The sequence below is a fragment of the Olea europaea genome, unplaced genomic scaffold (assembly GCF_002742605.1).
Source record: "Olea europaea var. sylvestris unplaced genomic scaffold, O_europaea_v1 scaffold675, whole genome shotgun sequence".
NCBI classification, from domain to species: Eukaryota; Viridiplantae; Streptophyta; class Magnoliopsida; order Lamiales; family Oleaceae; genus Olea; species Olea europaea.
In genome coordinates this window covers 237754-309842 of record NW_019265131.1, presented here as the reverse complement: position 1 = coordinate 309842, position 72089 = coordinate 237754, and the positions used below count along the sequence as shown (strand labels likewise).

The 72089-nt window shown below is 33.4% G+C and overlaps 3 protein-coding genes and 1 non-coding gene across 4 annotated transcripts; 3 read left to right on the top strand and 1 right to left on the bottom strand.

Annotated features, from left to right (window-relative positions):
* Nucleotides 1–2141: 2141 nt before the first annotated feature.
* Nucleotides 2142–2213, top strand: TRNAP-UGG. Its single transcript has one exon. It is a non-coding gene; the product is annotated as a tRNA-Pro (tRNA).
* An 846-nt stretch (nt 2214–3059) lies between these two features.
* Nucleotides 3060–3921, top strand: LOC111390367 (50S ribosomal protein L12, chloroplastic-like). Its single transcript, XM_023015403.1, has one exon. It carries the CDS (start codon nt 3140–3142, stop codon nt 3719–3721), a length of 582 nt encoding a protein of 193 aa, XP_022871171.1. The 5' UTR covers nt 3060–3139; the 3' UTR covers nt 3722–3921.
* A 12328-nt stretch (nt 3922–16249) lies between these two features.
* On the top strand, nt 16250–22856 carry LOC111390358 (phosphoglucan phosphatase LSF1, chloroplastic). Its single transcript, XM_023015383.1, has 10 exons — nt 16250–16952; nt 17145–17251; nt 17426–17885; nt 18619–18690; nt 19137–19258; nt 19592–19807; nt 20397–20502; nt 20688–20800; nt 21102–21246; nt 22064–22856. The coding sequence occupies exons 1-10, from the start codon at nt 16620–16622 to the stop codon at nt 22181–22183; spliced, it is 1794 nt and encodes a 597-aa protein (XP_022871151.1). The 5' UTR covers nt 16250–16619; the 3' UTR covers nt 22184–22856.
* Nucleotides 22857–35495: 12639 nt separating this feature from the next.
* LOC111390361 (probable leucine-rich repeat receptor-like protein kinase At1g35710) lies at nt 35496–48048 on the bottom strand. The gene is made up of 4 exons (XM_023015390.1): nt 47212–48048; nt 44932–47125; nt 44535–44849; nt 35496–36031 (listed from the first exon to the last, which is right to left on the bottom strand). Exons 1-3 carry the CDS (start codon nt 48040–48042, stop codon nt 44542–44544), a joined length of 3333 nt encoding a protein of 1110 aa, XP_022871158.1. The 5' UTR covers nt 48043–48048; the 3' UTR covers nt 35496–36031; nt 44535–44541.
* Nucleotides 48049–72089: the final 24041 nt, after the last annotated feature.

Genomic DNA, 72089 nt, shown 5'->3' with positions numbered 1-72089 from the left:
GACACCTCTTTTGTATTACGGATTTAGATACGTCGAGATCGTTCTCGAGGTATTCTTAGATTGTCACAAAAGAACTATATCGATAAAGTACTTAAGAGGTTTGACATGCAAGACTGTAAATCAGGTGACACCCTTGTCGTCAAGGTAGATAAATTTAGTCTCAAGCAATGCCTGCAAAATGACCTTGAAGTTAAGGAAATGTAGAAGATTCCCTATGCATCAACTATTGAGAGTCTAATGTATACTCAAGTTTGTACACGTCGAGACATAACATTTATTGTTGGAATGCTAGGTAGATATTTAAGTAACCCTGGAATGGATCCTTGGAAAACAGTCAAAAGGGTTATGAGGTATTTAAAGAGAACAAAGGATTACATGCTCACATATAACAGATCGGATCAGTTGGAGATCATAGGGTCTCCGATTCTGATTTCGCTGTATGCCAAGACAGTAGAAGATCCACATCAGGCTATATCTATCTGCTAGCTGGAGGAGCTATTTCTTAGAAGAATGCCAAGCAGATACTCATAGCTTCTTCTACCATGGTTGCAGAGTTTGTAGCATACTATAAGGCATCTAACCAAGGAATATGGTTGCGAAACTTTGTCACTGGGTTGCACATTCTGAATGGCATAGAAAGACCACTAAAGTTATACTGTAACAATAACTCTGCAGTTCTATATTCCAACAACAATAGAGGCACATCTAAGTCAAAACACATGACATTAAATTCCTGGTCGTGAAGGAAAGAGTACAGAGTGGACAAATTTTCATAGAGCACATTGGGACGAACTCCATGATTGTGGATCCGCTTACTAAAGAATTGCCACCCAAGGTCTTTCATGAGAACACTGCTCGTACGGGTGTCAGATTTATTGAGGATATCGTATTTTAGTGGGAGTTTGTATTCTTATTGCTTTATGTTCAATTGGACACATTTGTGTAATTGGATATTTTTCTATACAGAAATAAAGTATTCAGTTCATTTCACTCTGTTATTATATTCAGTATTGATCTCACTTAAGAAATAAGGTTGGATCAGTTGGAAATAGACATGTTTGGATCACATAACATGTAATTTCCATACTACGCTCCCATGATTGATTTATGTCATTTGGTTGTATGGGTGTACGTGACCATTGATGGATTCAGTCATGTTAAGTATGAAGAAAATCGCTTTGATCTTACATCAATATGACGAATAGACGAGATTGTTTGAAAATACCCTTAATAATGATGGCAAATTTTGAGCTCATGAGTTGTGCACATTTAAAAGATTACATGTATGGTTCAGTGGGAGATTGTTAGAAAATTCCAACATATATAGGGCCACACATGTATATAAATTAAAATGTGTGTTGCTATCTTAAAGTTTTAATCCATTAAAGTGATCCATTGGGTTTAATTTTGGACTTATGGGTATTCAGTGTTGTGGGATTAAAATGTAGAGATCAGGTGGTTGTTTAAATTGATGAGGGGCCAATTTAAAACAAACAAAAGGTGATAACTGCCTACAGTTATTTATCATGGGGTCATGGTCCCAACTACACGTAAAATTTTCTAGATTCTCTGCATCCCCATCAATAGAGAGCTTTCAAGAATTCAAAAGGAATTCACGTAACAGTTGGAGGATTATGACTCGAACAAACTCAATTACAATTTATGGATCAAGGTACGCTTCCGCTTTCATCTTGTTCCCTTTGGTTCAATGTGGAGCATTACGATTTTGGTGAAAGGATCTATTAATTCCTTTCTAATTTGAATTTTCAAGAAATATCTATCTAATTTCACCAAGGAATCATGTCCACTTTGTAAACATGTGTATATAGGACATGTGTATATGTATAACATAGAATTCCATTCAATAACTTATAATACAATGGATAAAGCTTGATGTATATAATTTTATGTATACAAAAGTGTCTATACAGTCACATAAATATGGAATCATACTCAAACATGTAAATAAGTGATGTAAGGGATAGTGATTATGCACGAACAACTTAATCAATCAAGTCTTCATAGAGGTCTGACATAATTTCAGGCCCGTCGAATCAGACAGCATTCAAAGCTCAAGGAGCTTGAATTTCCAACTAAAGCAAACTAGAAACTTTAAAAGATTAGCCGATGGTATATTCAGTGGGCATTTGGTCTAGTGGTATGATTCTCGCTTTGGGTGCGAGAGGTCCCGAGTTCGATTCTCGGAATGCCCCCTTGGTTTTTGCCTTTTGGATCTAACTTTTGGGCTTCAACATTCTGTGTGCCCATAGGCCCATCCAAATTTTACCATTTCGCTATTTCCGTTTAAACGCGAATTACGCCTTAAATTTCTTCTGCAACCAGAAAAATATTAATTGGGTTTCGAATTTCAGCGGTCATCTTTAGCTACTTATTATTCTCCAAATTTGCATGCCCCGCAAAAATTATGTAAAAAAACTGATTAAAGTATGATGCCACTTCAGTAATTTCATGTGTAGTTTACAGAAATGGTCTCTATTGCTTACACTTGTTGCGGATTGAGGATTTACCCTTGACTGTGTAATTGGCCCGTTCTGTTAGTTTCTGTTCAATTTTTCTGTAAGAATGGCATTGATATTTCCAGAAATTATTGAAGAAGAAGTACCAAACTAGAGATATATACATAAATGTACCTATTATACACATTGATTTGACAAGAAAGACCCATAAAGCGATGAAAGAAGAACTTACTCTTATTAAAAAAACCTATGTGCCTTTAATGGAGAAATTGAACAATAGTAACTGACAGAAATAGGATTTCAAATGTCAAAATTGAAATGATACGTCCTCAATCTATAAACAAGTGCAAGATAGAGACTATTTGTGCAAAAAGCCAATTTTCATCATCTGAATGACGACATGTGATGAAGTGATGAAATTTGAAACTAAGCTAAAGTTTATGATCCAATGTGAAATAAAAGTGAAGTTTAGTGACCAATTTGAGATAAATTAAATTTCGAAAAGCTAATTGAATTTTCTTTGAACCTTTAGTGACCAAATAAGAAATTTACCCTAAATTGGAATTTAAAATTGCCTTGAATACTCGTTCACACATTCTACCAAACTTACCTCCGTATCCTATCTTCCTATACACTCCCACCCTGTTTCACTAAATTCAACAATGGCTTCTACATTATCCTCAATTATCATCCGTCCATCCACTTATCCTGCGCCCTATGCCGCTTATCCTGCGCATCCTTCAGCCACATTTCCAAAACAATCCATTGAATTCCCTCAAAAAACCAACGCCAATTCCCGCTGTCGGAACCGCGCAACCTTTCTTCGCCCCCTCTCCGCCGTAGAAGCCCCGGAGAAGGTTGTCGAGCTCGGTGACCAGATCTCGAACCTGACCCTTGCTGATGCGCAGAAACTCGTCGAGTACCTCCAGGACAAGCTCGGTGTTTCTGCTGCTTCCTTCGCTCCCGTAGCCGCGGTCGCCGCTCCCGGCGGCTCGGGAGTGGCGGAGGCTCCCGTTGTAGCGGAGGAGAAGACGGAGTTCGACGTGGTTATAGAGGAGGTACCGAGCAATGCGAGAATTGCTACTATTAAAGCAGTTAGGGCTTTGACTAATTTGGCATTGAAGGAAGCCAAAGAATTGATTGAGGGATTGCCAAAGAAATTTAAGGAGGGTGCGTCGAAAGATGAAGCTGAGGAAGCGAAAAAGCAGCTCGAAGAGGCAGGTGCTAAAGTGTCCATTGCTTAGCCTTTTCAATTAGTGATAAATTTTGAATGAATAGTTCTAGATGCAGTGCAGTGAATTCGATTTAAACCAAACATTCCATTACGATTTCTGGGTTTGAACCGAACTGAACTTCTTGTTTGTTTGATTCATTCTAGTCTGAACTACTGTCCCTACACATATGTTGGTTGATGAAAATGTGTTAATTCCTGGGATTTTTTTCATCGGTGAAGAGAAGAGAGTGGGAAGTGATAGAAGTGTAGTTAGTACATGCTTGGTAAGTTTAAAAAGAAGAGAAACGACGAGGGAAGAGAGTTGTGTTTGCAAACAAATATTAATACAAAAACACTATTCTGAGTAGGGTAAGATGCAGGGGCGGAGCCAGAGACCGTGTCGAGTGCGGGCACAATTTTAGTCATCCGCTACAGTGAAATTTTTTGGCCAAAAACTTGTCTATTTGAAATCAGCCAAAACTAATTATCTATGGCCATTTTACTCTCGGCACAGAAACTTAAAAACAAAACAAAAGACTCAAAAGTAAACTAGCTAGATTTTAAACTATAGCTAATAATAATAAACCAACCAAAATCGGTTCAACTTAAAATATAAATTCGTCCCATATATTGCTTTGATTTATAAACTCATGGAGTAAACAAAAATTCTGAAAAATTCAAAAAAATACCCAATCCAAGTGGGTGAGACCACCAGAGAATTGGATCCCAATCGACAATCGGACGGAATGTGATTCACTCCACAGGCATGACGGAATTTAAGAGAACAAGAGAAAAGCTAAAAGGGTTTGCATTTTGGAATGGGAATGCCGAGAAGGGGATTGTCCGTATTCACAATTTCACGGCATTTGAAATTCTGATTTTTGTGTTCTAAAATGTAATGGACATTTGAATTGGATTTGAGCTAATGTTAAAAAAAAGGGGCCCAAAACAAAGCTCACTACCAAAAAAAAGGGCCCAAAATTGGAAAACAAACCATCACCTTCTTCCAGTTCACCCTCTCTACAACTAGCCCTTCAATTTTCACAGACGGTTTATTGAAGTTTGAACTAAAGTGGATGTAGAGGAAAAAGGTGATGAAGATGATGAAGCGCCATACGGGTTTGACTCGGAATGGATGTGGAACATCAGTGTAGCTATAAAGGCACGACCTTTACGAACCTGTCTTCAAGGTCTTCAGCTCCCGAAGATCCTAGTGCAGGCACATCCCTTTGCGAACCTGTTGCCGGAATCCTTGTGCGGGCAGGTGCCTGTACTGGCCCTGAAGTAGCTCCGCCCCTAGTAAGATGTGACCCACATATTCTAGTCCACAGACAAACAGCCCACTCAGGTCATCAAAATAGGGCCGGACTCTCAGGATTGCGAATCTTCAGTTGGATCGTCATAGTCACGGCACAATTTTTAATGCTAAGCATCCTCAAAAAAGGTAACTGCAAAGCATACTCACGTAACTGCTCAATTAGTTGATTAACATGACTTATTCTAGACTATTATTAGAATTCTAGATACTAGTGAGAAAATAGAGAAAATTTAGAAACTCATATTGTTATGGAGCTAAAGATTTTATTTATCTTTTTCAATGATCACACAATGAAAGAAGACTCCTTATAGAGAGGAGGGTAATTTAATCTTCGGATACAATAATACAAGCTAGTACAATAATTCTACAAATAGACATACAACTTTTAAAAACATACATGACTCTAAGTACAATGATGATACAACAGACAAAAATTGACTAAGCAATCCTTATTTTGATAAAGAGAGAATATGATTTTACGGACGTTTAATTAAAGCAAACAATGCTTCATCAATTATTGTACAAAACGATATATAACTCATAAAAAATGATAGAATACTTTTATTACGCAAGTTGATTATGATTTCATTGTGCACCAAGTCTTGCTGTTTTTGCTAGATTATCTGAATTTTCAGAATTTGATGGTAATCCATCTTGCTTCCACCAATATTTATTTTCATCTTATTTTTGTTTTCTTGACACTATTATAGTTTTTCAAGATTTTCTAGATCGTAAGAATCAAAAGAGTACGACCACAAATCTTGAGAACCTTGAAGTTGGGACAGTGTTGGTTTTTGTTGTCTTTAGCTTTAACCTTCATGTGATACATTTTCTTTTCCTTTTAATCTCCTTTTGGTGAACTATGGGATGTCTCTTTCAATCTACGATAGTAAGGATGTTTCATTCAGCATTTTCTATAACCTTTCTTAGAACTATTGGCCTTCAGAAGTGTCTTTCGAGCACTTGGATATCTATCCTAGACTTGTATTGGCCGTCCTAGATACAATTGATTCTAAGAATTATCAAAATGATAGTTATCAGGAGGGTGATCGGATACTAATTATAAATCTGGCTTAAACTCTGCATGAAGTTAAATATCTTGTTGGATTCTTTGTGCGTAAGTCATGGCAAAGTTTTCTATGGTGTATCATCTTCAATGTCAGGCCAAAAATTTCTAGAGAAATTGTTTGATTGAGTTCTGCCATTTTCCTTCGGAATGTTATGAATTCTTGGGGATATTTTTCACAAACCTCGTGGAGATTGAACGGTTGAACTTGAACTGCATGTTCCTCATCATTAGAAAAGTGTTCATAGTAACCTGCTTAAGTAAAGTAGTCCCATTTTTGAAAAATCAAAATTGCTGAACATTTAAGAATGAACTCTTAAGATGTTTGGATTTCTTTGAAAAAGTACGAAATTTTCTCTCCAATATAAGAGTGGGTAAAAATAAAACCATTCAAAAATCTTAGAACTTCATTGCTTGCTTTTGAAACAAATTCTGGGTAATCCTTCTAGAGGTATGAAGTTATTTCAGGAAGCCATGCAACATACTATTAGTATTAAAACATATTGTAATTCGATGTAACTCATGAAGGTACCAGGGAAAACATAAAAGTTCTTTTGACAATTTTTCTTTTACTTGCTCTGGGTTAAAATAAAACAGGTTTAGAAATGGATAATCTGGATGAAAATCAAGTCCTCCAAGAATTTGGATGCTGTACTTTCTAATAACCATGGATTGTTATTTTAACATAAGTTTTTTTGACTTCGAATGAATTGTCCAGTTTTTTATCAGGTTTTGGAGTTTAAGAGGGAAAATAATCTTATACATATGCAAGTGATTCATATTGGGGAGTAGTTGTAACGATTCAGTCTCTGTGCTCAAATCGTTAACTTACGTACTGTCCATTTTAGGCTAACCTGAGCCCATATTATGCCTCACGACTTTCGTCACGTTTCAAGATTCTAACCCAAGATTCCTACCTCTTGAGTCCTAGTACCAATTGGACAGATGGACTTAGGCACTCCCAAAATGGACGGTAAGTTAATGGCCTGAATATAGAGGCCGTGTTGTTACAAAATATGTGTATTTTTTTGTAACGACCCGAATCTTTATGTCTGAGTTGTTAACTTACGTAATAGCTGTTGTGGGAGATCTTAGCCCATCTTAACCCTCAGTATTTTGATGCGTCTCCAATTGACACCAAGATTTAAGTAAAGTTTCTCTTAATTGAAAGGCAGTAGGTTCGAATCCTGGGGTCGCAATAGAAAGTCATGAAGGCCAAGATGTGTTAGGCTGTCCCATAGTGGACATTAAGTTAATAGCTTAGGCATAAAATGTCTAATTGGTACCATGATTCAACTTAAATCTCTTTTAAGGAAAATGTCATGTGTTCGAATCTTGGAGACATGACAGAAAGCCGTGAAGGGTAAGATGGTCTAAGCTATCTCATAGCGAGTAATACGTAAGTTAATTCCTTATGCATAGAGTAACGACCCAACTTTTATGCTAAAGCCGTTAACTTACATACTGATCGCTATGGGAGGAGAGCTAAGCCAATCTTGCCCCTCGCGAATTTTTATCATGTTTTTGGGATTCGATTCCATGACTTTTCCCTTAATAGAGATTTAAATTGAATCCTGGTACTAATTGGAAAGGTAAGATAGGTTAGGCCCACATATAGCGGACATTATGTAAATTAATGGTTTAGGCATAAAGGCCATATCGCTATAGTAGTACTTCTAGAAGAAAACGATGGTGAAATGAGAATTTGTGGATACAAAAGTTGTTCCAAAGAGTCAGAAGAACATTACCACTCCACAATCCAGGAAATCTTTGCAGTAAAAAGGAGAACTGAAAATTTTCAATTTCTTCTTATTGGTCACAAGTTTTAGTTGAAATGGACATGAAATATCTTCAAAATTTAAACTTAAAAAAGAAACAAATTTCAAATTCACAGCTTTTTTGATAGGCGGAATGATTTTCAAAATTTGACTTCGAAGTCAAACACATTAAATGAAAGAAAAATCCATATTTGTTTAATATTCAAAAATCTTAGAACTTCATGATTAAGTATTCATGTAATTCTTGTTTTCCAAAGAAAGGATTATTTTATTGAATCAGATTATCATGAACATTTTTCTCATGATAAGGAATATGTAGTCTAATTGTTCAATTTCCACAGTGATTGTGAAAAATATCCTCAAGAATTCTGAACATTCCCGAGAAAAATGACAGAACTCAATGAAACAATTCCTCCAGAAATTTGGTCTAACATTTAAGACGATGCACCATGAAAAACTTTGCCAATGACTTATGCAGAAAGAATCCAATAGGATATTCAATATCCATATGAAGAGTTTAAGCTAGACTTATAATTATTATCCAGTCTACCCTCTCAACGATTATCATTTTGATAATTATTGGTATCAATTGTATCTAAGAAGACCAACACAATGTCTAAGTTAGACGTCCAAGTAATTGGAAGACATTCCTAAAGGCCAAAAGCTCATAGAAAGGTTATGGAAAACGCTGAATGAAAACATCCTTACTACTACACTTTATGCTGGAAGAGACATATCACACTATTAGCGAGAAAGAGATCAAAAGGAAAAGAAAATGTATCATAAGATTCGTGGTTTTACTTTTTTAGTCGTTACGATTCAGAAAATCTTAAACAATAACTTCAAGAAGATAAAAACAAGATGGAACATATGCTTTGATGGAAGCAAGCTGGATTAATGTTAGATTTCAAAGATTCAGATGAACTAGCAAAAACAACAGATCTTGGTGTACTGTGAAAACATCATCAACTTGGTAATAAAAGCACTTTATCATTTTGTATGAGTTGTATGTCGTTTTGTACAGTAATTGATGAAGCACTTGTGCTTATCAAAAGTTTGTAAAAGCAATATCCTCTTTATCAAAAGGAATGCTTAGTCAAAAGTTTTTATCCATTTGTATCATTATTGTACTCGAGTCCTGTATGCTTTTTAATAGGTGTCTATCCGTTTGCAAAATTATTTTACTAGTCCGTATTATTGTGTTTGAAGTTTGAAGAAGTCTCATTCTCTATATAAAGAGCCTTCCTCTATTTTATGATCATCAAAAAATAAAAACAAAATCTTTAGTTCCATAACATCATGAGTTTCTTTGTTCTCTGTTTTCCCACCAATATTTATAATTCTAATATTACTCTAGAATAAGTCATGTTAATCAACTAATTTTAAAGTTAGATAAGCATGCTCTGCTACTGCCTCTTTTGAGGCCTCATCTTTAGTGTCAAAATTTGTGTTGCAGACTATGACAATCCACCAGGAAAATTTGCTATCCCAGGAATTAGTCACTATTTTGATGCCTTGAGTTGGCTGTTTGTCAGTGGGCTAGAATACCTGGGTCACATGCAGGTATTAAAGGGATTGATTTGAAATGAAAAGAAGTTTGTAACATGCATGTGCTTATTAAGATACTTGTAATTTTATTAATAAAAATAAATACCTTATATGTGATTAAAGAAATATTACATATTAGGAATGTCTTCTATAGTCAGCATAACAAGAAATGTTTGGTGCTTCCAACACACAAGAGTAATCGGGCTCCCACTCATCATTAGATCACAATTATGATTTGGATGTTGACCATGAGTATGGGAGCACGAATCTAATTGTTTTAGAAGATGGCATTGAAAAAAATGAAATGTATACAATAGGTTCAAAGTAGTAAATGATGAATGTAGTGTTTCTGCTAAGTGTTGAGAACTCTTTAAATTGATGGTCATGGGTGCAATAGATGGAAAGTCAGAGCACAAAGGACAACCTAAATACTGCAAAGAAAGGTTAGCTTGTCAAAAAGGTATTGACACCTCTCATCTAAATAGTCACTATAGAAAATGCATAATCTAACATGAAGCTTTGAACCCTAATCATTCTCAACTCTAGTTTGGTTATACTAGTTGTACAAGTTCTAGTTCAAGTCTTAACAATGGATTTTATTCACCAAAAACAAAGCACAAAGGAGTACGATGTTCATAGCTAGTGGTGAGTTTTTGCTTAGCATAGTGTAAAGCGAACACTTGATCAAGTTTATACATAAATAGTTCCAACCGAGTACGTAACATATTCTAAAATACTTTTCATTGGGATGCTATTAAAAAAAAAGTCTTGGATAATAAGTGAGTTACGTAAATATAGTGGTGTTTTATTATTTACTTTGATCTGTGGCCCAATAATAAATATAAGGGTTATGTAATTGCTATTGCACACTACCTAGATAAAATGTAGATAGTGTATTAAAAAATATTGCTTTAAAGTAATTAAATTTCCTCATATTAATTCAAATATTTTTAATTCCTTTAACTAGCATTATTAGAGAGTTTAATTGTGAAAATAAAATTCGTAATTTTTTAGTTGACATAGTAATTGATAAATTAGCTCGATCCCTTAACAATGTAGTAATTGACAATTAATCGATATACTAGTATATATTCATTGTGTTTGTCATATATTTAATTTAATTATGAAAGACGGGTTAAAATTTATAGAGGTGCAATCAGAAAAAATTAAGAACACTTTTAACTTTATTATGGTGATACCTTAGTAGAAAATAAGTATTCGATGAGTTACTTAAAGAAAGTCGATAAGCACTAAAATATTTGTCATGTATTATGGAACTCATCTTATGCTGCGTTCTTGTGAAAGCTAATAAAATATTATAACTGCTTATTAGTACAATCGATACTAACACATATGATCCAGAATTTAATTTATAGGAACATGATAGAAAAATTTCATTTCATACGAGACCTTTTTTTAAAATTTTTTTTCAAAGCTACGAATGCATGTTCGGGCTTATATTATTCTGAGGGAAAAATACATAACTACCTAGATTTAAAGATACAATTTCAACTTTGACAAACTTGATAATTTCTTTGAAAAATTGATCATAAATATTCTCCCTTAAATCAAGGAATCTATTACACATTCCTTCCGAAAATCGGGTCATATTAATTAAATATGTAATTAAATAAATTAATGTCACAATAGCATAAATTTTTTTTATTAAAGGAGGGCAGTACATACATCCGAGATTTTATTAATATGCCCTCACTTGTGGCTAATGAATACTGTGGTTACGTGTGAAAAGGTTAAAAGTAGTAAATGAGGAAGTACTACTTCCCTCACAAGGGAAGTGAATGCTAAAAACAAAATAAATGTAAAGTTGTAAAAGAGGAAGTACTCCTTTCCTTACAATAAGAATTGATGCAATTAAAGACAAAAATAAGAATAATATAAAAATAAAAGTGAATTTATAATTCATGTTCTAATACTGGGCAGTCCATTTCTATCTATTTGTACGAGCGCCGTAATTTGTCGTGGTAGGTTAGATGGTCCGTATACTTGATATTGTGGGTGATTCTAACCCTCTGCAACAAAAGCACCTACAACCTGGTTTCCCTCTCTGAAGATGTGGGAAATTGTATCTTTATCGAAGGAAATATTTTCTGTAATCTTTCTTAGTATAACCTGAATAGCCCATAGTCCTCAACCTTTGATGATACAATGAATGGTTACAATAGAGTCTGCCTCACCCCAAATGTCTGAAAATTCAAAGCCTTTACCCAGTAATGTCCCATCAAGAATAGCTCTGAGCTCTGCTTCCTGTATCATGCACTATCCATATGATGTTGAGAATACCCTTATGCATTTTCCTGCATAGTCCCTGATTATGCCTCTCGTTCGCAAAGCCATCTTTGACTCATCCATCAGTATTGATCTTGACAAATCTGACTGATGGAGTATGCCACTAAACCATAATAGGGAAAAGAGATGGAGGGAGGGTCATAGTAATCCCACAGAGTGGAGCAAGCTATATGTCACAATGCCAATTTAGTGGTCGAATTAATCCTAAAATGTGAAGGAGTGAGATCATACGGTATACCCTCATAATGATTCGTCTTAATCTCATGCGAACACCCATATGCTTTGCATAATTTCTTTCGGTCCATAGAAACCAGAAAACCAAAAGAGGAATAATGATGCGAATGTGCCCCACTCCCAACAAACTGACCAGAATATTGGCATCTTAGAAAACTCTATTTGACGCTCTCACCCGCAATCATAGAAATCTGAAATAAACTCCCAAAATGCTGCCAGACCTAATATGATATATCACTACTAGTAAAAATGTGGGTGATGGTTTCAGTCTCCGAACAACACTGACACCGAGAAGTCAATTGACTGCTAATCCTTCTCTGAATAATAAATTCTACCGGTATCAAATCTTCCAATAATTTCCAATAGAAGAACGAGATTGTGGTAGGTATGATAGGGCTCCAAAGTAGGCGAAATGAATCTTGCATTGGTCTGCTAGAACGGATCAATTGCCATGCTGATTTGGTGGTAAATCTACCATCCAATGTAGCCTTCCAAAGAATGCGGTCTGTGACATCAACACATAATGACATGTCCACAATCTGCTTTGCTATAATTGGCAGAATAGCTTGCAATAATCGTTCAAAGTCCCATCCGTCGTCATTTAAAAAATTCTGCGCCTTTGTAGATGTGTGCTGCCTGTTTGGAAAGATGGACGGCAAAGAAGTATCTCCCATCCAACAATCATGCCAAAAGAAAATTTGACCTATCCAAGGTGCCACGAAATATGTGGTTTGGCATGTTGTCCAAATATCTTCAGTCTCTTCCATACAGGAGAGGCTAAATTAGGGACAACTGCAAGTGGTGGATGTGTCCCTCTATAGTATTTGCCCAATAAAAATTGAGCCCAAGGAGAACTCCGAGATTTGAATAACCACCAAAGCTTCATGGAGAATGTGTCTACTGTATCTTGTAGTCTTCTAAAGCCCAGTCCACCCTCGTCAGTCGGGAGGCAATTCTCTTTCCAACTCCTCCAATGTAACCTCCATGCACGATCCTTAGAATCCCAGAGAAATTTACAATGACATACAATTTATAAACACAATTATGTATTAAATGATGAAAAATATTTAAATATTATACAATTTGTAGTCATATTTACGTACAGTTTATATATATTATTCTTAAATTGTTATTCAATTATACTATTGATCTAAATGATGAGACCATATTAAATGCTCTTATTCTTCAGATAGAAACCAAAACTCTCAATTTTGATGAATGCTCGAAATCATTCGTTGTAATATATCATATAAATTATAAAGTTATGAGTACAAATTTCAATATTAGAGCATTGAGATCATCTTCGAAAGAAGAAACTCTTCTTATGGAAGTCAATTATCTACACTCAAGTACGATTACTCCAAAGAGGATTTCTTAGAATAAGATTTCTAGATTTTTGGAATAGGACCTTGAAAAGGTCAATGTTTGAAAAAAAGAAAGCTCGAGAGACGTTCCACATCAAATAATAAATTATCCTAAAGTAAACGTGAAGATGATTCGATTTCTTATGCACTTATTATCAACAACAGCAATCCTATAACTTTTCAGGATGCCATTGGTAGTTAGGAGAAAGGTAAATGGATAGAGGCTATGTCGAAGGAAATCGAGTCACTGCATAAAAATGATACTTGGAATTTGGTGGAGCTTACAAGGGAAAAGAAATCGATAGGATGAAAGTGGGTGTACGGAAAGAAAGTAGTAATGTCAGAAAAGGAAGGAGAAAGATACAAGGCTCGATTAGTAGCAAAGTGATACTTACAAAAGAAGGGAGTAGATTATGATGAAATTTTGTCTTCGTTCGTTAGATACACTTTCATCATGATTGTTTTGGCAATGGTGGCTAATTTTGATTTGAAGTTAGAGCAGTTGGATGTGAAGATTGCTTTCTTTCATGGTGATTTGGAGAGGTAGATTTTCATGAAGTAGCCAGAGGGGTTATTGGAACTCCGAATAGAGAATCTTATGTAAACTGAAGAAGTTTTTATACGGGCTTAAGCAGTCTCCACAGTAATGGTATAATTCATATTGACTGCAGTCATTGTGAGTATGACTGTTGTGTTTATTACAGAGTTCTTGAGGATGATTTATATATTTTCTTGATATTGTATGTGGATGATATATTAATTGCTGCTAAGAATATGAATGAAGTAGACTGATTGAAGTCTTTGTTGCACAGTAAGTTTGATATGTAAGACTTGGAATCAGCTAAGAAAATTCTTGGTATGGAGATCAACAGAGATAGGAAGACAAGAAAACTATGGGTGTCTCAGAAAAATTATTTGAAAAAAAGTGTTCGAGAGGTTTAGCACGTCGACGCAAAAATAGTTTCTATATCATTGGCAAATTATTTTAGATTATCTAATAATTAGTACCCAAAGAATGAAGAAGAAATTACAGAGATGTCAAAGGTGCTTTATGCCAGCACAGTTGGATGTTTGATGTATGCAATGGTGTGTATAGACCAGATCTAGGACACGAAGCAGTGTGATTAGCAAGTAAATGGCTAATCTCGGTAGAGAGCATTGAAGAGCTATAAAGTGTATTTTCAGGTATTTGAGAGGCACAATGGAGTGTAGGATCATGTTTGAGAGACAACATGATGATATTTCAATTCAGGGATACGTAGATTCAGATTATGCAAGCGACTTAGATGACAAAAAGTCCTATACAGGTTATGTTTTCACACTCGCGGGTGGAGCTATATGTTGGAGATCAATGGTGTAGACACTTGTGGCATTATCTACAACTGAAGCAGAGTATATGAGGTAGCCAAGGAATTATTGTGGTTGAGAGGACTTATCAGGGAACTTGAGATCAAGCAAGAATGAATGAAGTTGTACTGTGATAGTCAGAGCCCCATCTTCTTAGCAAAGAATTAAACTTATCATGTAAGAACTAAACACATTGATGTGAGATTTCACAAGATAAGAGAGTTGATCACGTCGGGAGAGCTGTTGTTAGAGAAGTTGCATATCTCAAAGAATGCAGTAGACATGATGACAAAGTCAATCACAATGGATAGGTTCAAGTATTGTTTGAACTTGATTAACATCTCTAGGTGTTAGAGAGGATGTGTCCCAACCCATTGGTCCTAGACGATGTGGTTTCCCAGGTCATGTTTTTTGCATTTTCTCCTAAAGGGTGAATATTCGTCAAGGTGGAGATTGTTGTGTATGTGGCTCATATAGAGTGAAACATAGGTTCCCTGAATCAAATAGGCCGATGTTGGAGGGAAGCGATGGCATCGACCTTGCGTGGGTTTAATTCACTGTCTGGCTGCCAGGGACATTGAATGGGTTAGGGGTGCGAGGGCAAAGCCTCCGTGGTACGGTACATGGGCATTTTCTTGCACAGGCCTTAAAGTCTTGTATAAATTCTTGTGTTGATTTCTTTCTTTCATCTCTTTATTATTGCGCATAAAATACGACACTATGTATTTTGCTCACAACATTCTTAGTTTTTTAGATAATGAAGAAAGAAAAACTTGTGACACACCTAGGTTTTGTTAAATGAATGAGTGTCAATATCCAATTATTTTTCACATAGCATGTGATCTACTACACCTTCATCATCTACCATAGTATCAAATAGAGATGGAGCAATTCATAGTCCAGTGAGGGTTTGAACTTTTGGCCTAGGCCCCAAACTTAGTCCATTTTTTTTTGAAGCGTTTGGTTTTCATTTGTTTAAAGCCCAGCCTATATACTAATTTGCCTCAACCCAGAATGAAAAAAGTTGAAACTCAAGAGAAATTGAATTTTCAATTTCACGAACTAGAATTGATAATTGGATCAAATCTATTGATTCTAATACTAGAATCTTTTAAAACTTACATAAAACTAGATTGAACGTCTAGTTCAATTTGATACATTTGTCTATCCTAATTGAAAATGAATAATTTCGGGGTTTCAATAGTTATATTTAAAATAAACTTTACTCAAGTACTCTATTTTTTTCTCCCTTAAATTTAGCTATCCAAACATGTAAAGGGTGTTTGGAAGACATTTTTATGTAAAAATACATTTTTGAATAGTAAATTGATGAGAAATGTGTGGTGGAAAAATTAGAATTTTTTTAATTTACGTGTAATATTATTTTAATAAAAAATGTGTGATTGAACTGAAAAGAGAGAAAAATACATTTTGAAAAAAATGAGTATTGGACAGGACCGCAATTGTAAGCATCTATTTTTGTGATTGCAAACTAGTATGATGTATGTATCTTTAGGTGTCTGACGTGGCAGTAAATCCAAAAAAAAGGTCAGCCAAATCACGTGGCCAATGACCTCTTAGCATAACTATGTGGCGCTTCTTCCCCAATTATCCCACCAATTACATTCACTCTCCACCTACATTTCTCCATTTCCCTAGAACCAGTTCGAATCTCACTGCAGATTTACACACACTACACACACATAGATGAATCCATATAATAATCAAATCAGTTCTGTAATTGCCTAAGCTAGCAATTGATGTTTGGATGAGTCGAGTCGAGCTTTCGTTCTCTTTTTCTGTTATTATTGATCAAGGCAGCACCGAATTAGTCATTTCGTGTTGTTATTATTGTGTATAGTACAAAATTAGGTGTTTTGTTTTAATTATGTTTTGATATACGGGATTAAGAGTTTAATCATAACATCGATCAGCTAATTTTGCTAGATTTTGTGTTCCCACCCCAAATGTCGAATTGCAGAGGTTTTGAGCAATCGGCGTTCACTGCGAGTTTATCCTCGATTAAGAAGCTTCAAAAGACTAGTATTAGTGTAATGCAATCCTCATTTTGGGGAAGGGATTTGCATATAAACAATGGAATCCAGACGGTCAATTCAGTGAAAAAGCAACTGTACAGTGGGAGGGCCACTGCCTCTAGGGTTTTTGCTATGTCCTCCATTAACGGTACTACATTCAAGATGAATTTGAATGAGTATATGGTTACTCTCGAGAAACCACTCGGCATTCGATTCGCTCTGTCTGTTGACGGAAAATTTTTCGTGCATGCTCTTCAAAAAGGGGTCAGTTTTTCTCATTATTTATTACAAACATATGAATTGCGGGAGTCTTTGATTACTTGTTAATCATTTTAGTTCTCTTTATATTGATTATCTCGTTTTAACTAAGTTTGGCTCGAGAATAACAAGCTGGACGAATGGTTTGCTGTGCAATTGGTATTAATGTAATCTATTAATTACTGGACGTGAATATAGGGGAATGCTGAAAAATCAAGAATAATAATGGTAGGCGACACTTTGAAGAAGGCGAGTGAATCTTCAGGTGGGAAGCTTGTTGAGATCAAGGACGTCAGTGATACAGAGTACGAGTACACATTTTTATTACCAAATTCATATTGTAAAGATATAATTTTAGGCATTCAATAGTCATATTATATTCGGAATAGGCTTACTTGTGGAGAAATTATCATGATTATGCTGTCCTAGATAGTTGCCCCCGGTTTTTATATATTTTATTATTATTTTGGAATATGCAGGAGTATTTTGAAAGAGAAATCAGGTTCTTTTAGCCTAGTGCTTGAGAGACCCTTCTCTCCTTTTCCTGTACATCAGCTCCATCTTATGAATGATCTTGACATTTTGTATAATAGAGGTCGTGTTTCCATTGCCACTTGGAACAAAAACTTACTGGCTTCAAATTTACAAACATCATCTGGGAGCAGTGGGAATTCTGGGTTTGTAACATTTTGTCCAAAGTTTTTAACTCCCCAAGGATGGAAGTATTTAAATGATCAGGACATTAATGGACGGCCACACATGGTTAAGCACACCCCTGTTCTACCATTTAGCTCTCTTGTAGCCATTTTCTCCGAGGAAGTGGCTGAAAATGCTGAGTGGGGACATGGGAGCTTCCCACTTGAAGAGTATGTCAAGGCATTGGAACGTTCAAAGGGGGAGCTGTACTACAATCACTCTCTTGGTATGCGCTATAGTAAGGTGTGGTTTTGAGCTTGCTTATTTATTGTGCTTGTATTGGCCATCAATTGTAGTCTGAATAAGTAATTTCTGCTGTTAATTTTGTTAGATTTTGTTAAAGATTAAAATCTGAGTAAGAAAGATAAAATGGAACTAGGAAAAGTATTTACTGAAGAATCATCTCTTGGTTTCAAGATATGATGCCACCTGATCAGTTTTGAATTTCACAGTTATGAACTTGAAGATGGATGTAGGAGACCACGTCTTGGAATTATCAAATAAGTAAACCAATATTTAGGACAAAAAGTGAGCGACACTTGGGTATCTACATGGATAAATCTCATATCCTTTGTACTGTAACATGTGCACTTTTCTGGATATGCAGCTCTAACTGAATTGTCAGCTTCTTAGCCAACATTTCCCTTCGACGCTTTATTTTGGTTTTTAGACTGTATAATTTGAAATATATTTCAATCCTACCAAACACACTCCTTTATGCTGACTTTAATATGCTTACTCTTTTTCCCACCAAACACCTGCTTTTGATTAATTATGGAGTTATTTAGTACAAGTGGTTGTTGTGGGCATAGAAATAGTTTGGTACGTGACCCTTCTTATATTACATTCTCAGCTTCTTGTTTATCCATTTCCATAACTTTGTATGCACTGTAAAATTGGTTCAAAATGAATAATTTTAGATGGGTTTTGAATTAATAAATGCCACCCTACTGATCCTTTTACTGTATTGGGTCAGATCACGGAGCAAATTTATGTTGGATCGTGCATTCAAAAAGAAGCAGATGTAGAGACTTTGTCAAGCACTGTCGTGAGAGCTGCCATTCCTTTACTATATTATCGCTGCTACAGTTTTCCATTTATTGCTCCCATGCATACATTTTGGTTTTCGCTATCATTTTCCGTCAATTCGATGTCAATAATGCATTAAGGCTTCCTCTCAAATTCAACCAGTTTTGTTGGCATGATATACAAAATGATTTTATCTACTTGCTTAAAGTACAAACTTCTGTAACTTGTCATACTCATATGCGTTGCAAAAATCATATCAGTAATTAAGTAAATATGACAGTCACTGTCCAGCATAATTATTTGACTCTTTTGTCCTTGCAATTGAAGATTATCTTTGACTAAACAATAATAATGGGAAGACATATTCAGTGTTTTCCTTTCTTGTGGATCCTTTAAGTGTTCCTTTTACGTATTTGGTTGTTGTTCAATTTCTTATTTATTCTAGCTGAGCAATATTTGCATCAGGGAGTCACAGCTGTGCTGAATCTCCAGAGTACAATTGAAGCTGCAAATTGGGGAATTGATATGAATTTGATCAATGACTCGTGCCAACGTTGTAATATCCTTATGATAAACTATCCCATAAGGTAAAAATTTCTTTCTTCCTTCTCAAGGAAAAACCATATAATTACAATTGCCTTTCTTCCTTTGGCTATTTATACATGTATGCCTTAAAAAATGGCTCAACTTTATCTAGAATGTACATATGTTAATCATTCCCTGATATATTAAATTGTCGACATGAAAAAAGAAAAAAAGAAAAAAAAAGAAACACACACACACACACACACACACATATTAATGCACCGCTGGATGGCTGGAATTTTCTGGATTTGCTAAGCTGGCATCACATGTTATAATGCTTGCCAAAATGGTCAATAATTACTTATTTCTTAGACGTATATTTGTTTTTTTGGCAGGGATGTAGATTCTTTTGACATGAGAAAGAAACTCCCATTCTGTGTGGGTCTTCTCTTGCGCTTACTTAAGAAGAACCATTGTGTTTATATCACCTGTACCAGTGGCTTTGATCGATCTCCCTCTTGTGTTATTGCATACCTTCATTGGATGACAGATACTTCCCTTCATGCAGCTCACAATTTTGTCACTGGGTTGCATACGTGCAGGCCTGACAGGTTTTCCTCATCAACTTCTATTATGCAACTGTTTTGTGCATTTAATGGCCTAACAAGCTGAACTGTATGTCCATGCTTTCAAAGTTTGGATAGGAGCATATTCTTTTTTTTTTTTGATAGATCATAATATTCAACTTTTCTTGTTCTCTGACTTTGATTTGAAACACAGTTCAACACATATGCCTATCTATGTACATGTAGATGCCCGTAATTCTGTGGCAAGCATTTAAAATGATTAAATAGAGAAGTGCTGAAAAAATGAAATCAAAATAATATGACCGGCTTTATTTTAACCACCTTAGATTGCTCTAGAGGCACGATCTCTGCATTTTAAATGACCATTTCAGCTAGTGCACAGCAATTGTGTCCTCTGCACATCTGCAGTTTAGGTTATTCCACTCCTTTTTATGTTTCCGTAGTTTATCTTCTCTGGGCATTAGGCATGTTCGTCTACAATTGATTGACTGATTTGGCCCCTGCCTCATTTGCTATATTAATACTTGGTCAATTCGTTATTTCAATCATTTATGAAATTGACACCATAGATGTACCATATCTTCTAAACCTTGCACTAATATGTTGGTTGCAGGCCTGCAATTGCCTGGGCAACTTGGGATCTTATATCCATGGTTGAAAGTGGCAGACATGACGGACCAGCAACCCATTCTGTGACCTTTGTGTGGAATGGACATGAGGTAATATGGCTGGTGTTAATTTGTTGTATTTCTAATTTGTTTTCGGAGTTGTGTTCTGTTTTTACAACAAGACAGCAATAATTTACACTTTCTGTCACATGCTAATGTATCCAACTCATTTCATTTGACTATGAATCTATCTGTTTTCGTCGCTCTTTATCTCGGCACTTCGTATTGGTTTACAGGGGGAAGATGTATATTTAGTTGGAGATTTTACAGGTAATTGGAAAGAACCAATTAAGGCAATCCATATGGGTGGCCCAAGATATGAAGTTGAAGTTAGACTTTCACAAGGGAAGTAAGTAATTCTGCTCTTTTACTTCCTAATTCGTTGAGGCCTTCAAACTTGTAGGTAGACTTTTGAAGATGGGTCTTTGCTCCTTCCTAGTCTTCCTAAAATTTTACATCTTCAATTCATTGAACTTTTTACTCAACAACAAATGCGTACACTTTCTTATAATTTCTTGATTGTTTTCTCTTCGAGACAAACTGCATCAGTTTCTAACATGCAAAATTTCTAAATTACTTTTGATAAAAACAGATAATACAGTTAGAATCAGTTATTGGAATACTACAACGAGTAATTTTCACTATGGCAGGTACTATTATAAGTATATTACCAATGGACAATGGAGGCATTCAACAGCTTCACCGACAGAAAGGGATCAGAGTGGAAATACGAACAATGTGATTGTAGTTGGCGATACTGCCAGTGTAAGGCCTTTAGTTCAAGATCAAAAAAAGGTATACTTTATTTTGCTGCCTTTAGCTATGTGAGATGAATCGTGTAATATTTAATCCATTATAATGCTTCCTCCATATTGTTGTAGTCTAGATTCAATTAGAAAACAAGAAAAGGTCATTGAACTTCTATTTTGCATAGTTTGCAAGCCTTGCATATTGTAGCACTTGGGTCCCAACCTAAGTTTCTTGATATATCAGTCCCCAGCTTTTTGATTTTATAGCACTTGGTACCCACTATATGGTTTCTGTGTATTTAGGTACTTGTTCTGTTAAAAGGTCAAGTGCAGGACTGCTTGAGGGTAAAATGTTTTAATTAAAATTAATGAATGCATAAATAAAATAATAGAAGGGAAAGGAAAGGAAAAGAAAAGGAAAAAAAATAGCATACTGGTTGCTCAATTCTGCCTGCTCTCCCCACCCACACCACTGGCTTCTCCCCTTTCCCTACCCCTTGCCTGTGGATGGCAATTTTGGGTGGAGGTAGAAAATAGGTGGTGGAAAGGGGGTGTATGTGAGAGAGATTTTTTATTTTACTTGGTTTTGTTTTAATTGAAATTAAGTATATAATTGTCTTTTCAACTGAAATTTGACTTTTAATGACCAAAGTGGATGTAAACCGTTAATGTGGGGGCTCTAATGCTACAAATTTGAAAGGTTTGAGATCCAAATGCTAAGAAAATTTGGTTGTGGACCAAGTGCTACAATATGAATGGGGATCTCATTTATATTTTTACACTATGAAATATAGAGGTGACAATCAGTATATTTGTTGTATTCTATAATCAGTACTTAGTGATACTTGAAATCTCTTGCACAGGATGCAAACATTGTGAAGGTCATTGAGAGGCCATTGACAGAAAATGAGCGATTTATGTTGGCTAAAGCAGCTCGATGTGTTGCTTTCTATGTGTGCCCGATAAGATTGGCACCGAAGTGATTAGTCTTTCCAACCGTTCACCTGATTCCTCATCATGGAGTTTGTGCTTCGTATTGAAGGACATTCTTGCAAACCCAATGCTTTATTTATTCAGGTCATCACATCTACGAGATGTCTTTTTACTAGTACACTATAAGTGCATCCCACATTGACTTAGCTTTCTAGAGAACTCTTCAGACAGAGTCGGCTGCATCAATAAAAGAGATATATACTCGTGACTGTCGTCAAGTGAAGCGAATGTGCCAATTCTTTGCTGCAGTGGTCGCATGAGGCTCGAGAAATTGTGTTTGCGCCACAAAATATAATCAAATTTAGCAGCTTTCAAAGAGCTTATGCATAGTATACCTTCAAGAAGATACTCCGCGTGCTAATAAATATTGAAGTCCGAAGATGCAAAATGTAAAATCTTTTGGTTTCTAATTTTATTTTCGCTGTTTTTTCCTTCTGTATTTGATGGTTGGGGATACAATCTTTCTAGTGAGAGCTTGTAATCCTCGCATTTACTGAAGCGTGCTTAAGACAAAGGAGGACAGGGAATTGATTCCCGAACGCTTAAGATAAATGAACTGCCTCCTGAAAAAACTTCTTCTCTTAAAGTGTTTTGTGATCAAATTATAGTGAATTTGTTGGTTCCATATAAATAGAGATAAGTACTCTGCTTGACTGCTAATAATATAATAGAATTTTTCTGAAATGCTACATTATCCAATGCTAAACTCTGTGTGTTTTCATGAACATATCTGCACTGCACCTGGTTATACTTTGTTACAATGCATTTTAGGAATACAATATATAATATGATATAGGGCTGGACAGTATAATTCTATTTTTTCTTAATTCTATCCAGCATCCATTCAATCATCCTGCTAAACTTGCACTAAAGGTTTTCGTCAGTTATTTCAATGAGTGATAAGAGGCATATGGCACACCATTATCATACACTGCCTCAACTTATCCAAAAGAATTGAATGTTTTGTCGTGCATTGCATTTTTGTCTGCAACTTAAGTATAACGATACTCGTTGCTCTTGATGATTACAACTAATGATAAATGGTATTATTTTCATAAGTCTTGTCCTTTGATTTTATATATGCACAATTGCACATTAGATACTCTTCTTATAAACCTATTTTAAAGATGAGTTTTACCTGAAGTGCTCGCAATATTAAAGGAAGTTTTATGTGTGTGGGTGGGTTTCTCGTGTAGGGGAAAATGTACACAATTAAAGAGCAATGTAGCATGGTTGCTCTTCTTGAAAAACTCGAAAGAAAAAATGATAAGTCATATAAGAGCATCTCCAAAAGACTCTATATTTATAAAAACTATCTTATGCATAATAGAGAGCATCTTTAAATTTAGAGAGTAAATTTTTTTACACACTCCAATAAGCTCTCTATTTTGATTCTTTTTTTTTTGTAAATGAATGTTTAATAATTTCTCCACATATTTATTTAAATATAATTTTTTTATATATATTAATGATCAATCAATTCAAATGTATTTTGAAAAATTTAAATTGTAGAGTATTAAAATTTGTAATGTATTAAATACAATCATTTTATATTAAGAATATATGGTGGGTTTGACTCTCTAAATTTGGAGGGTAAAACACACTCTCTACTTTAAAAAAGTTAAAATAGAGAGTTTATTGAAACTCATTTTTAAGCATTAACTCTCTAAAATAAAGAGTATTTTGTATTTAAAGAGTCTCTTGAAAATGTTCTAATATTTTAAGAATCGTGGCCAATAGACATTTCGTACATATGTTATAGTATTTGCATATGATGCGTCTTGAGTCACCTTAACGATCTTGAATAGACGCTTCATGAGTTCATTTGTGCAATTCGCATGTGAAATACTATATCCTTACCGTATCTACACTATTATATTTATTACTTGCAAATATTTTTATTTTATTACGTTTAGTAAAGTGTAGGTCCTAAGCATGTCTTGAATTTCTGTACAATATAAAAGACGAGCGTGCTACACATACAATTTGTGATACCATTTAAAATGTGGTGCAGCAGAACTTTTCTATGACTTTGTTCCTTCTAGGATATAGCAGACTGATTATTCATCTTATAGCTCAAACAAACTCTGCACAAGTAGTTGAGTCCAAAAGCTTTACTAAAAGAACTCCATTTGCTATAAAATTTCCTCAATAAAAATGAGTTAGAATATAAAAAGGGAAGATGAGATAATTGTAATTGTTGCGATCGTAGATGAATGATCAAAGATGGTTTATTTATATGTAAAAATAGGCCACATAAAAGAAAGAGGTGTCATAAACACACACGATGATTACATGACTGTACATATTCAACTTTCACCTTTTATTTTTCAAATTTTCGAAACCTTCAAAAACCTATTAAATGACAATGCAATGAATGATTAAAATATTAAGGATTATACCACTTTGTCAGAAAGAATTGACAGATGTAGTGATAGATAAAGTGGCGGTAGAAGATGATTAGATGAAAAAGTTGACTGCGTTTTAAACAGTTCAGTAACAAAATGTCATGTGGCATTGTGTCAACTTTTCTAGCATGGTAGCATTATTCAAATATAAATATGCACCAACATTCCTCCACTCATTTTAATATAAAAAAGTTACCAGGCTAAGAGGGATTATTATGCTTCATGAAGGTGTGCTCTTCGTCGAACCTTCACTTAGTGAAACCTCTACTCCACACTCAGTAATGTGCTCAATATTGAACTATGACTACTTAAGAAAATAAAGAATTATCGTCCACACGTAATAATCCAGGTGTTATCATGAGTTTTCATAGCCAACATGTTACGACCTTGTGCTATCCCAGATTCATGAGTGTATCTTAGAATAAGCCTAATACTCATAGGATGTTGCCCCTCCTCTACATCTTATAGGTGAAATCTCTTAAGAGTGCTCTTGTAATATTTCCACCCCACTCATAAGAACCATAGTCTAATTTTTATTTATTTATTTTTTTGGCAGAAAACTCAACCTCCAAACAACATTACATGATAAATGAACTCACACTATAAGGACGATAAGAATAAAATAAATAGTGAATTTCTTGCTACCACTATATGATTCATTATTCCCATTGAGCCCAGTTCTAGTGATCTCTGGTCATTGGGTTGGGTATCTTCATACGTGGGTCTTGTTTATATAGGCTTCAATCCCATCCTATCTTCAATCACATCCCCTTTGATGTGCTTCAGACCCCTTTTTCATTACAAGGTTTTTGTAATGGAACAGCTAAATTATCACAAGATTTCACATAATCAACATTAATGATATCATTATTTAGATAAGATCTCACAGTACTGTATTTTCCCCTAATAGGTCTAAATTTACTATTATAATAATGACCATATATTCTACGAATTGCTACATTGTTATTGTAATGAATTAACACAGATGGAACCGATTTTTCCCACGATAAAATTTTACATAATAAATCCCCGAGCCAATTTGCTTCCGTACTTGCTGATGCTAAACCTATGACCTCAGCTTCCATGGTTGAGTTAGCAATAATGGTTTATTTCTTAGATTTTCAATTTATAGCACCACCACCCAATGTAAAATTATAACCAGTGGTAGAGAAAGAATCTTCGACAAAGTATTCCAATCGGCATTACTGAATCCTTCAAGTACAACATGGTACTTTTCATAAAACAAGTCAAAATTCTTGGTACTAGATAAATATTTCATTAAACTCTCTATGGCAAGCCAATGATCTTTCCCTGGCTTGCTAGTAAATGTGCTAAGTATTCTTATTGTATAAGCAACGTTAGATCTAGTACAATCAATTGCATAATGTAAGTTTTCAATTATGCTAGCATATTCCTTTTGATTAATCACATCATTTTCACTTTTCACATGAAATAAGTGAACAATAGAAACAAAGGGAATAGCGATGTGTTTGCGATCATAGTAATTATATTTTTTTAGCATTTTGTCAACATAATGCGATTAGATCAAGAAAAATGCAATCCCTTGTTTTTGTGATTTTCATACCCAAAATGAAATTAACCTCACCAAGATATTTCATATCAAAATGGTTACAAAGCATAATTTTTGTTTCATTTACACTTGCAAATTCGAACCAAATATCCACAACTCATCCACATAGAGACTAACAATGACGTGAATTTTCACGAGATCTGTAATATATGCACTTTATCACACTCATCGACTTTAAAATTATTTTTATTCATGCAAAAATTAAACTTTTCATGTCATTGCTTAAGTGCTGTTTTAAGTAGTGTAGGGATTTATTTAGCTTACACACTCTGCTTCCTTGTCCAATCTCCACAAGGCTTTCCAATTGATTCATATAATTTCCTCATCCAGATCATCACTAAAAAAAGCAGTTTTTACATCTATTTGATGAAATTTAAGATCATATATTGCAACCACTGCAATTAATAATCTAATGGATGTTACTGTAATTAACGGAGAAAGAGAATAAAAAAAATCGACGAATTTTTTTTTAACCTTTTGCAACAATATAGCCTTAAATTCATCGATTGTACCATCTAATTTCTATTTATTTCTAAGGACCAATTTACAATAAATTGTTGTACAGCTCAACGTTAATTTACCAATTTCCAAGTGTTATTGGAAATGAGAGAATCCATCTTATCATTTCAACTTCTTTACATAACACAGCATCAAGTTATGTACAAGCTTTTTGTAAAGAATATGCACTTTCCTCAATAAAGAAAACATAATAGTGAGGGCCAAAATCATTTTCTACTCTAGCTCTTTTACTCCTAGGTTCAATTTGAAAATTTTATTGGTTTGGAAAGAGTAGAAGAATTTGTTTCTGATAAATATTTTTTCTTAATTACCGACCTCCAATATATATATACATGAAGGAAAATTCTCTTCAAGAAAAATAGCACCATCTAACTAAAAAATAATATTAATTTCAATATCTAAAAATCTATGGGCTATACTATTACAAGAAAAGCATAAATCGTAGTTCTAATGCACAATTTTGGTATTTTAGGATCTGTTAGTTTTACAAATGCTAAACAGCCCCAAACCCTTAAAAATTCAAAGTTTGGCTTATATTCTTTCCATAGCTCAAAAGATGTGATTTTGTTTTCTTGTGGGGCACCTTATTTAACAAATAACATGCAGTTAAGAATTCTACACCCCAAAGATTTGAAGAAGCACGATATTTGTCAAATCAATCAAAGTTTCATTTTTTCTTTTAACTACACCATTAGATGTAGGTGAGTTTGGAGGAATAGTCTCATGAATTATTACCAAATGCTGAATAAAGGAATTAAAAGTAATAGAATCAAACTCTTGGTCCCCATCACTTCTAATTCTTTTCCTACCCATACGTTTGATATCGCCATTTATTCTAACCTGCTGCAGCAAGAGCGTCTGCAACTTGGTTTCCCACTCTATAGATATGGGTAATCCTGTCTCTATCGAAGGAGATGATGTTTGCAACCTTTCTGTGTATGCCTTGAATAGCCCATGGTCCTCTACCTTTGGTGATGCAATGAATGGCTGCATTGGAATTTGCCTCAATCCAAATGTCTAAAAATCCAAGACCTCTAACCAGTAGTATCCCATTAAGAATAGCCCTAAGCTCTGCTTCTAATATCTTACACTGTCCATATGATGTTGAGAATGCCTTTATGCATTTTCCAGTGTGGTTCCCGATGATGCCTCCCTTGCTCCCAAAGTCATCCTTGACACATCCATCAGTATTGAACTTGACAGATCTGACTAATGGAGTGTGCCACCAAACTATAATGGGGGAGGAGATGAAGGGAGGGTCATAGTAATCCCAAAGAGAGGAGCAAGTTGTGTGTCATTACGCTAGTGTAGTGGTCGAAATAATCCTCCATTGCAAAGGAATGAGACCATACGGTATACCTTCCAAATGATTCGTCTTGATCTCATGCGAATACCCCTATGCTTTGCGTCATTTCTCTCGATGCATAGAAACCATAAAACTAGTAGAGGGATAATAATGCGAATGTGTCCACTCCAAGTAAACTATCCAGAGTAAAGCCATCATAGAAATCTTTGTCTGACGCTCTCGCCTGCAATCATAGTAATCTGAAATAAGCGCCCACAGTGTTGCCACACCTGATCTGATATACTACTACGAGCAAAAATATGGGTAATTGTCTCAATTTCATAACAACATTGACACTGAGAAGCTAGTTGAGTGCCAACCCTCTTCTGAATAATAGTATCCACCGGAATCAAATCTTGCCATAATTTCCAACAGAAAAATGAGATTTTGGTAGGTATGGTAGGGTTCCAAAGGAGATGAAATGAATCCTGTGATGGTTTGCTAGAACGGATCAACTGCTATGCTGACTTAGTAGTAAATCTACCATTTGATGTAGCCCTCCAAAAAATACGATCTGGGATGTCGATACATAATGGCATGTCCACAATCCATTCTGCCGAAACTGGTGGAAGAGCTTGTATTAATCATCCAAAGTTCCATCCAGTCTCCTCGAAAAAATCTTGCACCCTCTCATATGTGTGTTGCCTATGTGGGTGGATAGATGCTAAATGACTATTTCCCATCTAACAATCATGCCAAAAGAAAATTTGACCTGTCTCAAGTTTCCACGTAATGTGTGGTTCTGCACATTGTCCAAATCTCTTCACTCTATTCCATATAGGCGAGGCTGAATTAGGGATAGCTGCAAGTGATGGATGTGTCCCACTACAGTATTTGCCCAATAACAACTGAGCCCAAAGAGATTTCTGGGTTCTAAATAACCACCATAACTTCATGGAGAATATGTCAACCATATCCTGTAGTTTTCTAAAGCCCAATCCACCCTCGTCAGTAGGATAGCAAAGCTCATTCCACTTTCGCTAATGTAATCTCGATGCATGATCCTTAGAATCCCATAGGAATCTCGCCAAAATACTCTCCAGCTTTTTCAGTACAACCTTGGGAGTTCGTAGAATCTGAAAAAGATATATTGGAATGGAGAAGAGAAATGACCTTAGTAAAGTGATTCTACCACCAGGGGAGAGAAGTCTAGAGGCCCATCTAGAAATCCTATTCCTGATTTTCATAATGAGGTCGTCAAACAGAATACTCCTCTTAGGCCCCTTACACATCGGCACTCCTAAGTATGTAAACGGCAGTCGTTGATGAGAAAATCTAGTCAAAATCACTAGCCTTCGAATATGAATATCCGATGCCCGCCTGAGCAATATAAGTCCACTCTTCTCTTTATTTACCAATTGGCGAGAGACTTGTTCATAGTGTTCCAAGCATTCAATGACCCTTCTGATAGACTTCTTCTGACCATTAGCAAATATAATTATATCGTCAGCAAAGGCGAGATGAGAGATAAGATTAATACCTCCATACCGATAATGCATACTAGGGTATAAATGAAACTTGAGTAAGCAGTTGAGAGAAATAATTTGCAGCAACAATAAATAAGGAGGGGGAAGATAGGGTCTCCTTGTCTAAGACCATGTGAGGATGGGAAGAAACCATAAGGCCGACCATTCAGAAGTACTGAAAATCGACACTCCGAAATACACCGTTTGATCCTATCAATCCACAACTAATTAAATCCAAGAGCCTCTAAAATAGAATAAATGAATCCTCAGTCCATACGATCATAAGCTTTAGCCATATTAAGCTTTAGCATAGTATTTCCTCTTCGAACTTTATTATCCAATGTATGTAGAAGTTCCTGAGTCAACAAAATATTGTTCCCAATAAGACGATCGGGGACAAAACCACTCTGCTGAAGAGAAATAATATGAGGTAGTAATGAGCTTAATCTGGTGTTCAAAAGCTTTGTGATAAGCTTGTTGAACACTGTGCATAGACTGATAGGTCCGTAATCCATCCATTTAGAAGCATTATCCCTCTTCGGGAGCAACACAATAGACGTAGCAACAAAACCCCGCGATAAATGGCCACCCTCAAAGAAATCAATAATTGCATTGTACAAATCATCCTATATAATATCCCAACAATGTTGGTAGAACAAAGCTGAAAATCCATCTGGGCCCGCGACACTATCAGCATCAATACTAAAAATTGCCTCTCGCACCTCATCAATAAAAGGAAGACGGTTCAGTGTCATATTATCTGCCTCGGTCAGTATCCTAGGTATGATGTCAAGACGGATGGACTCCACCGGCTGTAAGAGAGCAGATAATAATCTTGGAAAAAACAAATGGCTAAGTTTTGTATGTTTGTTGGAGTAGAAAGATCTTCTCCTTTAAGATTCGTGATAGTCTTGATCCGATATCTAAGACGTCGTCCCTGTACCATTGCATGAAAATATCGGGTGTTGTGGTCCCCCTCACACACCCAGCGAGATCCAACCTTTTCCTTTTAAAACCATCCTCAATAGCTAAGGTCCGGTCCAAATCAGTCTGTGCATGATGAAGTAAATCATGATGCACCGATGTAGGGTCCCTCTCAAATTCAATCTCTGCCTGATCGATCCTTGTTTTAGCGTTCCTCACCCGCTAAAACACATTACTGAATACTTGTTGATTCCACCACCAAAGCCCTTGTTTCAGCCTAAAAAACTTTTCCCTGAGAGTAGCCCATTCCTATAAGGTAAGTAGGGAGTGGCCACTTCTGAGATACAAAGGGTGAGAAATTATGATGCTTAGTTCAAACATTTAGGAACCGAAAAGGTCTAGGTCCCAAATCTTCATCAGAAACCCATTGTAACAGCAGTAGTGAATGATCAGATGAAGTGTGATTGAGATGTGTCACAGTAAGTTGTTTGCAAAATTCAACCGTTATAGAGTTTATCAAGACTCTATCCAATCTATTACTGGCTCTACCATTTGTCCAAGTGAACTGAGACCTAGTAAAATCTGCATCCTCTAAGCCATAGTCCATCATCATATCAGAGAAGTCATTAGAGCCACCATCTCGCCTACTATGACCAGTGCACTCACCCTCATGAGCAATAATATTAAAGTCTCTCCCAACGAGCCAAGGATCATCCATGGAGGGAGAATTGTGGCTGCCCACAAATCTCTCCTAATTGAGGCCTCACAAGCTGCATATACTGGTGTTAAATAAATAGGCCGTGCTAATCTGAGGTCCATAACTCTAATATGCAGGAACTATATCTGATCATCAATAATAGTAATGGTAGTACTCACATTCCAGAAGATCCAAATCTTTTTCGATTCATTATGTGCCTTGGCGTCGAAGTGCAGGTATTGACGAACAAAATCAAAATTCTTCTCCAAAACCATAGGCTCTAAGCTGATCAAAATATAGACCTGATGAAGCTAGATAAGTTTCTTCAGGCGTTTGTGAGTAGCTAGCTATACTAGCTACACCATTCACATTCCAAATGATGATACTCATCGAGAAGTGCGTGAAGAGGTATCCTGTGACCGATTCCTAGTCACCATCTTAGTAAGTGAGGTGTCAATGACTTTTAAATTTCTCTTTCGACAAACCGGGACAAAGCCATTTTCCTCTGTCCTATGAACCATACCTGCCAAGTCATCAGAAGAAGATCTACGATATGGACCTTGTTGTTGAACTTCAATATGAGGTAAACCTTCTGAATATGATTGATCTATAATAAAAGACATCCCTATGTTCTGCTGATAGTGTATAGAGTTAACAGGAACATCTGGACCAATAGAACCCTGTGGCCTCTCTAACATATCCACCAGGAGAGGATCAAAGTATGTAAAACTACCACTCATAGGATTACTGGTGATGGAGACCGGAGACTTAATAACTGGAGAAATAGTTGCTGTGACAACTGCCTATCTCTGGGTAGCAACTGAGGTATGTTCTGATGGAGAAGTAGCAGGAATTTGTGTGACAATAGTGCTAATACTCGGTGGAGCAAATATAAAGAGTAGGAGCCATATGTGGAGTAACTTTTTGTGATAAAGTAGCTGTAGTGATGGATATACTGGGGGCAATAGAGTGAACACTTATAGAAGGATGAGTAGTAGACTGAGTAAGCACAAATAGTTAGGATTAACAACAATTGGAGCAGTAGGAAGTAGTACAGGATGTGAACCTTGAGAGCGATTCTCGTCTAAGTGACCAAAGTGTCTATATCGAAAGCGAAGTCTGGTACCTTATCATATACCATGGGCTGCCAATATCCTCCCATCTTCTCCTTCTCTATCCACTCTCTATCAGGGAATTTTCATTCCAGGTCCACTTTAATACATACTCGTGCTTCACTAGGTCGTCGTAGATCAGAAGTGGCTTCGTCAATACAAAGTGGGAGCCCAAAAACCTTAGCTATGGAAAATAGTTCACTCTTAGCCTGAAAATGAATAGGAAGCAAAAGAAATGACACCTAAATTGGAGCGATAGGATCCTCATGCTGTAGATTAAAACTGAGAGACCATTTGAAGACCCACATAGGACAACCATCAATATACCAAGTGGGTTTGAGGAATAATCGTGAGTAATCATCCTAATGCTCCATATAAATGATAATGTGCATCATCAATAAGACCAATCTCATAATCACCAATAAAACCAAAGCGCATAAAATTTTCACGTACCTTGGTCATCGAAGGTTTACGATGCATAAATTTATCTACAAGTGTAAATCTATAGGCCTCTGCCAGAAACTGTTTATCAGATTCGTCAAAGAAGATAGCATGCTCACCATGATAAATGTATGGTTCCTTAGAAACCAAACTGTGATCTCTAGATTTCTGTGGTGCACCTAGTCCATTAGCAAATGATTTTTTCCTGCTCCTTTCAACCTGAGTAATGTTTAGTCGGTTGTAGACTGCTACAGCATAGGACCGTCGAACCCGAGAGTGCCCTGAGTACCAGTAGAGGCAACAAGTGAGCTAGAGGAGTTTGGTGTTGTGAAATTGCTCAAAGGAGGCCGCGCTTGATGGCCGCGCGTCGGAGGACCAGTGGTGCATAGGGCGGCGCATGGAACAATGCCCGGTGCTGGGCCAAGTTTGGTCGCAACATTTTTGACCTGTTAGGTATGATTCTGATGAGCATTAGTATTCAAAGAAGTTGCAAAGTCCGTATGTAGTTTGATTCGGGAAGAAGACTCAAAGTTTGTAGTGAGATTTGCCAAGCTATTGACATGAGACTGGAGCACCGAAGGTGTATTGGCTCGAGTGGTATTGACTGGTGGTGTTGCTTTGTCCCTATTAGAAACCACATCATCGAAATTTGGATCTGAAGAGGGCTGAACAATTGAAACTTGTGCTGTCAAATTGGGGTTCAATTGGTCTTCATTTCTATTAATTGGATGGTTAACCATCATCTTAGGACTTCAATTGCAATAATGTTGTTAGAATTCAGTGCAATACCTCCAGAAAAATCAGAAATTGGATCACATAAACCTTCACCCGCACTGGCGTTCATGGTTAGCGTTCAATCCAGAAATTGAAGTGTTACTTGGCTCAATTGGTTGATGAACCATGCTTTTTCTAGCATCAATTGATGTTTTGTTATGTAAATTTAACAATTGGACTCACATATCTACTGTTTATATAACACAAACGAGCATACCAAAAATTTACTGATGAAAGCATATAAGCAGAAGTAGATGCTATTTTATTATTCTCAATATTCAATTTAAACATTCCATCATAATGATAACATTTACCACAAATAAACCCTTTTTGGTATCAAATATTGATAAAATTCCATAGCCTGTCTAAAACTAGCCCCATTAAAAAGAAAACTTGACATCAAATTCTTTCTTATTAACAACATATGTAAAACATCTGTCAAAGTTAGCACACATCCAGAGGTGAATTTTATTTCAACTTCACCACTTTCAACAACCTTGTTTTTGCTAGAACCACCAAGCATGATGGTTTTTTTCTTCCTCAAATATAGTATGGTCTTAGACCTATCTTCATCATAGCAGACATTCTTATTAGTACTAGAATCTTCCCACCATCCTTTAACACACTGTATCATGTTAATGTCAGTAATTGTTGCCACAAGTGGCTCTTCGATTACATCAACTTGAGGAAAAGGTTATTGTTTTCAGAATATGCAATTTCGAGCAATATGCATACTTTTGCCGCATACAAAACATGCATTATAAATTTGATTCTAAGAAAGGGGCCTTAGATTTTATATTTTTAGTTCGGGTTCTCCCAATTGCGAGGTTTACCATTAATTTTCATAATTTTCTTTCTTGGCTTAAACTGACTATTTCTAGGAACCTAATTATTAGAAAAGTGATTATTTGTAGCAATTAAAGTTACATTTGTTCCAGAATGTTCATTGCTTTCTTGTGTTGTCAATGCATCTTGGCCTCTAGTTTTTTTCCTTTACGTAGACGTAAATGATCAAGATCTCTAGGGACGTCTTTTTCTGCCTATGGCGCATTAACTTTTGGAACTCTTTCCATGATGGCGATAGTGTGTCAATGATTTTAGTACAAAAAGGTCGTCCCCAATATTGATACCTTCATATATAGCGTTTGCAATAATCATTTGAAAATCTTGTGCTTGTTCTGCCACAAAAATTTCATCCACCATTTGATAGCTGAGGTATAAACTAGCAGCGTATATCTTTGCACTAACTTTTTGAGTATCATATTTATTCTGCAAAACTTTCCACATTTTCTTTGTAGAGGAGTAAGCAGAATTGTAATAATCATAAATATAATGCTAGGTAATTCATGATATAATACAAATAATTATACTCATCTTTATTATATTGTTCTACCTTCCCTTAATGAATTGAAGTTCCTCTCCATCCATATTGTCGATAGAGACCATGTTTCGATTCTTCATACTGAGGATATAGGAGACTTTGATAAGATCCGGGTAAAATAGGATTTTGCTCTTCCACTACTTAAAATAGGCTTCTTTAAAATAGAAAGGTTTGTTAAGATCTCCGACATCAATGTGCTTTCTTGAGTCCTAATTCCATTTATTTGAATCTCCTTAAAATTGTTGAAGAAGTCCCAATAATGGAAAAATGGAGTTCCAAAATAAATAGGAGTAGAATGAAATCAGACAGACTGAGGAGCGGATATCTTGCTTTCTTTAAGGACAACCCACTGCGATGGGAAAAGCCTATAACTTGATGTAACGGAATTTCTCTATGCCTTATCTCGTTTAGGATACAATCGCTCGACTATCCGTCGTATAACTCAAACAAACTCTGCACAAATAGTTGAGTCCAAAGCTTTAACTAAAAATTACCATTCTTTGCTCAATAATCTCTTGAAGAATGAGTGAGAATGTAAAAAAAGAATACAAGATAATTGTGATTGTTGGGATTGTTGTGATGGTGGATAAATTATCAAAGATAGTCTATTTATAGGTAAATGTAGACCACACAAAATAAAGAGGTGTCATAAAACACAAGATGGTTACATGTCTATACATATTCAACTTTTTACCTTTCAGTTTTCAAATTTCCAGAACCGCCCAAAAAACCTATTAAATAAGAATTCAATGAATGATTAAAATATTAAAATACACCAACAGCCAATGACTACCCTATTTTTTTTTTTTTTTTTTTTTTTTTACACAATTGACAATCTTGGTGTTAATTTTCACGACAAATGGTATCAGAGCATAGAGATGTGTAAACTTTTGAGTAGATACCAACAAAGAACGGATCTGTGTATAAGAATAAACGGAAACCATGAAGAGACAGTTGAAAATGAAACAAATCGAACCTTCAAACTAATTTTCGACCAATCCAGAGACCTGGTGGAGAAATCAAGACCATATTCCAACTTCTGAAGTTGAGTCGCGTACGATGATAGAGATGCTGGTATGTGAAGGCCACGTGTAGAGGACTTAGAGGCGCTTTTGGGGACATATGCACTATTCTGGTGACGATCTCTTCTGATTGTTTGTTCCTGGTGATATTGAGGACCCTTAGATGGTGTTTGTTTTCAGTTTTAAATAATCTATCAATCATATAACATTTAAACATGTCATTGACGTTCAATTAAAAACAATGGGCAATGGATATTCATCTCTTCTTAGTTCTTACAATGGCAAAAAAAAAAAAAAGGCCAGTAAGCCAACATAGGTTTCGGGATAGGTCATAGGTATTAATGTATTATTTTATACACAAATTTAGCATAAAAATCATCCATACAAACTCTAAGAAAATTTGTATTCTATTTCTCAAACACAACCCATTCTCAAATCTCAATAATCCATATGATATGATATTAAGTACTAAAAAATATATATAAAAAGTGGTCTAAGCTACAAAATGCAAGAAACTACATTTAAAAATGGCAAAATCGAAAATACATACTGTTGGGCATTGGCTATGGACCGCTGGCTAAATGGCTTCTATCATCTATTGATCGAAACAGTCTAACAGATCGAAGAGGAAGAAGAATGAAGCATGGGTTTGGGGAGGATTGAGGAAGCCAATGGGTTAATGGAAGTGGTTTTATCATTTATGTTTGGGTAATGGGTTTGGTTTATATGGTAATTGTATTGAAATTAAAATTTTGTTTGGGCCAAAACTATGGAGTTGGGTTAAGACTCAGGTTTCATTCTTTTTCTGGCAATTGGACATAGGCTGGTAGCTGGAAGGACCTGGGCTGGTAGCTGAAATGAAATGGGCTTAATAAAAAAAAAGAAAAAGAAAAAAGAAAGTGGACCACTTGGATATGGGCTTGGATGAACATCAACTGTGCCGATAACTTGTATATCTCTCTCACCTAGGGATGTCAATGGGCCGAGCCGGGCTCAACCCATGAAAAAATGAGCTCGATTCGTGCTCGCCACGAGCTGAGCTCGTGCTCGCTTATGAAACGAGCTGAGCTGAGCTCGGCTTGTCCAAAAAAGGGCGAGCTCGGCTTGGCCCATGACCTCATGGCTCGTGGGTAGCTCGTGGGCCGAGCCGAGCCGAGCCGAGCTCGGCTCACAAGTAGACGTTGTTTTTATTTTTATTTATTTATTTTTTTGAGAACAAATAGGTAATTTGAAAAATAAAAAAGTAATTTTTTTTAACTAAAAGAGATAGAAAAAATAAATATGAAAGCTTTAATTTTTTTATTTTTCTTTTTAAAATAGATTAAATATAAACCCTCATTCTTTATACGAGTTTGGGACCAACTACTTAAATTTTCAGTAGGCGGAGTTAAAAATTGTGCACAAACAAGTTTTTGTAGCGTGTATAATTTTTTAAAGAAAATTAAAAGTCATAAGAAAAGAAAAGTTTCATCAATATAATTAAATCAAATATCACTTACTTGACGACATGCAATTTCGGCATATTTATCTTGTAGTCGAAAATGAGCGTCCTGTAATCCTTAACGCACATTAACGCTTCTAAAATATCTTCTTTCAATCGGCTCCTGACCTCGCTCAAAACTCTTTTACCTGCACTAAAAGTAGACTCTGAAGCAACAGTGCTAATCGAAGGTGTCAGCAGATCTTTTATATTTGCAGATATAACTGGCTAACGTCATTCATACCTTCTCCAGAATTCAATTACTTCATCTGAATTTTTTTAATTGTTTTATCTGTTGACATATTCTGGTTGAAATAATCAATTAATTCAGCAGGCAATACATTATGGCTTGAGCTCGTAGATGTATGATGAGAATGAGATACATATGGTGATGACATGGCAGTGACAGTGGTAGTAGATGAACACATTGCAGATGAATCAAATCTATACGAATTAATGCCTTGAAATAAATTAAATATTTCCGCATCTTCTTCTTCAATTTCAGTGGAAGAAGTAGGTGCAGATGGTACCCGACTAATATTGGTACCCATTCGGTTCGCATATAATTCATACATTTCACATAATGTTTGCTCTAAATTTCTATATGTGATAGATGTATTAAATGTTAAAGCGTTTGAAATTTGATCAATTATATATTTAATTCCCGATAAATTATATCGGGGGTCCATCACGCATGCTAAAGGAAATAACATAGGCAAATCTTCCCAATATTTTCTAAATTTTAATTCCATAACAATTATAATTTCACTAAAATCAAGGTCATTTCTGTATTTATGAAATGTTCTTACAATTATATAAAGACGTTCAAGCACCATACAACTGATGGGATAGTAAACGCCCGATAAAATCTTAATGATTTCATAAAAAGATGTCAAGAATTTTTTAACTTTCAAAGCTAAATACCAATCACGTTCAGTCAGCATACCCTCGTCATCACTTCTAACATGTCTATTGTTATAAAGGTTAGTTATTAAATGTTCAAAACCTTCACATGGCTTTAATAACAAGTAAGTAGAGTTCCACCTATGACCTACGTCGTTAACAAATGTTTTAGTATTTTGCACTCCTATTTCGGCACAATAATCTTCAAATACTTGTTTTCTACTTGGAGAGATTGTGATATATATTAGTGCGTTCCTAATATTTTGAAGTTCATCCTTTATATATTTTAAATCATCTTGGACAATTAAATTCAAAATATGACATACATAACGAATATGAAACAAATACCCACCAAAATCAGGTTGTAGTACCCTATGCAATTTTTTAGCAACTACTTTATTAACACTAGCATTATCGAAAGTAAATGAACGAATTTTACCTTCGCAATGATATTCTCTAACAATACTAATAATAGCATTATTATTAGCGTTGTGAGGAAACTCAATAATTCTAAAAGCAATAATTTTTTTATGCATGCACCAAAGTGGGTCTATATAATGTGCAGTTGCAGCTATATATGCTCTTTTATTAATTCCTTCCCATGTATCTGAAGTTAAAGATATAACACCCCCATATTTTTGCAAATCCATAATTAATTGTTGTTTTGTTGAAGTAAAATACTGTATTGTATTAGAACGAAGAGTGTTTCGATTAACACCAACGTACCTTGGCTGCAGATATTCTTTCACATACAAGACGTAGTGTTGGTTGTCAATTAATGCTAAAGGCAACTCAGCACCAGTAACAAGCTTCACCATTCCGGTTCTAGCTTTCTACTCCGAATACACCCATGTGGATAGGGGTGCAGTATAACCACCGGCGTCTAGACTGCCAAATTACAATCGTGTTTGACAGCCTGGAATAAGTCCGTGTTTGGCCACACATACTTTGTAATGACGGTTGAGATGGGTGGTACCAATTCCTTTTTGCCATGCCAATCTTTGTTGGCAGTATTTACATACTGCTTTGGATTTTTGGACTCCAGTGACGATTTTTCCCGTTGAAATCAACTTAAAGTGATCCCAACATTTTGCTTTTTTTTCCCCTTTCGCTTTCCTCTCGCATCAGGAATGTTTAATTCAACCTCTTGTTCCTGATCGCGTTCCTCTTCGGGAACGTCAACATCATCCAAATTAATTGGATAATTTGGATTGTCGCTTACATGATGATGAAGATCCAAATCTGGAATGTTTTCAGGTAGGGGTATGTCATTTAGATCTTCAAATTGATTCTGAAATTGACTTTGCGGTGTCATAGGTGATTCGTTTCCTCCCACACCGAACAAGTTTTCGACAAATGAGCGTGGATCCATTTGTTTAGTTGTAATAAATAATAACTACTAGAAGAATAATTGTATAAATGTAGTGAGAAATGAAAATTGGATGAAATTTCAATAAATATAATGAGAACTGAGAATTGGATATTGTATAAATTGTATATAAAAATTGTAAATTATCAACACAATACAAGAAACTTGAGAGAAAAATAATTGAGATTTGAGAGAATTGTAAAAAAATTTGTGACTAGATGCCACTATTTATAGAAGAAAAGGAAAAAAAAATTTAAGGACCAAAACGGTCACTGAAAAAATTCAGTGACCGTTAACGGTCAAAAAACAGAAAAAAATTAAATGAGGGACTGAAAAGTCAATGACCGTTTCGGTCAGATTTCCAAACGAGCCGCTCGCGGGCTCGTCGTGAGCGGCTCGTTTTTTGTGCGAGCCGAGCGGGCTCAGCTGGCCCACCGAACCGGGCCGTTCGGCTCGCGCTCGGGCTCGTGTTTTTACGAGCCCGAGCAGCCCACGAGCTCCATTTTTGCAAGCCGAACGGGTGAGCCGACGAGCCGCTAGGCCCATTTGCCACCCCTACTCTCACCCTCTTTGAGTTTCAGAGCATCCTTGGTCAAGAATCTTGCTAGATTTAAGGAGGTGAGATAAAATAGCATCTAGAGATGGAAATTTGCCCCGCCCTGCCCTGACGAAGCCCCATCCCGAATGGGATAAACAAACCCGCCCCGACGGGTTGATGGGGCGGGGTAAAATTCCTCGCCCCGTCATGGGTCACGGGGCGGGACTATCCCGCCACGTGAATATTAAAAAAAAATAGTATTTTTTTGATATTATTTTTTCGAGTGTTTCTTTGAATATTGATATTAATTTGAGCATTATTTATTTTGAATTTTTAAATTTTGAATTTGTATTTTATAATTTAATAGTATAACTCTAAATTTTGAAAATGTGTATATATATAAAAAAAATTAAATGGGGCAGTAAACGGGACAAAAAACTGCCCCGAACCCGGCCCGCCCCGTTTAAGGTGGGGCGGGGTGGGGTTGGGGCGAGACGGGGCGGCCCCATTGCCATCACTAATAGCATCCTCTATTGTCATTTTTTGAAATTCAACTCATTGAATTTCTTCGATTTCTCCTATGTATAACAGGAACTGTTAAACTAGGCCAATTTGTTCCGAGCCATTGACTAGGTCATAGCATAACTTGGCAGTTGAACTACAGTCAGAGTCACAATGTGACTTGACAATTGAGTCAACAATTTGTTTTTCAGTAACTATATACATATTGGTTAATCTAGTTACCATTTCTGAAACACCTAACAATTATTAATTTCCTAGTTCAAACAAAACAAAATCGATTTTTTATTTTCGCATCATTTTAAGATTTTCAGTAAAATTATAATAGAATATAATATGTTAGAGAAATAACAAACTAAAATCGAAATTGAAAAAAAAAGATCACAACTAAATAGCATAACAAAATAGCCAATTGATGCCTCTGAAAACACAATTTATATCCTTAAAATAGATTCACCATCTCACTATAAGTGCTTGAAGTTTTGTTGACTCCCAATACAATTGATAAACCAGTACTAATTTTATTTGAACATTATCATCAAGACTTGGATATGGACACATGAAACGATTAAGGAATATATTTTGGAATAAAAAAATTTGTGTTTGGAACCGATGAAAATGATCACTCTTAAAGTCTCTAATGAGTGACTTATTAAACCATTAATTAGCATTAGTCTAACAAATAAACCCCGTGTTTAAATAAGCAACAAACCGCAGGAGTTTAGGAGCTGAAAACTATGGAAGGATAGTTGAATATAAATAAAAGTAAATAGAAACCATGGATCCTACCGAGAGACCAAATTTCAATTTGTTATTCGCGTACGCATGTCACATTTGCACATAAGTTCAATTGCCTTCTCATTTTTCCTATATGAGACAAACTATAATTTTGCTTTCCGTCTGACAACCACTTCCAGTGAGTATTTATTGATCTTTAATTTATCATTCACACGAGCTTCATTTTGGTTAGTAAATATATGATTTCGATGTTTTTGCAGAGGAAAACACAAATCTACTTTGATCTTCCAAAGAATATAAATGAATCACACTCAAAATTATATCAAAAAAAATAAAAAATAAAAAAAAAAATCATTTTCCAACAAGCAATACTGCAATAATGTGATTTAATGCTGGCAAAAGGGTAGCGGGAATGTGGTGGGTTGCTTAGGGAAGTTGTGGTGGGGATGGATTATAGCATAACATTATTGACCAACGTAATCTTTATTGACTTTTATTTCTCTTTTCTTTTCTCCTTTTTTTCTTCTTAAGGAAGTCCAATCCAATTCTCTTGTTAAGGTAGTTACATTGTCATGCCATTCCACCACTTCTTAATCGTATTAAAAATTATTCTTTGCTTATTATCATGCTGAAGTCCTATAATTTTTTCATCACATTTTAATATTAAACTTTAATGAATTAGCACATTTTGTCCTCATAACATATTTTGCTCAAAAAGTCCATTAAATGGTGTAAAAATACTTTATTTGCCTTTCATAATTTTAAATAAGAGAAAAAACAATAAAGAAAAAAATTAACGCAAACTATTAGAATACTATATATAAACAATTTTCGAAGACAAAATGTGCTAATTAATGAAAGATTAAGAATAAGATTGCGATGAAATAATGTAGGGACCTACGTGCGCCAGTAATAAAAGATTAAGGGCCTTGTTTACTACAATTAATAAGTGATAAAACAAAAGAAAAATGCCGTTTCAACATAAATTACCCATGGTAAAAATGAAGTACTGCTTTAGAGACATTGTAAATCCTCTAAACTGACCCTGGTAGAATCTTATTCACATTATTTTGACAGTGTGGTTTCTTGTACTGACTTTATTTATTTAACGTAAAATATTTGGATGCTTGATTCAAATTGAATCTAGTCCACTAAAACATTATCACCAATGAATGGTATATGTTGCATCCACACGACCTAGTCACTTGCACTTGCTGAAGGCTATGGACCGCATGTTTGTCAAATAAGGTTCTATAGCCAATTAAGTTCATTAGCAACACACGTTCTAAGTCTGCACAACAAAGGGACCACCTCAAGTGTACCATATTTGAATGTACAAATCCATCTAACTTGACATAAAATAAATCCATAATTAAGAATAGCAATCTCTATTAAAACAAACGATTGATGTTTTCATGTGAATTCAATTTTCTCTTCTTAGTCATTGGGTTTCAACAAAGTACGTGAATTTGGCAAAGGAAGCCATCTACAATTTGATTTTACTACACTACTCTAAATAATAGCTGATCAAATTAACACAATGGAACTGAGTGACAATGAACGAAATTCACAATATTGTTTTGAATTTATAATCAGTGAAAATCAGAACAACATAAGACTCTATATAGAGAACCCGAACTAATGGCAAGAGCCGGAAATAGATAGTTTTGAAGAAAATCACATTCACTAAGCTATAGTCATAGTGGTTCTCGTATTCAACTATTTCGACCATTTTCGACCACCTAATATTATTTTCGAGGCTTACGAATATTCTATTATATCCCCATGGGTAGAGACAATATTGCTAAGATAATAACCTTTATAAGAATAGGTAGAAAAAAGCTCGATATCTCACTATTGTAGAAGGTAGGTCAAATCTATGTAAATACAGAATTAGTCTAAACAATTTTTCTTTATTTCAAACCCCCATAACATATACTCACATACACGTGGCACATTGACATAGTTATAGGGGATAGTATAAGAAACCGAAAATTGCCTGCAAATGCAAATGCAAAAGTTCCGAGTTAGTTTACCTTCAAGAATCCAGTTAATACAAACTTTAACTTTAATAATACTTTAAGTAAGGGAAGTTTGTGTTATTCAGCAATCTAATAAACTTCATAGGGGTAGGTATGTTTTACTCAAACTCGAATTACGGGAGGCTTGTGTATTTATTGAAAACGATTGAGGTTTCATGGGAGATATCAATTATTCAAACTTGAAATAAGGAAGGTTTTTGTAATTTTGGAACCCAGATGATGTCTCTAAACTTGTTGAAAACCTAAGGGGAAGTCTCAAATTTGACCTAATTTTATGGTACTCGTTCTTGACATGCAACTTGTTCTACGAGTGAGTTGTTAGTGTGGGGTGGCACGCTATGCTAGGGCCTTTGGAATGATGCAATATGGATTAAAATATCTTCATTTCATCCCCAATTTTCCCATTTCACTAATTTATTATTTTTCTACCTATCATATTTATTTTACTGTGATGTAAATTAAAAACAGAAAACAATTAAAAATAAGAGTTGACACGAGGATGTGTTTTCAAATATAAATTAAATTTAGAAACTTAAAAAAATAAAAAAAAAAAAAAAAAGAATCAAGGTGGGTACGGATTTTTAATTACAATATAAGTTTAAGGACATAAAAATAAAAATAAGTTGACAGGGAACCGGTCCCAGCCCCGTTTCCCAATCCTCTATGTCGACGCCACCTACTATTAGGATATTCGTGTTTAAACAAAAGCTTAGAGAAGCTTTATTAATTCAATATATTTATTTAGTTACTATTTTAATTTAATTTTTTTAGTTATAATATAAAGAAAATTATAATATAAACTATTATATTTTCCCAACTCTTTTACATTATTGTGTTATTATTTAATTTTATCAGGACCTACGATGTCAAATTACAAAGAGTGAAGATGTACTTGAGTTTCAAGAATAAATGTAACACTTTCGTATGAACTTGCAAGCCAATCTTGTGAAACAACATTGCATAGCAAACCTAAATTGAAACAAGAAGAAAACTTCCTAGCCTAGAAAAACCAGACTTGCAGTAATGCATGAAATGTATAGGATACATAAAAAAAATTCATTTCTTTACTTACCCAGACATCACTTATAGGAAGATGATCGATGCACTAGCTTATCAGAAACAATGTGCATAGTTGGCCGATGTTGTGGATTAGAGTGTAGGCATTCAATTGCAAGTTTAAAAATGGACATCAAAGTCACCTCTTCTTCTCGAGTGGGATAAAGAATGCGTGGATCCAACAAATCTTCCATCCGTAAATCTCCGTTTGATGGAGTTGTTACGTATTGAATGTATTCGCCAGGATGCTTTCCTTTGATCACTTCCAATGCTAACACTCCAAAGCTATACACGTCACACTTTTCAGTAACCTTCATTGTGTATGCAAGTTCTACCCAAGAAATAGGGAACGAATACAATCAAAATCATGTATACATATTCCATGAATGAAATTTAGGAAAAAGAAATATTACCTGGAGCGAAATAACCATATGTGCCTGCAAGAGAGCTGAAATTGGATGAATTGCATTTCAGAAACTTAGCAGTGCCAAAATCTGAAACATGAGCCTCGTACTCTGAATCAAGCAAAATGTTGTTGCTGGATATGTCTCGATGAACAATTGGAGGAGAACAACTATGATGCATGTAAGACAAAGCTTGAGCCACGCCTTTCACGATATTAAACCTTTTAAGCCAATCCAATTTCTTGGCTTCTTCATCTGCACTTAGATTTTTGGCCAAACTACCTCTATCAAGGTATTCATAGACCAAAAGTGAGTTTTGATCATTTGAGCAGAAGCCGTAAAGTTTCACAATGTTTCGGTGCATGATTTCTGTCAATGCACGTATTTCACTCAGGAAAACTTCAAAGTTTGCCATTTCAGATGATGAATGAAGTCTTTTGACTGCTACTGTAATTATTTCAGATGAGGAATGAAGTCTTTTCCCTTCTATTTTCTTTTCTGATGAAAGTTGTGCCTTGTAAACCTTTCCACATCCTCCCTCTCCAATACAAAAAGATGGATCAAATTCATTTGTGGCCTCTAAGATGTCTTTATACGTGAGTTTTCCATTGAATACAGTGAACAAATCATCATCTACTTTCTTTGGATTCATCTTTCTGCGTTTATATAGGATGAGGATCCCAATGAATGAAAATAGAAGTAAAAAAGCACAAAGAAGTGGGGTTGCAATTATCAAAATGATTTTGTGTTCATTCCCCGTCTTTTTGCTTTTAATTCCAGGAGGGCTTTTACATGTTTGTAATCCTACAATATTGCCACACAATCCTTTGTTCCCTTGTAGTTGCTCTATGGAGACATTTTGAAAGGCTCTGCCTCTAGGAACTGGACCCTCCAACTGATTATAAGATATATCAATGTCCACCGGGCCAGACATTTCTTCAAAACTCTTAGGAATGACTCCAAAGAGGTGATTGTGAGAGAGGTTTAACATTTCCAAGCTTGCCAAAAATCGTAATTCAGATGGTATTTCTCCGGTGAGTAGATTATTACTCATATCCAACTCGGATAGATGGATTAAATTGCCAAGCTGATGAGGGATTCTCTGGCTTAAATAGTTGAAGCTCAAATTCAAGTAATGCAACTGCTCAGAGTTCACTAAATTTCCAGGTATCTGACCTATCAGTCCATTTCTAGAAAGGTCAAGGTTTTCTAAATGTGAAAGCGATCCCAATTCTTCAGGTATACCTCCAGAAAGTTGGTTATCTTCCAAATATAGATTTAGAAGTAAAGTTAACTTTCCAATTTCCTTTGAGATCTCGCCACGCAACTGGTTTGAAGAAAGATCGAGTACTTGCAGTTGACTTAAACATCCAAATTCTGGAGGAATGTTCCCTGTAAGGTTATTCTTTGCAATTTTCAGAGCTTGTAGTCGTTTGTTGCTACCCCAAACACTCAAGAGTTCACCATAGAAATTATTGCTACTTAGGTCCATGAACTTCAAATTTGGAAATACACCAAATTCTTCAGAAACATTTCCGGAAAGTTGGTTGTTATCGAACCGGAGTCTAACTAAACTGGAGCATTTTCTCAAGCTTTCAGGGATTGGACCTGAAAGTCTATTGGAGTTCACAGTAAGTATTTCTAATACTCTTCCACCACATAACTCTGGCAAATCACCCAAAAAACGATTAGAAAACATATTCACGAAGACCAGCTTCTTCAATTTTCCCAATTCACTTGGAATGGAACCAGAGAGTTGGTTTTGTGATAGACTAAAATGTTTTAAATGGCTGAGGTCCCCTAATGAAATTGGGATTTCACCTGTGAGATTATTTTCGTCCAATTCTAGGTCCTGGAGTGATGTTAACTTTCCCAACTCAGGAGGAATCGGACCAGAAAGTTGATTCGTATGGAGATACAAGGTTTTTAAACTAGTTAATCCACTCAACGAAGATGGAATTTGACCCGTGAGATTGTTTGTGCTCAATTCTAGGTCCTGGAGTGATGTCAACTTCCCCAACTCAGGAGGAATAGGACCAGAAAGTTGATTCATATAGAGATACAGGGTTCTCAAACTAGTTAATCCACTCAACGAAGATGGAATTTGACCCGTGAGATTGTTTGTGCTCAATTCTAGGTCCTGGAGTGATGTCAACTTCCCCAACTCAGGAGGAATAGGACCAGAAAGTTGATTCTTATGGAGATACAGGGTTCTCATTCTAGGTCCTGGAGTGATGTCAACTTCCCCAACTCAGGAGGAATAGGACCAGAAAGTTGATTCCTATAGAGATACAGGGTTCTCAAACTAGTTAATCCACTCAACGAAGCTGGAATTTGACCCGTCAGATGATTTGTGTTCAATTCTAGGTATTGGAGCGATGTCAACTTTCCCAACTCAGGAGGAATGAGACCAAAAAATTGATTAGAATGGAGACACAGGGTTTTTAAACTAGTTAATCCACTCAATGAAGATGGAATTTGACCTGTGAGATTGTTTGTGCTCAATGCTAGGTCCTGGAGTGATGTCAACTTCCCCAACTTAAGAGGAATAGGACCAGAAAATTGATTGGAAAAGAGAAACAGAGTTCTTAAACTAGTTAATCTACTCAACGAAGCTTGAATTTGACCTATAAACTGATTGTTTGATAAATCAAGACAGTTGAGTTCGAAGAGTTTACCTATTTGTGTTGGGATAGTTCCTGTAAAGTGATTGGTTGATAAATTGAGATAGACAAGTTTGAAGAGATTACCAATTTGAGGTGGAATGATGCCATAGAGACGGTTGAATGAAAGATCTATATAAGAAACATTTGGGAAAGCTGAGAACGGGAACTCATAGAAGAAGGCATGAATGTTTGCATTTGTAAGGTTCAGCCTATTGACACTTCCGTCAGTGCAAGAAACTCCAAACCAATTGCATGGACTGGAACTTGCTTTTGGATGGTTAGAAAAATTTGTGGAATTCTTGGTTTCAAGATTCCATGATTTTAATATCAAGTTGTTATGATTTATAAAACTAGCTTTCCATTTTAGTAGAGCATTAGCTTCATCAAACGAAGCAGAAGAAGCAAGTTTAAGCAAAATAAAGAAGAAAAATGCAAAACTGGAGTATTTTAGCATGGTTGTACTAGGATTTCTGGACAAATTATTATTGCTATGAAAGTTCAATTTATAGATTCATAATTTGTTTGTGGGGGTCGTTGGGGGGGGGGAGGGGGCAGGAATCTTAAGATTTTTAATGTGCTAAAGACTTTTTATAAGTCAAAATTTGTCCTTTAGAGTAAATATCATTTTTCATTATCAATCATTATCGGAGATTAAATCAGATTGTAGTATCCAGCTAAGATGACCTTGACCAAATAAATATTACTTAAATCACATCGTACTATTAAAGAAAAACCCCCAGTTATAACTTGTTGAAAAGTATTTATATGAATCTTGTACAAAATATATATGGGTTTTCATTTATACATTGTTACATAAAAAATATATTTATTGAAATTTTTGTCTGATGGATACAAATTATATCAGACAAAGTGGAGGAAAAAAAAGAGAAAAATAAACTTTTATTGATAATTATCTATGCAAATTACAAATTATAGAAACAAAAAGTAGATGTAGTTACATAGCTGTAAAACTGATCAATTAGTTTCAGAATTACAAATTCAATAATATATAAATATTGCTATACGAAAATAAAGGTAGAAAAAAATAAAAAATAGAAAATAAATTATTGATTTCGTGAATTTGATTGTTTTTTCTCACTCTAACCTTGTCATTTAATTTAATTTTAATACATGTTAAAATGTTGTGTAAATATTTAATGAGGTTCACCATCTATTAAAATTTTTGGCTATATATGTGATCTCACTTTTTTTTTTTTTTTTTTGCTAATAACTCAGATGTCCAAGTTTCGTCCAAATAATCTTGAGGAATGATGGCCTTCTCCCTTGGTTCACCACATAGGTAAATTGGATGGAGTCACAGTTCATACACACTTGGACTAGACATTCGTGATGCAGTTCTCCTCCATGTGGATCCTCTTATGACATGCGGACGGGTCCCCGAAGGGATGCAGAGCGCACCATAACTCTATCTTTATACGCATCGATGTGATCTCACTTTTTATCGTAATAGACATGGACAAAGTAAAAATTAGGAAAATTTATAGTAGAGGTATCAAACCTTCAAAAAATGTGTAGTTAGATCCCAAAACTTTCCTTTCTGCTATTCAAAGGGTCTTTCGTTCTAGGTGCCAATTTTTCTTAAAATTAAGATTATAATCAACATCAAAAATAATTAATAAGAAATTACTATCAACATCTCAATTAGATCAAAGTGAAAATACATCTACTTATTCCATCTATCTCAATTCAATTTAAAAAAGTATAGAAGATTTTGAAGAAAAAAATTCATGATTACAAGCAATGATATTTTTAAGCGAAATTTGAACTCTTCGTTATTTTACAACCTTTAATACATTGATGATGAAATAATTTTAATCATATCAATGTAAATTGATATTTTAAATGTTACGTCAATAATTTGTAGTTTTTGTGGCTAATTCAGGATGAATTAACATAAAATTTTTCGCAGTTTCACCGAACGAAGTTTAGATTGTACTTGTGGAGTTATCATTTGTGTTCTATTTTCGGCATAAAATTGATTTTAGCTTCCATAGAGTAATTGAATTAGATACTTGATTAACAAAGATGTGGATGATATATAATTAAACATGTAGATATAAGAAGTGAGGCCTAGACCTACAAGAATTTAACTACGAAGGTAATATTGAAAAGTACAAAATAGTGGATTCTAGTGTTAAGGTATAAATTTCACGTCAATCAAATTACGAAATATAAGGATATAGGATATTTCTCTTAACAAAATTTTACCTCTTAAGATGGAATTTTAAGTCTGAACATAATATCAGAGTCCAATATGCTTAAATAACCATTTCGATCCTATTAAGATTCAAAGTAAGCACACAGATTTTAGGATTGACGTTCTCAAACAACTAGACCTTGGGCTGTTTGATTTGGGTCGGTTTCGACTCTAACTCGAAACCAAAACCATATTAGTTGGTTTGGGCAAATTTCAACCCAAATCAATCCATTCCAACGCTTAAACGAACCAAACCAAACAAAATCGATTTGGTTTGGTTCGGTTCGGTTAATTGGTTTGGACTTTTAGTTCAAGTTAAAATTTTTTAAAAGAAATTGTCCGAGTTTTAGGCACACTTAAATTACAAGAACTAAAATAAACCAAATAATTTTATATTATAAGAACTATTGATTAAAAAATAAAATCAGGTTACAGAGATGGATCACCAGAAAACTTAAAACTTTTTTATTTTTTTTTATTTTTATGTATTATGTAGTTTGATTGCCTGAATATGGAAAAAAATGCTAAGTATAACATAATAAACTTGTGAAAGAAAATTTTAACTGCTATTACTTACCAGAATTGAGTTATAGTTATGAGATTAGAGTTTATCATTTGATTTATATTTTTGCTAAATAAAAAAAAAGGTGAACATATAAGTGGGTAGGGTTGTTCGGTTAACTAACGGTTTAAGACTTCAAATCATAACCGAACTGACCCACTATGATTTTGTTTTAAAGAAAAATAAACCAAATCAATTACCCGTGTCAAACCAACCCAAACGGACCTGAGTCTATTCAGTTTGATTGGTTTGGGTGATTTTCGGGCTTTTTTGCCCAGGCCTACAAAGAAGACATCATCGGGAGCATGTTAGTGTAAATCTCATATTGAATTACAATGAATTAACATGCAATGTATCACTGAAGATAATATTTAAATGATATATGTGGTATTATCTAACATCTCCTCAAGTGGTCCAACATTAAGTTCATGAAGTAGGAAGTATGACTTGTCCATGTCAACAGGTTATCCAGAAAGAGATTTAAAAAAAAAAAAAATTACGTGTTAGTTAATCAGATGTAGAATTTGAAAAAAGAAACTCCGTGTAAAATAGGGTAGAATATTATGTCCACTTGCTGGAGGCATTCCATAGAACTTTCAAGACTTTTGGCGTGTTAAAGATTTCACAATCAAGTCAAGATTTGTCTTTGGGGCTAATAAAAAATGCATATCCAAGTAGCATGAGAAGAGTATTCATCCCTTCTCTATTATAAAACTTGTGCCTAAAATTAAGAACCAACCTAAGTCTTAATTTTTGCAATTTAGGTCATTCAATTTTCAAAATTTATATATTGTCCCCGAGTTCCACATTTCTTTTTTCAACTTGCATCCTTTTTTTTTTTTTTTTTTTTTTATCAATTATCATTCATTTTCATCCATTCTCGTCCAAATAGCAAAATTTCTCTTAAAATAAACACGAAACATATAAAGTTAAGTATATCATTCATAAAATTACTTTGAAATATCAATTCTAATGGCCAAGATAAGTGTTTACACTTATCAAACACCTACAAACTTAATTCCTATGTTGTAATCAATATATCACTACAAAAGCTCAAAAAAATAGAAATTAACTAGAATTCTGTTTTAGACTTGTCAAATAAGTATCAAATGATGAAGTTGGCCTTGAAAATTGTAGAATCTTTTCATTTCCCTTTCTGCTCTTTAAAGGGTCTCACATTCTAGGTGCCAATTTTGCTTAAAATTAAGATTATATCAACATTAAAAATAATTAATAAGAAATTACTATCAAGATCTCAATTAGATCAAAATTCAAATACATCAACTACTTATCCCATCTATCTCAATTCAACTTAAAAGAAGTACAGAAAAGTTTGAAGAAAAAAGTTCAACATTATTAGCAATAATATTTTTGAGTGAACAACCTTTGATATATTGATGATGAAATAATTTTAATCATATCGATGTACATTGATTTTACTAAATGTTATGTCAATAATTTGTAGTTTTTGTGTCCAATCCAGGAGGAATTAACAAAAAAATTCAGCTCCTTCACTGAACGAAGTTCAGATTGTACTTGTGGCGAAGTTTTGTGTTCTATTTTAGGCATAAAATTGATTTTAGCTTCCCTAGAGTAATTGTATTAGATAGTTGATTAACAAAGATGTGTATAATATATAATTAAACGTGTAGATCTAAGAAGTGGTGCCTAGACCTACAAGAATTTAACTAGAAAGGTAATATTGAAAAGTACAGAAGAGCGGATTCTAGTGTTAATGTATAAATTTCACATCAATTAAATAACGAAATATAATGTATAGGATATTTATCTTAACAAAATTTACCATTTAAGATGGAATTTTAAGTCCGAATATAATATAAGAGTCCAATAAGCTTAAATAACTATTCGATTCTATTAAGATTCAAAGTAAGCACACAGATTTTAGGATTGACGTTTTCAAACAAGTCATCATTAGGAGCAGGTTAGTGTAAATCTCACATTGAATTACAATGAATTAACATGCAATGTATCACTGAAGACAATATTTAATTGATTTATGTGGTATCATCTATCATCTCTTCAAGTGGTCCAACATCAAGTTCATGAAGTAGGAAGTATGACTTGTCAACATATAAGTGTCCATGTCAACAGGTTATCCAGAAAGAGATTTTTTTTTTTTAAATGTGTTAGTTAATGAGATGTGGAATTTGAAAAAAGAAACTCCGTGTAAAATAGGGCAGAATATTATGTCCACTTGCCAAAGCATTCCATAGAATTTTCAAGACTTTTGGCGTGTAGAAGACTTCACAATGGAGTCAAGATTTGTCTTTTGGGGCTAACAAAAAGGCATATCCAAGTGGCATGAGAAGAGTATTCATCCCTTCTCTATTATAAAACTTGTGCCTAAAATTAAGAACCAACTTCTATGCATAGCCATATCTTGGTCCCCGAGCATAGAATCCCTTCCCAAATGGTAAATCAATACTTAAAAAGGACATAATGCTAAATAAGGAAAATAGTCAAGCTAGTAAAAGAAATTTTAATTTAGTATTTCTTAATGAACACACTGAGAAGAAAAATAATGAATGATGAACTTTCAATGGTAATTAACAATACAATTCATAGAAGCACAAGATAGATCTAGTTACATAGCTGGAAAAATGCTCCCTAATTAAATTTCAGGATTACAAATTCAAAATTTTATAAATATTGCTATATGAAAATAAATGTAGAAGAAACTTAAGCCAAAAAAATTATATGATTTCATGGATTTGATTGTTTTTCTCATTTCAATTTACTCTTAACTTTTTCATTTGATTTTATATTAATAACGTATTAAAAATGTTGTATAAATACTTAAATAGGTTCTCCATCTAGTAAAACTTATGTCTATATTAATAGCATATTAAAATTAATTTCCTATTGTGGTGATTAAATTCAATAACCTACAGATATAGATGGACATAATAAAAATTAATACACCCAAAAGATGAAAAGCTAGCCATTTGCTTCCAATTGGTGGCAGATGTGATCTTAGGAGCGTTGCAATTTACTTTACCTTACTGATAGTACCATGTAACATGATTTTTTCTAAATATAAATATGACCCATTTTATGATATCAAGTGAATAATATAAAATAAAATTTATTAATACTGACTTACACGTAAGAACAAATTATTGTTGATATATCTTTATAATTTACCACGTGATGAGCATTGTAATAATTTTCCTCTACATATAAGTACATTTGAATTCATAGTGCATTGACAATGTAACGATGTTAAGATATATTTTATCCAAAAAATATGTTTTAAAGAATTTGGATGACATTTGTCGAAACTGTCCCTATAAATAGTTCATATAAAAAGTAGAGATCGGAAAGAAGACAAACGGTGAAAACACTCTGCTGGACCGATACTGACACTGAGAGACGAAAGCTAGGGGAGCAAATGAGATTAGAGCGTAGAATAAAGATTGAATACTCTCAAGTCACCTAATACAACGAAGATAAAGATATATTTATATAACTAAGGCAGCGACAAAATGGGACAAAGGGAGAAACGAGTTAATCCATATAAATGGGCCATTCATCTAGTGGTTGGGCTATAAGCAACTATTACTTAAAATATTGCATCAAATGGCCCCTTAGTTTTTCGGATCCAGCTACAAACAATGATGTTAATTTCATATTTCAATTTTCGACCAAAGTCTATAAACAAAACATAAATCAATAAACATCATCGCCCTAAAATTTATTGGGTATTAAGTATTGACAAAAAACTAACAGGTAGACCCAACATCCTTTCTAGTGTCCTACCCCGCTGGTGATTTTTCAGGACACAGGTGGGGAAGTGATTTAAAAATTTCTCATTTCTTATTTTGTTTACTTATGCCTAACTGTTCAGGTTTGGGCTGGACTTCGAGAGTCTACAAGTTTAATTCTAGATTAGGTTTGATGTAATCAATTGCAAGAGTAAGGGTTTCGGACAGGTTAAGGTAAAAACAAAAAGGTTCTTTGAATTTTCATCTTAAAATTATCTATTCAACACTTGGTTATGTAATGGACAATCTTTCTTTATGAAGACATGACACATTAGCGGAATTTAATTTTTTTTTACTCCTCCCACTGGTAAAAATACCTTAAACATTCATAAGAATTTAATGATTTGTACTCAAATTTCATTTTAGCCCCTACTCTTTAATTTGTTCTAAAAAGGTCACCGAACTTCATATGCTGTTTTAAGTTAGTCATTTCGTTATCTCCCTTAGTTATAGCCATAAAGATTAATGGCGACAAATAGAATGACTTAATTGATATTAAATGTAAAGTTGATTGACCCTTTCTAGAAAAGTTTTTACATTGATTATGGGCACTAGAAGAACAAAAAATAATGTTTCTGATCTCTGGAGAGATGTACAATAAGCCTCTATTTGGTTTCCCTAAAAATAAATTTTTTAATAGATTTTAACAATGTTGAATAAATATGTAGTTAAAAAATTAGATAAAAATTTCGAATTTATATAAAATATATGATTGAAAGTGAACTTGGGGAAAAAAATAATTTAAAATAATTGAGACCAAACAAGAACATAATAGCTTGTGATTTTCTCTTCGTCATAGTTTATGTTCTTTGAATAGGTAGCTGTAATCAATCTCTCCATGAACATATTGTACCCTGAAGTTGAACTCTAGAAATATTGGAGGGTATTCGTTCAATCCTTCCATGTGACAAACTAGAATGATAATAACAATCTCTCAAGTTGCGAATTCAACTTTTAAAAAATTCCAAAATAACAAGACCTGTAGTTGATTAGGTCAGGAAAGGTATTTGTAACATAAAGAACAGTTGTAAAGAAAATCCGGATCTTGAGTCACTCAACTTGAGTTGTCAACTTCTAGAGGACGGAAAAAATCTTACCAAATGTGTGGCAAATGTAAGAAAAACCAAAAAAATAAAAAATAAAAAAAATGAACCCAGAAGAGAAAATAACACAAATTAAAAGCGATTGGACAACTAGGAAGATAAGTGTGGAGATTTATTGGTCTCTACGGATACCTATTGTATATTTTATATTGCAGGTGAACAATATCGTAACGAATAATATATTAAACTTATGAGTCCAGATGATCATTCATACAGAAATTATTATTTAATTCCAAATATGCTATTTTTACTCTTAATTGTCAAAAAAATAAAGAATATTTAAAATTAATTATATAAATTGTAATTTTTAACTAAATGTACCCCAATTAATCAAATTAGGATTTTTAGAATATGAATGTTGATGTTATAGGACTTCTATTGATAACTTTTAATTCACAAATCAAGAATAGTTATTGTAGTGTTCGATCGAATTTTTCATAATCAATCAATTTACCTTTTTTGAGTTCAAAATGATCATACTCCACTAAATCAATTCACCATATCTCTATGTGAATCTAAATAAGTCCTGATTAAATGCTTTTAGTTTCAAAGAACCCATAAAAGATCTGCAACAATCTTAAAAGATATCCCTACATTTTTTTATCCAATTACCGGATCTTATTATTGTTACGAAAATATTTGTTTCATTCAAAATAAAGTATGGTTCGTTAACAAGTAGTAATATGAATTTTAAGTATCATACACATAGAGATTGTATTGATTTAAGTTTGAATAAATTAAGCGTTAACTGAAACAATGAAAATTTGTGATTTTCCTATGACTAAATTATAATCTACTTATGATGGAAATACCTGAATGAATTTGTATCAATAAAAAGACATGATTAATGCATGATTGATGAAAAGCGCACTAGAATCTCGAATCCCCTTATATCAATTCCTTTTAACCATAATTTTACAATTTGACAACATGATTCAATTATAAAGATCAATATTTCTAAATTGTTTAACATTCTCTCTCGAGTAGAACTAAACATATTCTCATATGTGATCCGACTATATCTCTATAATGAATATGAATATACAAGAATGCATTAAAAATTTATGAATACTTAAAGAACATGAAAAGCATAGTGGCATATTTTCCATCCTATAGGACTTTACAATGATTAACAGCATGGTTAAATTATTCTCCATCTTTTGAGGGTAAAACAAGCCACAATATTCATATAATCATCGTGCACGTAAGTAAAGAAGATATTTCCATGTAAACCGTTCAATATTGGAAAACGTGTTTGGATTTCAAAATAATAATAATAATAAATAAATAAATAACTAAAAATTAAAGGTTCATGATACAAGATTCATTGTAATCCTGGCACTAGATTTTTTTAGCCTGACATGTTGTGAAGAAGAAAACAAAGATATAAAAGTTATTCATCACCCAAATTTCTTGAATTCAATCTTAAAATTATTGGATTTGATCTAGATGTGTTCTTCGCCTCTTTTTGCAATCAATTCTCAACACCCTAATAATGTATTGATAGTTTGTATTTATACTACCCTAGAAAAGTATCAAAAATTTGTGCAAGATTGGCCTAAGAAGAAGTTTCCTTATTGAATTGAAATTCTGAAATGAAATAAAATTATATTCTCAAACTGGCATGGGCAAGTGCCTAGTTGAAAACCGGGCAGCTGCCTGGTCCATATAATTGGGCAAGTGCCTAGTTATAATGACTTCTCAAATTTTACATTTCGGTCCTCTTCTTCATTCTTTCTTCGATTTTGATCTTTCATTTTAAATTACTTTTATTTGGTCCTTCAACTTCTTCTCATGTGCTCATTAGTCCCTAAACCGTCCTTCTAATCATCAATTCATCCATGTATCCTTTTCAATTATTTACGAATGGATTCAAAACTAAAACTAGAGAAAATTAGCCCAAGTTAAGTATAGTTCAATACTTTGGCCACATAAAGAGCTTAGCATTATGGCCCAAATAAGTACACAAAACGAACTTATCAATTATGTGGTCTAAATTATAATTTAGCTCTCGATTTTTTACAAGTTCATGTATCATTGAATTAGTGGCCAATCCAAAAAATCTTCAACCCTTACCATTTTGCTCTTTGATCTTGATGTTCTGTAATTTTCTCTCCAAAGTTGTGTTCCATAAAAAAGAATGATGAAAATTATACATAGAAATCTACAGTAACTCTAAAAATAGGAGTACTAAAGCATTTTCCCAGGTAGAATTTAAGTATAATTCAGAAAACAACTAAAACTGAATTCTCCTTCAAATTCCGATCTTCTACAATAACTTCTTGTTAATCCCAGTGCCCTTTATTTCTATGGAAGGTCCTCAACTTCCAGACTTAATTATTTTGGTTCTCAATTGTTCGGTTTTGTACAACTTCAATTCAATTTCATCTAAGTGCATCCAAGTTGAGGTTTTACATACAATTAATATAATCTAACTTAAAATAAGTGTATATTTACTCAATCTAATAACAAATAAAAAAGAATAAAAGTTTTAATAAACTTTTATTAATAAGAAATTACTATCAACATCTCAATTAAATCAATGTGAAAATACATCTACTTATTCCATCTATCTCAATTCAATCTAAAAAAGTATAGAAGATTTTGAAGAAAAAAATTCATGATTACAAGCAATAATATTTTTAAGCGAAATTTGAACTCTTCGTTATTTTACCACCTTTAATACATTGATGATGAAATAATTTTAATCATATCAGTGTAAATTGATATTTTAAATGTTACGTCAATAATTTGTAGTTTTTGTGGCTAATTCAGGATGAATTAACATAAAAAAATTTGCGGCTTCACTGAACAAAGTTTAGATTGTACTTGTGGAGATCATTTGTGTCCTATTTTCGGCATAAAATTGATTTTAGCTTCCGTGGAGTAATTGAATTAGATACTTGATTAACAAAGATGTGCATGATATATAATTAAACATGTAGGTATAAGAAGTGAGGCCTAGACCTACAAGAATTTAACTAGAAAGGTAATATTGAAAAGTACAAAATAGTGGATTCTAGTGTTAAGGTATAAATTTCACGTCATTCAAATTATGAAATATAAGGATATAGGATATTTCTCTTAACAAAATTTTACCTCTTAAGATGGAATGTTAAGTCTGAATATAATATCAGAGTCCAATAAGCTTAACTAACCATTTCGATCCTATTAAGATTCAAAGTAAGCACACATATTTTAGGATTGACGTTCTCAAACAAGTAGGCCTGGGGCGGTTTGATTTGGGTCGGTTTCGACCCTAACTCGAAACCAAAACCATATTAGTTGGTTTAGACAAATTTCAACTCAAACCACTCCAACGCTTAAACCGAACCAAACCAAACAAAATCGATTTGGTTCGGTTAGGTTCAGTTAATCAGATTGGACTTTTAGTTCAAATTAAATTTTGTTAAAAGAAATTGTCCGAGTTTTAGGCACACTTAAATTACAAGAACTAAAACAAACCAAATAATTTTATATTTTAAGAACTATTGATTGACAAATAAAATCAGGTTACAGAGACGGATCAGCAGAAAACTTAAAACTTTTATTTTGTTTTTATGTATTATGTAGTTTGATTGCCTGAATATGGAAAAAAAAATGCTAAGTATAACATAATAAACTTGTAAAAGAAAATTTTAACTGCTATTACTTACCAGCAACATCATAAGTTGGAAGGAATCGAGTTATATTTATGAGATTAGAGTTTATCATTTGATTTATATTTTTGCTAAATAAAAAAAAGGTGAACACATAAGTGGGTAGGGTTGTTCAGTTAACTAACGGTTTGAGGCTTCAAATCATAACTGAACTGACCCACTATGATTTTGTTTAAAAGAAAAATAAACCAAATCAATTACCCGTGTCAAACCAACCCAAACGGACCTGTGTCTATTCAGTTTGATTGGTTTGGGCGATTTTCGAGCTTTTTTGCCCAGGCCCACAAAGAAGACATCATCGGGAGCATGTTAGTGTAAATCTCATATTGAATTACAATGAATTAACATGCAATGTATCACTGAAGACAATATTTAAATGATATATGTGGTATTATCTAACATCTCATCAAGTGGTCCAACATCAAGTTCATGAAGTAGGAAGTATGACTTGTCAACATGTAAGTGTCCATGTCAACAGGTTATCCAGAAAGAGATTAAAAAAAAAAAAATACGTGTTAGTTAATCAGATGTGGAATTTGAAAAAAGAAACTCCGTGTAAAATAGGGTAGAATATTATGTCACTTGCTGGAGCCATTCCATAGAACTTTCAAGACTTTTGGCGTGTTAAAGATTTCACAATCAAGTCAAGATTTGTCTTTTGGGGCTAACAAAAAATGCATATCCAAGTAGCATGAGAAGAGTATTCATCCCTTCTCTATTACAAAACTTGTGCCTAAAATTAAGAACCAACCTAAGTCTTGATTTTTGCAATTTAGGTCATTCAATTTTCAAAATTTATATATTGTCCCCGAGTTCCACATTTCTTTTTTCAACTTCCATTCTTTTCTATCAATTATCATTCGTTTTCATCCATTCTCATCCAAATAGCAAAATTTCTCTTAAAATAAACAAGAAACATATAAAGTTAAGTATATCGTTCATAAAATTACTTTGAAATATCAATTCTAATGGCCAAGATAAGTGTTTACACTTATCAAACACCTACAAACTTAATTCCTATGTTGTAATCAATATATCACTACAAAAGCTCAAAAAAATAGAAATTAACTAGAATTGAGTTTTAGACTTGTCAAATAAGTATCAAATGATGAAGTTGCCTTGAAAATTGTAGAATCTTTTCATTTCCCTTTCTGCTCTTTAAAGGGTCTCACATTCTAGGTGCCAATTTTGCTTAAAATTAAGATTATATCAACATTAAAAATAATTAATAAGAAATTACTATCAAGATCTCAATTAGATCAAAATTCAAATACATCAACTACTTATCCCACCTATCTCAATTCAATTTAAAAAAAGTACAGAAAAGTTTCAAAAAAAAAGTTCAACATTATTAGCAATAATATTCTTGAGTGAACAACCCTTAATATATTGATGATGAAATAATTTTAATCATATCGATGTACATTGATTTTACTAAATGTTATGTCAATAATTTGTAGTTTTTGTGTCCAATCCAGGAGGAATTAACAAAAAAATTCAGCACCTTCACTGAACGAAGTTCAGATTGTACTTGTGGCGAAGTTTTGTGTTCTATTTTAGGCATAAAATTGATTTTAGCTTCCCTAGAGTAATTGAATTAGATAGTTGATTAACAAAGATGTGTATAATATATAATTAAACGTGTAGATCTAAGAAGTGGTGCCTAGACCTACAAGAATTTAACTAGAAAGGTAATATTGAAAAGTACAGAAGAGCGGATTCTAGTGTTAATGTATAAATTTCACGTCAATCAAATAACGAAATATAATGTATAGGATATTTATCTTAATAAAATTTACCATTTAAGATGGAATTTTAAGTCCGAATATAATATAAGAGTCCAATAAGCTTAAATAACCATTCGATTCTATTAAGAATCAAAGTAAGCACACAGATTTTAGGATTGACGTTCTCAAACAAGTCATCATCAGAAACAGGTTAGTGTAAATCTCACATTGAATTACAATGAATTAATATGCAATGTATCACTGAAGACAGTATTTAACTGATATATGTGGTATCATCTAACATCTCTTCAAGTGGTCCAACATCAAGTTCATGAAGTAGGAAGTATGACTTGTCAACATATAAGTGTCCATGTCAACAGGTTATCCAGAAGGAGATTTTTTTTTAATGTGTTAGTTAATCAGATGTGGAATTTGAAAAAAGAAACTCTGTGTAAAATAGGGTAGAATATTATGTCCACTTGCCAAAGCATTCCATAGAATTTTCAAGACTTTTGGCGTGTAGAAGACTTCACAATGGAGTCAAGATTTGTCTTTTGGGGCTAACAAAAAGGCATATCCAAGTGGCGTGAGAAGACTATTCATTCCTTCTCTATTATAAAACTTTTGCCTTAAATGAAGAACCAACTTCTATGCATAGCCATATCTTGGTCCCTGAGCATAGAATCCCTTCCCAAACGGTAAATCAATACTTAAAAAGGACAGAATGCTAAATAAGGAAAATAGTCAAGCTAGTAAAAGAAATTTTAATTTAGTATTTCTTAATGAACACACTGAGAAGAAAAATAATGAATGATGAACTTTCAATGGTAATTAACAATACAATTCATAGAAGCACAAGATAGATCTAGTTACATAGCTGGAAAAATGCTCCCTAATTAAATTTCAGGATTACAAATTCAAAATTTTATAAATATTGCTATATGAAAATAAATGTAGAAGAAACTTAAGCCAAAAAAATTATATGATTTCATGGATTTGATTGTTTTTCTCATTTCAATTTACTCTTAACTTTTTCATTTGATTTTATATTAATAACGTATTAAAAATGTTGCATAAATACTTAAAGAGGTTCTCCATCTAGTAAAACTTATGTCTATATTAACAGCATATTAAAATTAATTTCCTATTGTGGTGATTAAATTCAATAACCTACAGATATAGGTGGACATAATAAAAATTAATACACCCAAAAGATGAAAAGCTAGCCATTTGCTTCCAATTGGTGGCAGATGTGATCTTAGGAGCGTTGCAATTTACTTTACCTTACTGATAGTACCAGGTAACATGATTTTTTCTAAATATAAAGATGACCCATTTTATGATATCAAGTGAATAATATAAAATAAAATTTATTAATACTGACTTACACGTAAGAACAAATTATTGTTGATATATCTTTATATAATTTACCACGTGATGAGCATTGTAATAATTTTCATTTATTTATAAGTACATTTTAATTCATAGTGCATTGACAATGTAATGATGTTGAGAATTTGGATGACATTTGTCCAAACTGTCCCTATAGATAGTTCATATAAAAAGTAGAGATCGGAAAGAGCACCAATGGTGAAAGCACTCTCTTGGACCGACACTAACACTGAGAAATGAAAGCTAAAGGAGCAAATGAGATTAGAGGATAGAATAAAGATTGAATACTCTCAAGTCACCTAATACAACAAAGATAAGGATATATTCATATAACTAAGGCAGCGACAAAATGGGACAAAGGGAGAAACGAGTTAATCCATATAAATGGGCCATTCATCTAGTGATTGGGCTGTCAGCAACTATTACTTAAAATGTTGCATCAAATGGCCCACTTAGTTTTTCGGATCCAGCTACAAACAATGATGTTGATTTCATATTTTAATTTTTGACCAAAGTCTATAAACAAAACATAAATCAATAAACCTAAAATTTATTGGGTATTAAGTATTAACAAAAAGCTAAGAGGTAGACCCAACATCCTTTCTAGTGTCCTACCCCGCTGGTGATTTTTCAGGACACAGGTGGGGAAGTGATTTAAAAATTTCTCATTTCTTATTTTGTTTACTTATGCCTAACTGTTCAGGTTTGGGCGGGACTTCGAGAGTTTACAAGTTGAATTCTAGATTAGGTTTGATGTAATCAATTGCAAGAGTAAGGGTTTCGGACAGGTTAAGGTAAAAACAAAAAGTTTCTTTGAATTTTCATCTTAAAATTATCTATTCAACACTTGGTTATGTAATGGACAGTCTTTCTTTATGAAGATATGACACATTAGCGGAATTTAATTTTTTTACTCCTCCCACTAGTAAAAAAACCTTAAACATTCATAAGAATTTAATGATTTGTACTCACATTTCAATTTCGCCCCTACTCTTTAACTTGTTCTAAAAAGGCCACCGAACTTCATATGCTGTTTTAAGTTAGTCATTTCGATATTTCCCTTAGTTATGGCCAGAAAGATTAATAGCGACAAATAGAATGACTTAATTGATATTGAACGTAAAGTTGACTGACCCTTTCTAGAAAAGTTTTTACATTGATTATCGGCACTAGAAGAACAAAAAATAATGTTTTTGATCTCTGGAGAGATGTACAATAAGCCTCTATTTGGTTTCCCTAAAAATCAATTTTTTAACAGATTTTAACAATGTTGAAGAAATATGTAGTTAAAAAATTCGATAAAAATTTCGAATTTATATAAAATATATGATTGAAAGTGAACTTGGGGAAAAAAATAATTTAAAATAATTGAGACCAAACAAGAACATAATAGCTTGTGATTTTCTTTTCGTCATAGTTTATGTTCTTTGAATAGGTCGCTGTAATCAATCTCTCCATGAACATATTGTACCATGAACTTGAACTTTAGAATGCATAGGAAGGTAATCGTTCAATCCTTCCATGTGATAAACTAGAATGATAATAACAATCTCTCAAGTTGCGAATTCAACTTTTAAAAAATTCCAAAATAACAAGACCTGTAGTTGATTAGGTCAAGAAAGGTATTTGTAACATAAAGAACAGTTGTAAAGAAAATCTAGACCTTGAGTCATTCAACTTGAGTTGTCAACTTCTAGAAGACGGAAAAAAATCTTACCAAATGTGTGGCAAACGTAACAAAAAAACAAAATAAAAATAAAAAAAAATAAAAATTGAACCCAGAAGAGAAAATAACACAAATTGAACGCGATTGGACAACTAGGAAGATAAGTGTGGAGATTTATTGGTTTCTATGGATACCTATTGTGTATTTTATATTGCAGGTGAACAATATTGTAACTAATAATATATTAAACTTATGAGTCCTGATGATCATTCACACGGAAATTATTATTTAATTCCAAATATACTTTTTTTACTCTTAATTGTCAAAAAAATAAATAAAGAATATTTAAAATTAATTCTATAAATTGTAATTTTTAACTAAATGTAGCCCAATTAATCAAATTAGGATTTTTAGAATATGAATGTTGATGTTATAGGACTTCTGTTGATAACTTTTAATTCACAAATCAAGAATAGTTATTGTAGTGTTCGATCGAATTTTTCATAATCAATCAGTTTACCTCTTTTGAGTTCAAATTGATCATACTCCACTAAATCAATTCACCATATCTCTATGTGAATCTGAATAAGTCCTGATTAAATGCTTTTAGTTTCAAAGAATCCATAAAAAATCTGCAACAATCTTAAAAGATATCCCTACATTTTTTATCCAATTACCGGATCTTATTATTGTTAGGAAAATATTTGTTTCATTTGAAATAAAGTATGGTTCGTTAACAAGTAGTATTATAAATTTTAAGTCCAAGTATCGTACACACAGAGATTATATTGATTTAAGTTTGAATAAATTAGGCGTTAACTGAAACAATGAAAATTTGTGATTTTCCTATGACTAAATTATAATCTACTTATGATGGAAATACCTAAATGAATTTGTATCAATAAAAAGACATGATTAATGCATGATTGATGAAAAGCGCACTAGAATCTCGAATCCCCTTATATCAATTCCCTTTAACCATAATTTTACAATTTGACAACATGATTCAATTATGAAGATCAATATTTTTAAATTGTTTAACATTCTCTCTCGAGTAGAACTAAACATATTCTCATATGTGATCCGACTATATCTCTATAATGAATGTGAACATACAAGAATGCATTAAAAATTTATGAATACTTAAAGATCATGAAAAGCATAGTGGCATATTTTCTATCCTATAGGACTTTACAACGATTAACACCATGGCTAAATTATTCTCCATCTTTCGAGGGTAAAATAAGCCACAATATTCATATAATCATCGTGCACGTAAGTAAAGAAGATATTTCCATGTAAACCGTTCAATAATGGAAAACGTGTTTGAAATTCAAAAAAAAAAAAAAAAATACTAAGAATTAAAGGTTCATTATACAAGATTCATTGTAATCCTAGCACTAGATTTTTTTAGCCTAACATGTTGTGAAGAAGAAAACAAAGATATAAAAGTTATTTATCACCCAAAATTTCTTGAATTCAATCTTAAAATTATTGGATTTGATCTTGATGTGTTCTTCACCTTTTTGTGCAATCAATTCTCAACACCCTAATTATGTATTGATAGTTTGTATTTATACTACCCTAGAAAAGTAACAAAAAATTGTGCAAGATTGGACTAAGAAGAAGTTTCCTTATTGAATTGAAATTCTGCAATGAAATAAAATTCTAGTCTCGAACTGGCCTGGGCAAGTGCCTAGTTGAAAACCGGGCAGCTGTCTGGTCCATATAATTGGGCAAGTGCCTAGTTATAATGACTTCTCAAATTTTACATTTTGGTCCTCTTCTTCATTCTTTCTTCGATTTTGATCTTTCACTTTAAATTACTTTTATTTGGTCCTTCAACTTCTTCTCATGTGCTCATTAGTCCCTAAACCGTCCTTCTAATCATCAATTCATCCATGTATCCTTTTCAATTATTTACGAATGGATTCAAAACTAAAACTACAGAAAATTAGCCCAGGTTAAGTATAGTTCAATACTTTGGCCACATAAAGAGCTTAGCATTAATAGTTAAAAAATTCGATAAAAATTTCGAATTTATATAAAATATATGATTGAAAGTGAACTTGGGGAAAAAAATAATTTAAAATAATTGAGACCAAACAAGAACATAATAGCTTGTGATTTTCTTTTCGTCATAGTTTATGTTCTTTGAATAGGTCGCTGTAATCAATCTCTCCATGAACATATTGTAAAGTACACAAAACGAACTTATCAATTATGTGGTCTAAATTATAATTTAGCTCTCGATTTTTTACAAGTTCATGTATCATTGAATGAGTGGCCAATCCAAAAAATCTTCAACCCTTACCATTTTGCTCTTTGATCTTGATGTTCTGTAATTTTCTCTCCGAAGTTGTGTTCCATAAAAAAGAATGATGAAAATTATACATAGAAATCTACAATAACTCTAAAAATAGGAGTATTAAAGCATTTCCCATGTAGAATTTGAGTATAATTCAGAAAACAACTAAAACTGAATTTTCCTTCAAATTCCGATCTTCTACAATAACTTCTTGTTAATCCCAGTGCCCTTTATTTCTATGGAAGGTCCTCAACTTCCAGACCTAATTATTTTGGTTCTCAATTGTTCGGTTTTGTACAACTTCAATTCAATTTCATCTAAGTGCATCCAAGTTGAGGTTTTACATACAATTAATATAATCTAACTTAAAATAAGTGTATATCTACTCAATCTAATTGCAAATAAATAGGAATAAAAGTTTTAATAAACTAAAAAATTCCAAAATAACAAGACCTGTAGTTGATTAGGTCAAGAAAGGTATTTGTAACATAAAGAACAGTTGTAAAGAAAATCTAGACCTTGAGTCATTCAACTTGAGTTGTCAACTTCTAGAAGACGGAAAAAAATCTTACCAAATGTGTGGCAAACGTAACAAAAAAACAAAATAAAAATAAAAAAAAATAAAAATTGAACCCAGAAGAGAAAATAACACAAATTGAACGCGATTGGACAACTAGGAAGATAAGTGTGGAGATTTATTGGTTTCTATGGATACCTATTGTGTATTTTATATTGCAGGTGAACAATATCGTAACGAATAATATATTAAACTTATGAGTCTGGATGATCATTCACACAAAAAGAATAAAAGTTTTAATAAACTTTTATTAATAAGAAATTACTATCAACATCTCAATTAGATCAAAGTGAAAATACATCTACTTATTCCATCTATCTCAATTCAATTTAAAAAAGTATAGAAGATTTTGAAGAAAAAAATTCATGATTACAAGCAATAATATTTCTAAGCGAAATTTGAACTCTTCGTTATTTTACAATCTTTAATACATTGATGATGAAATAATTTTAATCATGTCAGTGTAAATTGATATTTTAAATGTTACGTCAATAATTTGTAGTTTTTGTGGCTAATTCGGGAGGAATTTACATAAAATTTTTGCAGCTTCACCGAACGAAGTTTAGATTGTACTTGTGGAGATCATTTGTGTTCTATTTTTTATAAATTGTAATTTTTAACTAAATGTAGCCCAATTAATCAAATTAGGATTTTTAGAATATGAATGTTGATGTTATAGGACTTCTGTTGATAACTTTTAATTCACAAATCAAGAATAGTTATTGTAGTGTTCGATCGAATTTTTCATAATCAATCAGTTTACCTCTTTTGAGTTCAAATTGATCATACTCCACTAAATCAATTCACCATATCTCTATGTGAATCTGAATAAGTCCTGATTAAATGCTTTTAGTTTCAAAGAATCCATAAAAAATCTGCAACAATCTTAAAAGATATCCCTACATTTTTTATCCAATTACCGGATCTTATTATTGTTAGGAAAATATTTGTTTCATTTGAAATAAAGTATGGTTCGTTAACAAGTAGTATTATAAATTTTAAGTCCAAGTATCGTACACACAGAGATTATATTGATTTAAGTTTGAATAAATTAGGCGTTAACTGAAACAATGAAAATTTGTGATTTTCCTATGACTAAATTATAATCTACTTATGATGGAAATACCTAAATGAATTTGTATCAATAAAAAGACATGATTAATGCATGATTGATGAAAAGCGCACTAGAATCTCGAATCCCCTTATATCAATTCCCTTTAACCATAATTTTACAATTTGACAACATGATTCAATTATGAAGATCAATATTTTTAAATTGTTTAACATTCTCTCTCGAGTAGAACTAAACATATTCTCATATGTGATCCGACTATATCTCTATAATGAATGTGAACATACAAGAATGCATTAAAAATTTATGAATACTTAAAGATCATGAAAAGCATAGTGGCATATTTTCTATCCTATAGGACTTTACAACGATTAACACCATGGCTAAATTATTCTCCATCTTTCGAGGGTAAAATAAGCCACAATATTCATATAATCATCGTGCACGTAAGTAAAGAAGATATTTCCATGTAAACCGTTCAATAATGGAAAACGTGTTTGAAATTCAAAAAAAAAAAAAAAAAATACTAAGAATTAAAGGTTCATTATACAAGATTCATTGTAATCCTAGCACTAGATTTTTTTAGCCTAACATGTTGTGAAGAAGAAAACAAAGATATAAAAGTTATTTATCACCCAAAATTTCTTGAATTCAATCTTAAAATTATTGGATTTGATCTAGATGTGTTCTTCGCCTCTTTTTGCAATCAATTCTCAACACCCTAATAATGTATTGATAGTTTGTATTTATACTACCCTAGAAAAGTAACAAAAAATTGTGCAAGATTGGACTAAGAAGAAGTTTCCTTATTGAATTGAAATTCTGCAATGAAATAAAATTCTAGTCTCGAACTGGCCTGGGCAAGTGCCTAGTTGAAAACCGGGCAGCTGTCTGGTCCATATAATTGGGCAAGTGCCTAGTTATAATGACTTCTCAAATTTTACATTTTGGTCCTCTTCTTCATTCTTTCTTCGATTTTGATCTTTCACTTTAAATTACTTTTATTTGGTCCTTCAACTTCTTCTCATGTGCTCATTAGTCCCTAAACCGTCCTTCTAATCATCAATTCATCCATGTATCCTTTTCAATTATTTACGAATGGATTCAAAACTAAAACTAGAGAAAATTAGCCCAAGTTAAGTATAGTTCAATACTTTGGCCACATAAAGAGCTTAGCATTATGGCCCAAATAAGTACACAAAACGAACTTATCAATTATGTGGTCTAAATTATAATTTAGCTCTCGATTTTTTACAAGTTCATGTATCATTGAATTAGTGCCCAATCCAAAAAATCTTCAACCCTTACCATTTTGCTCTTTGATCTTGATGTTCTGTAATTTTCTCTCCAAAGTTGTGTTCCATAAAAAAGAATGATGAAAATTATACATAGAAATCTACAATAACTCTAAAAATAGGAGTACTAAAGCATTTTCCCAGGTAGAATTTAAGTATAATTCAGAAAACAACTAAAACTGAATTCTCCTTCAAATTCCGATCTTCTACAATAACTTCTTGTTAATCCCAGTGCCCTTTATTTCTATGGAAGGTCCTCAACTTCCAGACCTAATTATTTTGGTTCTCAATTGTTCGGTTTTGTACAACTTCAATTCAATTTCATCTAAGTGCATCCAAGTTGAGGTTTTACATACAATTAATATAATCTAACTTAAAATAAGTGTATATTTACTCAATCTAATAACAAATAAAAAAGAATAAAAGTTTTAATAAACTTTTATTAATAAGAAATTACTATCAACATCTCAATTAAATCAAAGTGAAAATACATCTACTTATTCCATCTATCTCAATTCAATTTAAAAAAGTATAGAAGATTTTGAAGAAAAAAATTCATGATTACAAGCAATAATATTTCTAAGCGAAATTTGAACTCTTCGTTATTTTACAATCTTTAATACATTGATGATGAAATAATTTTAATCATGTCAGTGTAAATTGATATTTTAAATGTTACGTCAATAATTTGTAGTTTTTGTGGCTAATTCGGGAGGAATTTACATAAAATTTTTGCAGCTTCACCGAACGAAGTTTAGATTGTACTTGTGGAGATCATTTGTGTTCTATTTTTGGCATAAAATTGATTTTAGCTTCCGTGGAGTAATTGAATTAGATACTTGATTAACAAAGATGTGGATGATATATAATTAAACATGTAGATATAAGAAGTGAGGCCTAGACCTACAAGAATTTAACTACGAAGGTAATATTGAAAAGTAGAAAATAGTGGATTCTAGTGTTAAGGTATAAATTTCACGTCAATCAAATTACGAAATATAAGGATATAGGATATTTCTCTTATGGAATTTAAAGTCTGAATATAATATCAGAGTCCAATAAGCTTAAATAACCATTTCGATCTTATTAAGATTCAAAGTAAGCACACAGATTTTAGGATTGACGTTCTCAAACAAGTAGGCCTGGGGCGGTTTGATTTGGGTCGGTTTTGACTCTAACTCGAAACCAAAATCATATTAGTTGGTTTGGGCAAATTTCAACCCAAACCAACCCACTCCAACGCTTAAACCGAACCAAACCAAACAAAATCGATTTGGTTTGGTTAATCGGTTTGGACTTTTAGTTCAAATTAAATTTTTTTAAAAGAAATTGTGCGAGTTTTAGGCACACTTAAATTACAAGAACTAAAATAAACCAAATAATTTTATATTATAAGAACTATTGATTGACAAATAAAATCAAGTTACAGAGACGGATCAACAGAAAACATTTTTTTTTTTTTTTATGTATTATGTAGTTTGATTGCTTGAATATGGAAAAAAATGCTAAGTATAACATAATAAACTTGTGAAAGAAAATTTTAACTTCTATTACTTACCAGCAACATCATAGGTTGGAAGGAATCGAGTTATAGTTATGAGATTAAAGTTTATCTTTTGATTTATATTTTTGCTAAATAAAAAAAATGGTGAACAAATAAGTGGGTAGGGTTGTTCGGTTAACCAACGGTTTGAGACTTCAAACCATAACCGAACTGACCCACTATGATTTTGTTTAAAAGAAAAATAAACCAAACCAATTATCCATGTCCAACCAACCCAAACGGACCAGAGTCTATTTAGTTTGATTGGTTTGGACGATTTTCGGGCTTTTTTGCCCAGGCCTACAAAGAAGACTTCATTGGGAGCATGTTAGTGTAAATCTCATATTGAATTACAATGAATTAACATGCAATGTATCACTGAAGATAATATTTAAATGATATATGTGGTGAAAATCACTCAGTAATTGAAAACGTATTTGAATGTCAAAAGAAATAAAATGAAGAATTAAAACTTCATGATACAAGATTCATTGTAATCCTAGCACTAGATTCATTTAGCCTAACATGTTGTGAAGAAGAAAACAAAGATATAAAAGTTGTTCATTACCCGAAAACTCGTAAATTCAATCTTTAAATTCTTGGATTCGATCTTGATGTGTTCTTTGCCTCTTTTTGCAATAATTCTCCACCCTAATTTTGAGTTGATAAATTGCATTTATAGTACACTCCAATAAGTTCTAAAATTCTCTAAGATTTATGCAAACAATGGCCTAAAAGAAAGTTTCATTGTTGGAATTGAATTCTGAATGAAAATAACATTCTGGTTGCGCCTTTGCCTAGGCGACCATTCCAGGCACTCGCCCAATTATGTGTTTTTGCCTCTGTTCTTGAAAATTCAAGCCTAGCGATTGCCTACCTTTTATAACTAGACAATCACCCTATTATACCAACTTTCAACCTTTGTATTTTGGTCCTTAGATTTTATTCTTGATTTTTTATGTCCTTTTCTCTTGCAATTTCGGACCTTTAACTTCTAATAGCATCCAATTGAACCCGTAATGCCTTCAATCTTCATTTTATGGTCTGAATCAACTATTGAATTGTTGCAATTTAGTCCTCTTCTTCATTCTTTCCTTGATCTTGATCCTCCAGTTTAAATCACTTCAATTTTGGTCATTTAGCTTTTATTTAAATGCATATTAGTCCCCAAACTTCCTTCCAATGGTCAATTGATCCTTCTTTCTTTTCAATTGCTTAGAAAACAGTCCAGTATTGAAACAAAAGGAAATTAAACTAAATTAAGTACAATACGAACATTTTGATGATATAAAACATTAGTAATATAGCCTAGATAAGTGCACAAAACACACTTATCATAAAACAACCAACAAATTTACAGATTTAACAGAAAAATAGTAGATTTTAACCATCGAAAAATCCAGTCAAAGTTTTCATAATCCTAGCAAAGTTTTTCGAATTAACCCATCTAAATGCACATGTCAAAATTTGATAATAAACTCACAAAAGACAATGCAGCAACAAAAAAAACTGATATTAGATTAGCAAGAGGACACAAACCTAGAAATCTCCATCTGCAATCATTTCCCACTTCTCTTTATTGGCGGACTTGCAA

Bases quoted from the DNA above. Each gene is read 5' to 3' on its own strand.
- LOC111390367 (XM_023015403.1), top strand. From the start codon at position 3,140: ATGGCTTCTACATTATCCTCAATTATCATCCGTCCATCCACTTATCCT.
- LOC111390358 (XM_023015383.1), top strand. From the start codon at position 16,620: ATGTCGAATTGCAGAGGTTTTGAGCAATCGGCGTTCACTGCGAGTTTA. The intron at 18,691-19,136 runs GTGAGAGCTGCC...TATTTGCATCAG, and splicing joins AGACTTTGTCAAGCACTGTC to GGAGTCACAGCTGTGCTGAA. The intron at 21,247-22,063 runs GTATACTTTATT...TCTCTTGCACAG, and splicing joins TAGTTCAAGATCAAAAAAAG to GATGCAAACATTGTGAAGGT.
- LOC111390361 (XM_023015390.1), bottom strand. From the start codon at position 48,042: ATGCTAAAATACTCCAGTTTTGCATTTTTCTTCTTTATTTTGCTTAAA. The intron at 47,126-47,211 runs CTCTATAGGAAT...AGAACCCTGTAT, and splicing joins CTAGTTTGAGAACCCTGTAT to CTCCATAAGAATCAACTTTC. The intron at 44,850-44,931 runs GTAATATTTCTT...TTTCTTGGGTAG, and splicing joins ATATGGTTATTTCGCTCCAG to AACTTGCATACACAATGAAG.